This window comes from Corylus avellana, chromosome 11 (genome assembly GCF_965113065.1).
Source record: "Corylus avellana chromosome 11, dhCorAvel1.hap1.2, whole genome shotgun sequence".
NCBI classification, from domain to species: domain Eukaryota; kingdom Viridiplantae; phylum Streptophyta; class Magnoliopsida; order Fagales; family Betulaceae; genus Corylus; species Corylus avellana.
Window position 1 is genome coordinate 19,799,907 of NC_142500.1, and position 69,820 is coordinate 19,869,726.

A 69,820-nucleotide genomic window follows, 5' to 3' on the forward strand; every position below is an offset into this window, starting at 1 on the left:
GTCTTCTCTCTCTCTAGAAAAACCAGTGTGAAAATCTCAAAGCTTTGTTCTTTTTTGTCACCGGAAATGGCAGCCAAAGGTAGCTCAAGCCTTTGAAATCTCGCTCTAATTCCCATTACTGCTACAAAAGCTTAAAGCTTAAAGCTTAAAGCTCAAAGCTTCACAATCCAGTTCAAAAGACTGTCGTTTCGTTGGCGACCAACCAATCTATGTCGTCCGATATAAGCTAAACAAACTTGTAGTGGTCTCTCGCCCTCAGAAATCGGAACGAATCGTTCTGTTATGTCGAATTCTCGATTCCAATTGCCAATGGACAACCGTTCGAAAGACGAAAACAGAGCGGTCGATCATTCATTTGTAGTGTCTGTGAGTTTTTGAAACGATTTTGAAGAACGATTGGGGATTTGGGTTTTTGTGATCGGTGTGGGGGATGGGTAGGGATCGGCTGCTTATGCCGACGGTGGGACCGCCGATAAAGCGGCGAGCGGGATTGCGTAGGAAGCAGGCTGGAAGAGGGTCGTATAGAGGGAGTTAAAGGGGCTTACGCTTTGGTTTTTGTTCTGGTTTTGGGAGGGGATAGTGTTTGTTTGGGTGTGTGTTAGAAGAGGACGGTGAGAGATAGATAGATAGAGAGAGAGAGAGAGCGTGAGAAAGAGAGATGGGTGGCGGTGCTGAATTGCGGGGAGTGCTGAGGAGCCTCTGTGACAATACAGAGTGGAAGTACGCTGCGTTTTGGAAGCTCAAACATCGCGCTCGGATGTGAGTTTGTGCCTGCTTTTCACTCGTACAGTTTTGTGTGTGTGCGTGTGTGTGTGTGTGTGTTGTTTGTTTGGATGCTGAGAAAGCTGAGGGAAGTGGGGAGGAAAAGAGAGTGTGTGTTTTGTAGGAAAATAAGTGAATGGAACTTTGACTTAACTGGTATGGTTAGTGATCTTTAGTAGGTCCATGCCTTTTGTGTTTTTTGTGTTTTTTTTTTTTTTTTGAATGGATTTGTGTGCGCATACTTTGTTCGAGTGTAATGGTTTTTCTCTTGAAGTCGAGGGGTGCATGTCATGGTTTTGTTTTAATCTGAGTGTGGAATTTGAATAGGGGAAGGTGTGATCCATCTTTTTTTTTTTTGGATTATCTTGGATTTTATCTAATTTGGTTTTGTGAAAAAGAAAAAGGGAAGAAAAGTGACGAGATCTGAATAATAATAGTGTTGAGTGATATGTGGTCTGAGCATCGTCTGGGACTCATGAAATGGTCACTTTGTTGGAATTTATTTGTAAAGCATGACATTTTAGGGTGATTTTTTAATTTTGGGGGTATGCTGCCTTTTGCAGGGTGTTGACGTTGGAGGATGCTTACTATGACAACCATGAGCAACATGACTCTTCGCAGAATGATTGCTGCAGTAAGACACTGGACAAGTTGCATGATGGTCATTATTCGCATGATCCCCTAGGATTAGCCGTGGCAAAGATGTCGTATCATGTATATTCCCTGGGAGAAGGGTAGGACTCTTCTTACTCATTGACAATTTGACATGCTATCCAAGATTGATCTTGTCATGCTACGATAATAGGTGGATGTTTGTTGAACATTCCCCACATATTACTACTCCTTTTCAGATTCCCTTGTGGATTGAGGTTCCTGCATTTCTAAGGGCCTACAATTCCTTCAATCCAAGACGTTCATTCAAAATGAACGGCTTGGATTGAACTACATCGGCATTCAAAGGAAGAAAAAAAAAAAAAAAAAACCAAAATATTTTAAAGAGGTGGCCAGGCACCCCAAGCAGGCTTCCTCATCTCCAAGGGGTGGTCCAATCACCCCTCATCCTTTGAAGGGTGGTCGGCCACCCCGATAAACTGGCTCAAAAAAGGCTTTAGGGGATGGTTGACACACCCCAACCACCCCCTTGAGGTGTTCAACCACCCCTCAAAGGGTAAATTAAGTGTATCACTGCTTCTCTGTACATCTTAATCCTTCTGTTTTACAGGATCATTGGACAAGTCGCAGTAACTGGAAAGCATAAGTGGATCTTTGCGGATAAGCATGTTAGGGATTCCTGCTTATCATTTGAGGTGACAAGCTTCCTTGGTCTTCAATGAAACTAAATAACATTATTTTTAGTTTGCATGTATGACAATTTGTATTGTTTCAGAATAGCTTGGCACGTATCTAAATTAAATTTCCACTCTTTCTGATTACTATCATTACTATTATTATTAATCTTTTTCCCCCTCTTTTTGTGTTCAGTACTGTGATGGTTGGCAAACTCAATTTTCAGCAGGGATCAGGGTATGCCTACTTCCATTTTGATGTTTTAACTCTGTGATGACTGATGAGTGGCTAGGGATGGTGGAGGTTTTTAAAGACATTACAACCTAAGATGAGACACTACGGACCGGACTCTGAATATTACTTCATTCACTTTCTGTACTAATATTTAATTGGCTAGTGAGTAGTGAGGTTGATAAGTTGAACTACTAGTTGACTTATTGAAGTTTTTATGCTTAAACATTGGTGGTATATAGAACTGCGAATCACAGCATACTATTTGGTTGTCCATGATCTACTCTTAAGTGTTTGAATGTCTTCCCCATTGGACCAATACATGCATTTTGTTCTGCATATGGACTAACAGTAGCGTCACATGCCACTCTGATGAGGCTACTTAGATGTTGCTAACCTTAGCTTGGAGAATATCAATTTAAGAGTAAGGTATTCCACTCATTATATCATATATGTGTTGCTGACCCATCGTCATCTGAATTCCGATGTATAAGCATATGGCTAACATAGATAAAGAAATTAAGTTATAACTTGTCATCGTGTGCAATGATGGTGGATTGATGGCGACACAGTGGGAGAAATGGTCTTTTGCTTTATGACACTTTCAATACTATATCTTGTTTTTGCTCTACTCATGCTTTCTTCTAATTTCTCTAGCATATTCTCTGTCCTGAACTATTCTTGTTTTGTTCTGCAGACCATTGTCGTTGTTGCTGTCGTCCCACATGGAGTTGTGCAGCTTGGCTCTTTGAATAAAGTACGATAATTTAGTAGTTTCTTTTTCGTGCATTGTCAAAATCTTGCCTGATTAGTGAAACTTAGTCCAAGTTTGATGTTTGTGCAGTTTCCTATGGTGTTACAGGATAGACATTGATTTTTTTTTTGTATTGCTTTTTGTTTTTTGTTTCCAAAGATGTAATTTTGGTATTATAGCTATACAAACAATAATGTACTTCTCTGTCTTGGTACTTGCTTCTGCACTGCATAGTGATTGATGAGCTGGACTACTTTCTGATATACCTCATTATCTATAAGTTTTATTTATGATTAGTTGGTGTTTTTCTCAACAAAGTGAGGGTCATCGTAATGGCAAAAGTACTGGAAGATGGTTATAGTAATTGGGTAAAAACAACCAGGAGTTCCTGTTGTCACCATAACTTATATTTTATGGAGCATCTCAGGGACATCTTAAAAATGTCAAGGTTTGAAACTTTTCCAAGTCTAAATGCTACAATATTAAGTTTATTAATTTGAGGATTTGAGATTCAAAATTTTACAGCAATTAAGCATTGTGGTGAGTCACTAATTTCATTATTTTGTGACAAGGAACTTATAGATCTCTCATCTTCTTTGATATAAACTGTAAGATCCCATCTGATGGCTTCCTTAAGTTATGCAGAATGGATTAGTGATCACCAAGGAGGGGCAGTGTTTGTACCTACTAGACCGCTGGGCCAATGACATTCTTCCCTCTGCTTTTAGTGAAAGAATTGATAACATATTCTGCCCCTAGTTGATTGGTTAAAGTGTCATGTGAACTGATACTGATATGTCACTGTTTATCCCTGTTTCTTTGTCCCTACTCTTTAATGTTACACATGCTTGGATGCTTTGCAGTGTGCCCCCAATATTTCTTGTGTCTTAAGTGCGCTTTTTTATGCTAGTTTCTTCTTGTTTTAGCATACGTTCTGCATGAATTTTATGCAGATCGTCAGTAATGATTTCTTTTAATCTTTTTTTTTTTTTTTTTTTTAATTATCATGGGAGTAATGTATTAGCTTGGTTATAATGAATCTGCAAAATGTATACATGCTGAGGTTTTCAAAATCAAACCCTATATGTCATTGGATGCTGGATTTTTACTTTTCTATTTATTTCCTCTTTTGAGAAAACCAGGTCATTGAAGATGTGAAGCTGGTGAATCATGTTAGAGATATCTTTTTAGATCTTCAAGATTCCGAGCACATTCCTTATCCAATACAATGTAGTATGAAGAATTTATTACATCTGGTAACTCTCTCATGCACATAAATGAAGCAACACCATAATTTGTCACTGTGTGACACATAGTAATATTGAAGTGTCCTGTTTTTCTCAGCAAGATATACCAACAAATAGTTTGGCTTCAGAGGTGATTCCTGATTGCTTAGATAAAGCCATAGACAAAGAAAGGCAAGATGTCTGGTTGTCCATGTCTCCATATTTTGCGAAAGACAGGGATACTTCTGTTTTTTATCAGAAAACGGCAGTTGATGCGGTCAATGGGCATGGAGGGCTTGACTTATCCACATCAGGAGGCAATGAAAGTGCCCCATTGCATTTGTCCAAATCTAATATTATCAATTCAGAGCACCAGAAACTAGTAGGGATGGGAGTGTTCAATGCCAGGAAATGTGGAGTGGAGATTAGTGGCTGCAAAGATGGGAGGGTGGGTTTGGAACGTAATGCCAGTTCATTGTCATGCAGTTCTGCTACAGATAGTGTTAACTTATATGATGTTATGCTTCCTGCTGGAAAAGTTGGAGTTGATTTGACACACTTATCATCAGGCCTCCTTGACTCTGCTGTTTGTGAAAGATTGAAGTTGGATGGTACAGGTTTTTACGAGAATGCTTTGTCACATATACCTGAATCTTCAGACATGAAATTCCAGAAAGATTTGGAAAAGTTGGACTTTCAAAGTGAATCAAGTCGCATGGACATATTGAACACATCTTCGAATTTCCCGGCTGGCTGTGAGCTCCACGAAGCACTTGGACTAGCTTTTCTCAGAAAGAGTAATTATTTTGATTGGGAAGCAGAGAAAACTGAAAATAAAGCAGCTATTGATGTGCCAGAGGGGATGGACAGTAGCCAGTTGACATCTGACTCTCACACTGATCATCTTCTAGAAGCAGTAGTGTCCAATGTTTGCCAAAGTGTTAGTGATGTTAAAAGTGAGAAACTATTATCTAAACCAGTGCAGTCTCTGCCAACAATTGAAGTTAATCCAGAGCCTTCTAGTCATACTACCCATACTATTACTTCAGCAGGCTATTCATTGCAGCAGTCCTCTCTCGTAGAGGAGGACAAAGAGCACGGCTTGAGCTCATCAGGGGTATGTGGTGTGATATCCCCAACAGGTTTTTCATCAAATTGTACAAGTACATGTAGTGAGCAGCTGGAGACGTCTTCGGAACCAGCTAAGAACAACAAAAAGAGAGCCAGGCCTGGTGAAAGTTGTAGGCCTAGGCCCAGGGACAGACAATTGATCCAAGATCGTATTAAAGAGCTGCGGGAACTGGTGCCTAATGGATCAAAGGTAACTTTCTTGCAATCCGTTCTTCCTGCTAAGTTTTGGTTTAGTGGTAGTTGCAGTTATTGAAGTAATACGTACTCAAATTTTCATGGTCGTTGCACAGTGCAGTATTGATTCACTGCTGGAACGCACTATCAAGCACATGCTCTTTCTGCAAAGCATAACAAAGCATGCAGACAAGCTACATAAATGTGCCAATTCAAAGGTAAAGGTGTAGGCATTCAATGCATCAAGTATCTTCAAGTGTTGACTTGTAAAGAACTTAACCCAATCTCAATCATAAACTAGTGGCAGTGCTTGTAGAAAACTACTTTATAAATTCTTTAGAGTTGACTGCTTCAAGTCACTCTTGTGGGCTGCTTAAATAATCACTGTTGTATGTGGCAGAAACATGTTATAAATATCTTTTTCTGGATGTCTGCTAAGCAACAGATTATTCACATTGGTGTTATCTGACTTTGATTTTCAACTGTCAGCTGCTATCAGAAAGTACATATCTGTTTGGTGACTTAGTATATTTTTATCTGATCTTATATGTTACTGCCAAATTCGCAGTTGCATGACAAGGAAACAGGCATGGTAGGATCCTCTAGTTTTGAACATGGTTCGAGCTGGGCAGTGGAGGTGGGAGGTCATCTTAAAGTTTGTTCAATTATAGTAGAGAATCTTAACAAGAATGGACAGATGCTTGTAGAGGTATGTACAGGTCATACATGTAAAACTTTGTGATTGGTTTATTTTGAAAAGAAGAAACTCCGAAATACATTACACATGACATTCCAGTTTTTGCTTCTCCAAAGAAGATGCTCCTCTATTTATCCTACTTGTATTTTGTTTCTTCATCCTTGTTGCTTTCTATTGTTTCCAGTCCTACCACTACTCTGGCTGATATGTGCAGATGTTGTGTGAGGATTGCAGCCATTTTCTTGAGATAGCAGAAGCCATCAGAAGCCTGGGTCTGACAATCTTAAAAGGTGTAACAGAAGCCCATGGCGAGAAAACATGGATATGTTTTGTGGTTGAGGTAGGTTTCAAATCTAGATACGATATTTGGTTCTTAATGACCCATGTGCATCACATGTTTGACTCTTTGGAAGTCTTAATTATGCAGGGCCAGAACAACAGAAGCATATACAGAATGGATATATTATGCTCCCTTGTTAATATATTGCAGCCCAAGAAAGCAATAATGCAACAATGATGGCTGGTCGACTCTTGGTGATTTTCATGTAGGCTTCTATGTAAGATATTGTGAGTTGTATGTGATTTTTAGTAGGCATTTCTGGTCTTTGGCTTTTGTTTGAATTCCCCAAGATGAGAAAAAAAGAAATCCGAGGAAGATGGAAAGAAAACCAGCAATTCTGTGAAGGGAATATTTTTTTTTTTCTCTACTTTATAGTGTGTAAAGATGGCAGTTATTGTCTTCTCTCTATCTCTATTTCCCGCTTGAAAAATTTGTTGTCATTTGTTTGGAAGTTTGATTCTTGAAATAAAAAGTCCTCAAGGAGTATCTTAATGTACGTTTTTGTTTCCAATTCTTTCAGTACTTTCATTTGTTGAAATTAAAGGCTTTGTTTAATAAAATTCTCAGCTTGTCTTTTATTTTTTGTTCTCAAAACAAAAACGTTAACAAACAACCCAAAAACAAAAATACTCCCCAAAAACACATTAACAAACATACCAAGTTACCACCTAGAGTCCTACATTGTTATACACAAGCTGTGAAAAAATAAAAAATAAAAAATTAACAGTAAAGTCAAAGATTTATTTACTTCATTACAGATTGATATCAGTTAAAAGCATTCCACAACTCAAAATTTTGCGGTACCTTAAAACTTTCATTGTATTGCCAGCATGGGTTAAACTTTAAAATGAGGAAGGGCTGAGTTTCCATCCAGTCCCTTTGATCTGTAGAAGGCAAGATACTCACTGATATGAGTTTCCCTGTATATGGGTGGGTTCTGATCAGATAGAAACTCCTTTATTGGCCCATATGGTTTATACTTATGTGTAGCACTTGGATAGAAAAAGCATGCAACTGAAACCCTAGGCCCAGCCTGTCCAACTAGTACCCTATGCTCCACGCTTCTGAACTTGTCGTTGGTGATAAGCTACAAAAAATTTGACAGTCAGCCAGATTGACAGATTGTGATGCAAGATGGATAAGATAATTAGGCGGCAGAGTAGGATAAGATAATTTGCTGTTTTTACACTTGGTGAACAGGAACTGCACTTACCTGCATGAAGTCACCGATGTTGGCTACTAGTGCTCCGTGCACTGGTGGAACATCAACCCAATGATTTTGATGCAGGACTTGGAGGCCACCAATATTGTCTTGCAGGAGCAGAGTTAGAGATGATGGGTCTGAATGCTTTGTTGCGCCAAGAGTCAAGTCTGGTTCAGGACAAACAGGGTAATAGTGGCACACCAGTGATTCAGTTTTCATGCATTCCATGCCTGCAAGGTAATCAGTTCTAAGCCCCAAAGCCTCTGATAGTAATTCTGAGATTGCCTCGCTTAGTTCGATGACATGTTTCATATATTGACTAACAACATCCTCCCTGAAGAACAGCACACAAAGTATTTTTAGTTAATTTTGCAGACAGTATATGTGTTTTGAATATTCATTCTCACTTCTTGTTCTAGTACCTGCAGACTAGGGGAAATGCTTCAGGATTTAGGGGACCATCTTGGAAATCAAATGCAATGGAGTCCCTCCAATTTGCTGCTTTCGACACGAGGAGATCGCCATTGCAGTAATACCTGACTCGTTGCTTGTAATCGCGTGAGTACCACTCCATCTTCTCTTCCTTTGGTTGTTCATGGAATCGTCTTACGGCTTCTAACATGTTGTCTATGACGCTAACCGGAACTCCATGATTAACCATTTGAAAGAAACCCCATGTCTCTGATGCTCTACGCATTTCATCGACTATCTCTTCCCGCCGGCTACTCTCAAAGCCTTGGAGGTCTATCACTGGAACCTGGAAGTGGACAGTACTGGCTGGAGATGACATTGGAAGCCTCTCTGGTGGATGGATGAGGAACCTAGGGACCTTGGCCACACCAGAGTCTACTAGTCCTTTAACTCCAGCCTTTGTTTCATCGAACTCCTTCACTTCCCTCCCCCTGTCATATCCCAAAACAACATCAGGAATAACTGGTTCCCCGGTGATAGATGGGAACTCCATCCTTGAGTTAGCGGATTCCGGGTTATCGAAAATGAACTGCTTCCTCAAATTTGAAGGGTTGGAAGTGGGCATTCAAGCAAAAAGAAGAGGGACAAGATGCTCTTGTTGAATGGAAGAACTGGATGAGACCAGACCAGATGCCTATGATTATAAAAATGAGTGAGCAACGTAAGTTGGAGAAAAGGCCAAGGTAAATGAGATACCCACTTTTGGCTTTTGCCCAAAAATCATATTCTTCAAGCATTACAACACAATGATGTAGGTTAAGCACAAGTGTCTTTTTCTTACATGTTTTGGCCCCTTTATAGATCACCAATATCCCAAAAAAGAAAGTTTTTTGCCACAGAAAAACTGGCCTATTCGTCCTATTCACTCACTTCATGCCAAAATGTGGAAACTAGCGTAAGCTTCATTCATTGCTTAAAACCCGCGTATCAAACCTTAAAAACCGCACGCTTTCTAGTTTTAATAAAAACAAGTGGAGGATTTATGCCATTAAAAAATATGCAAAATTCTGTGAGATGACACACGATATTATAAATGTTTTGAAAAATGCTCCATACAATTACACTATTCTTTTTTCCTTGCTATTTTGTGCTCCGATTGCATGTTTAACACGTCAAAAGTTGTTTAAATATCTTACTAAGAAATGGTATATATATATATATATATATATATATATATATATATATATTTCTTACCTACTTTTGCATTAGGAGACTGTCGGGTAGAGGTGTTCAAGCATGTTGATTTACCTACCTTTGCATTAGGAGACTATCCAGTCGGGTTTAGGTGTTGAGGAATATATATATGTTGATAAGTTGATTGTGGCTAAGATACGAGAATATTAAGCTTAAGTGTTTGGATTACCAGTGATTTAATATGGAACAACAGAGGTTTGGAATTCAAACCATATCTCAATAATTTATCTCACCATTTTAATTATTTGCATCTTGGGTTTTACTTATAATTTTTTTTAGGGAGAGTTATAACAACTTTTGAAATAATTGGTGAATTAACACCAAACATGTACTCATGGAATATATATATATATAATCTCTCAATGGTGTCAGACTTATTTTTGGGCAACGTATGGCAGACGAAACTTACACACAGTCGTATCATTTGCTGACATACGAGGGATGTTTTACTTGTCAACTTGATATGCAAATCATCTTAGACAAGTCGTTGAACGTGGAATGTTTCACTTTTATTTTCTTTTTTCTTTTAATGGCTACCACGTTAAAAGGCTTAATTAAGAGTTTAAGCCAATCAAATCCAAAAACGCATGCGAATCATCATATGAGAGAGATGGATGCAAAAATATCATCAAATAATACTAAAATATCTTTCCTTTCTTTGTCGAGTTATAGAAGCTATCCATAGCCATAGGGTTTGTTGTATATATGTTAGTTACACGTGAACTAAATAATATCAAACCCAACACGTGTTGTCCTTTGAACAATATTAAATAAATTAGATCTTTAACACACTTGTTTCTCTACACATCCTTGTACAGCTGCTCCTCTCTCCCATATCTCTCTCTCCATGTACATGCCACATGGGATGGAAATTTGTATTTGTCGTGTCCGAGATATAAATATAAAATTATATAATCGGACAAAACTCTTTAAATTTAACTCACTAATTTTGTATTGGTTTGTGTCTGGTTCACAGTTGCGCAAAAAATTAATAGCCTTAAATGTTATGTGTTTAGTTTGAGTCATGTCGAAATATGGTATAAGACTATACAGATTAACCTCCTCAAGCTTAATTAACTCAAAAATTTTGTGTTAGGTTCGTGTCAAAAAATTTTAACCCTAAGTAAAGGTAACCAAATTGTTGGCTTTATTGACGAAAAGAATTGCTCATACAAATACAAATAGGATTCGCTGCATTTTTTTGTTCATACATCTTTTCAATGTCTTTAACTACATTGTGGTTCAAAGCAAGTAGACCCCAATTTCTTTTCCTCCCCCCCCCCCCCCCCCCCCAAAAAAAAAAAGAGTAAAAAACCAGAAAGGAAGATGATGATACTTTAGCAATCTCAGCAAGAGAGATGACAATAGAAAGAAAACAAGATATATTGAAACAAATGGCAGGCGGCGCCCAACAATGGGCAGCCATGCATGCACGCACCCTAGCCACCAGTTATCTTGTGGGGTAATGTTTAGTGTATTTGTTATGTCTTTTTAGTGTGTGTGGGGAACAACTTACTGCAACAAGTATATGCAATTATGCTCTTTCTGGTTTTTGAGCATGGGAAGACACTTAGATTGCGAGTATCGATCACTATAGTAGCGTGCTCTGCTGTCGAGACAAGAAATTATTGCTGATTCAAGAGTCGAACATGCATGTGGAATAACTTCAGTTAAATTGTGTCTCGGTGCAAGGGAGGTACTGTGATTTATGTTTTTTTTTTTTTTTTTTTTTTTGTGTATTATTTCTTTAACAATAGATATTTCATCTGCACAAACTACTTGATTTGACCCGCATGATGGATTAATACCGGTGAAGATAATGTTCCACATAAATGACTAGTCCATGATGGTTTAATTGTGCATGAAATTGCATGAGAAATTATTTAAGTGTTTTTTTTCAGTAAAAAAATTGGAAATATTAATTTTCAGCCAAATAAGCCCTAGCCGCCCCCTAGGGGTATTTTTATCATCATTTTAAATTCTAGACTTAATTGGACTCTAAACCCTAATCCTATTTGGAAAAGAAAACAAAACCCTAGACTTAAAAAGTTCCCTATTAGTTTTGGCCGTGCAACCCTATAGACCCATTCTCTCACTTTTTTCACAACCTAATTTCTCAAGAGTACACAAACAGTACTCTAACCCTCCCTAATTATTGAGAAAAAAAATAATTTCTCTTCAATTCCTCTAGACTAAATTGGACTCTAAACCCTAATCCTATTTGGAAAAGAAAACAAAATCCTAAAAAAGTTCCCTTTGGCCGTGCACCCCCTGTAGACCTAATTCTCACTTCTCTCCCAACTTTCGCAAGAGCTAGCACAAACACCCTAACCCTAAGATAATTTGGCTACCCTAGCTAGTTTTTGAGAAAATTTATTTTCTCTTCAATTCTTCTAGACTAAATTGGACCCTGAACCATAATTCTATTTGGAGAAGATAAATTCTAAACCTATTTTTACAAAGAAAATTTTTACAAGGGGAAAAAGCCAAAAACAAATGTCTTGGTTTATGGCCATTGGCCAATTTCTAACTAGAGTTGGAGTATATTTAGACCTAAGAGAGATAGGGTTGACATATATGTTATGCTTTGTAAATGTTATATATGATTTTATCCATGTTATAGATTGTTTATGACTATATGTTATCACGTGATCTATTTTATTCCATGAATATTATGTAAAGATTTTAAAATGTTACAATGTCCCTCAAATACACGTGGTACTCATATGAGGGTAAGAGAAAGAACACATCATTTTAAAGGAGAGTGCTAAAAAGCCAAACAAATGAACCCAGAAAAATTTTCAAACTGATGTGACAAACCGCGAGTGGCTGATAAGGGAGACAGAATTGCAATTTTTTTTTTTTTTTTTTTTTTTTTTTAAATTTAAAAACCCTTACCACATCAATTTAAAATTTTTTCTTGGTTCATTTGTTTGACTCCCTAACACTTCTCTATTTTAAATAATTAAAGAAGAGAAAAAGCCTCACTCATGTTGCCCTTTACTCTTTTATTCTCCTTCTTAAATTCTTTTTTGAGGGCAACATGAGTGAGGCTTTTTCTCTTCTTTTAGTTATTTAAATTCATCTAGTTAAATCCTTTCGCTAAGGGGGCATTTTTAATCATGTCCCTTGTTTTGTGAACAAAATTGCCTGGTCCACCTATCCCTTCTGCCATGGGACATTTTTTTTTTTCCTAATGATATCCTTTAGTGAATAAAATAGTTTTATTCAAAAAGAATCACATCTCAATTGTTCAGCATAGATCACGGTGGGAAAGAATGGAACCTAACCACTTGATATTTAGTAAAAACAAAAGGCATAGCATTTACTAATTATGATTTTTTTAATCTATTTTTTGAAGCGTCAAAAGGAGCTTTAATATTTCTTTGGAAAACAGCAGTGACGAAGATCGTAATAATTCTCTGATGTTCTTCTGTATCCTTCTTTTTCTTCATCAGATTAGGTAATATTCCACTCTTTTTTTTTTTTTTTTGCTGAGCATGAGGTCCACTCCTGATAGCAATGGCTCTACCACCAAACCAAGGTACCATTTTTGGCTTCTACAACATGCAGTACAACAGCTGTTGAGCTACCTCCGAATATAGCAAAACGACACAAATGAAAGGCATTAATTACAACCAATAATTTTTGACACGACGTGTAAATCAAATATGAACTCAACATGAAATTGGCAAATTAAGATTAGTGGCTTGTCCTTTTTAATTAAATGGATCAAGTTAAAATTGACCTATATAGTCTTATATTCATGTTTCGACACGATCCAACTCAACACACGAATACGAATTGCTATCGTAAAAGACATATTTCGGTTTCAATGGTCATGTACCAAAAAAATCTATTATTTGTTTGTACATAAAGTCATAAAACTATAACAATTGAGTAGGGCCCGGTGTGAGTCTCATTTCATCTCATGTGAGAGGTCCATGCACTTCCAATGGGTCCTGTATGAGAAAACTTGGTTGTTTGTGCAAAACCTATAACAATTCCTTTCACCTCACGTAAGAGGTCTAAGGTCTTCGTGCAAATAGCCCATTCTCATAAAAAGGTTAGTATAAATAAGTAGTAGTTTCCAAGCTCAATTTAAGAAGAAAATTCATAATCCATAAGAAACAATATACCCCATGAATTAAAAGACTAACAGCTCACTAAGAGTTCAAAACAAAATGTGGGTCCTAAACATACTGAAACCGAATCCTTGCAGATTGAGATAATGAGTTTCAAAAACAAACCAGGAACCAAATAGGCTCTAGCTTGGAGATTAGTAATGTCTTCTTCACCGACACAATCTTGCTAGACAGTTTTCGTTTTAGGAACCTTCTTCTTGATTTGTCTCCTTGGAATCGAGTTCTTCATCCCTATGAAAAACAGTAATGCCCCAAAGAGAGCCATATTCTGCAACAAGAAGGTAGACATATATTACTTATGACTTGATAAGATCAGGTGGAACATATTATAATAGTGGCTGTATTTCACGAGTACAGAAAATAGAAAATGGGGCTGGCAGTACAGTAACCTGTGTAAATTTGATGAAAAGTTGAGCAAATTCTTTCTCCTCACTGTCATAGTTGTAGAAATCATACAAAATAGGAGTAGCAATCAGCTGATGCAAAACCTGTGCAGAGGAAACAACACTTGTGAATGACTAATTGGTCAAAAAAGATAGGGTCAAGATGCATTTTAGGCACAGGCAGACGACTCGAGAGCCTCTGAACCATTGTACCCATAAGAGATCGAAAGTAAACCAAGTAGCATGGCTGAAATTCGAACCAGAAGATAGGCTCCAAGCGAGCTGCCAAATATAAAAAGGATTCCCCCAATGCCCTTCAGTGCTATAGTTGCAGCAACTAAATGTTTCACCTACGGCAGAGCATCAATGATTAAAAAAAAAAAAAAAAACTTTTTCTATATATGTTGTTGAAGTTTTAGAATATTCTAACAGAAATGGGTGCACCCACTCGGGCACATACACGCACACACACACACACAGATTCTCACTTCAATATCTGGCACTTGCATGGCAACATGAGACTGAACACGTTTTGTAAAGACATCAAACTTTGGTCCGAGAGTCTTTGCTGCCGGTCCCCCATTTACTCCATATTCATTGAACCTATAAAGAGGAATAAATCCCAATATCTTATAATCAAGAAACTTAAGGAATCTTAACAGCTAGACATGTTAGCATTTATAAACAAATGATTGCTTCAACAAAAGCAAGTCCCTAACGTTTTTCATCCAAACAAAGAAACTTAATGACGTCACAGAGTGAATTACGAGCTTGATCTAAAAAAATGAAATTAAGCAAATTAAGATAAACTTTCCCAAAACCAGCCATTGTTATAAAAGAACAGGTTTAATTAGGAACTCGCCACTAATCAGGAACTTACTAGGCTACTAGCAAATCAAGTCTTGTTAAGATCCAGATTATATGGCATCTCCAAAAAATGTCTAAATGGTTTCAGCACGAGGTTTGAAGAAATTAGTGGAGAACAGAGAACAGTTCTCTTTATACATCCCAGAAAATAATATATCAAACACTAAGAACTATATATTGGCAGAAAGTTAGTTAAATACTCTTTGACTTTTTATTTTTAGCACAAGGAAACTGGAGAACCAACCTTTCATACTAGTAACCCTAGTTCCCTCTCTGTCACATCATCACTTCAATTCAAGCACAAATCAATTCAAAAAATAATCTTTAGACACCATCTGCATTTCTAGGTTTCTAACCATAAGTTGCATCAAATGATGTCCAACAACTATCAAGTACATGATTATATTAATATATGAACATTTCAAACTACACAGAAATTGACACATTTGGCCCAATCTGCAGCCCTATAGCTTGTACGTTCCAATGAATAGCTGTTATGGAAGCAAAAGCAGCCAACATATTTGTTTTAAAGACAAACCCATCAATGCCTTGATCATAATTAATAGCCCATAATGAGCTAAACTCAGGAAAATTGAAGTTAACTAAACTAGGTTGGCAAATAACATTCAATTACTCAAACACATCATTTCCTTTTCTGCCAAAATTACTCACTGATAAAGAAAACGCAGATCTATACCATTTCACTCTTACATGGTGAACAACGCAATATAACAGATCCAACGAGAACTGCCAAATCTAAAACAAAAACTACTCGAAACCCAGAATTACATTTGCCTAAAAGAAGACATATACGCTGAAGAATTAACAAAATCGCAATAATAGAAAGAAAAAAAGAAGAAAAAAAAATGATATTGGAAACATAGGAAAGCTTAAAAAGAAAAAAAGTCGTTGCATATACTACTTACTCTTGGTATGCAGAGAGTATGAAAATAGAGGCGAAGAGAACTCTCCCAAGAAACGAAGCGAAAGCCATTGCCTTTTCTACGTAGAGAAACAGAGAGAGGAAATCTAGGTGAAGCCCTGAACTCTCTCTCTCTCAATCCGTTTCTTAAAGACACGGCAAAAGAAGGGGGGATTTGAAATATAAAGAAATGTGAGGGGCTAGGGTATTATTGTCTAAACGAAGTGCCGCAGTGGGCTGCTTTTTCGAAAGAATCGAAAACATGGGCGCGTCTGAGTTTTTTGAGTCTGTGCTCTGAAATGCCCTTGGATTTCGTCAAATTTACCTTCTCTCTAATTTGACAATTGGAATTAGGTTGGAAAAGCTCCCATGTTAATGAAGACCCAAATTCACACTTACTATTTGATGGCATTTAGGAACATGGTTTTTAGGTAATTGATGCTGGTGTATACTAAATTTAGCCCTAGGTCCAGCCAATTTCAAGTTTGGAATTGGAAGCACAATATTTATGAACAAAGTTCACCCAACCTATTAGGTTCACATTTATTATTTATTATTGTAGGCTACTTATGGTTAGAAGCCTAGAAATGTGCTCTATCTTTTGTAGGGATTGGGATCCTCTCCCATTCAAATAGACCAGAAGAAAATCGGTTCTTTTTAGCATAGGGATAGAATTGTTTAAAAAAAAAAATTTTTAGACAATTTTGTCTCTTCTTTAACAAGAACCGGCTCTCCTCCGGTCCAAATAGACTGGAGGGGATCCAAGTGCCTTTTGTAGAGCCTCGGCTCTAGTATTCTTTTCTCATTTTTTGAATGAAGAGTAATACTTTCCTTCATAAAGATAAAAAATAAAAATAAAAATTAATGCATGTGATTTTCGCATTCATTCTTAATATTATGTGTCTTCCGCTTATGCATAGTTATTTCAGCTTACAAGTATGCCTTAAATAATTTTATTTATTTATTATTTAAAAAAAAAGGTTAAAAACAATTATTTTTAAAGTAACTTTGTCAATTGGCACATATAGTTGATACATGATGGCATGGCCGTAATTGACTGGTTTAATGTGGCATATGATTAATTAGTTGGATAATAGACTGAGAGAGGGATGTATTTGAAATCAAAAGGAAATTTAAAGACCGAATTGTCAAAATCAAAAAACCTAAAGACTGGTTAACTTTTCCCTCTACTTAAACGCTAGTTTAAGATTGCGGTTTCAAGTACGACTTTTAAAATTGCGTTTTTAAAATTGTTACTTTTTAAAATTGTAAAGGTATTTCGTAAAACATGTTAAAAAGTATTTTTTTTATCAAATATTTGTTATGAAAAATTATGATTTTAGTTTTAAATTCGCGTTTTTTCAAATAAGCACTTATTACTTGTTTATAGAAATCGCAAATTTTTTTTCCTATTTTATATTAAGTGTCTTTTAAATTGCAATGCTAAACGCCTTATGTTTAGCAATATCTTTTAAAAATACAAATTATTCTTACAAAATCGTAATCTGAAATGCATTCTTAATACAAATTTCAATAAATGGATCAAGTTCTTTTCCACCTAAAAAGGCTAAACCTGAAACCCGGGTTGAACCGATCCGCAGCTCTTGTATAAATTGAAACGGTGCTAACTGCTGAGACAACAGAAATCGGCGGTTAGACCTGTGTTTGTGGAGGTACATGAAATCCATATCTAACTTTAACCCTTTATCAATCCCAAAATTACTTCATCAACCCAACCCACTAACTCAGAAACAAACTATATTCGATCAGTTGAAGAAATGTTCCAGCCTAAAGAAACTGGAATCTGCGTATGCGTCCATGATCAAAACCAATGCAGACCAAGACTGTTTCTTGGTGAACCAGTATATCAGCGCCTGTTCGACCTTTTCGCGCATAGATTATGCAGTTTTAGCATTTACCCAGATGGAAAATCCTAATGTTTTTGTCTATAACGCAATGATAAGAGGCTTTGTTCGTTGTTTTCACCCAACAAAAGCTTTGGAATGTTACATGGAAATGTTGAGAGCTAAGGTTATGCCAACAAGCTATACGTTCTCATCGTTGATTAAGGCGTGTTCCTCGGTATCGGCTTTGGGGTTTGGTGAAGCTGTACAGTGTCACATTTGGAGAAATGGGTTTAGTTCACATGTGTTTGTTCAGACTGCTTTGATTGATTTCTATTCGAGTTTAGGTAAACTTGGTAGATCGACAAGGGTGTTTGATGAAATGCCTGAAAAAGATGTTTTTGCATGGACTTCGATGGTTTCGGCTCACATCCGGGCTGGGGAGTTGAATTCTGCAAAGAGATTGTTTGAGGAGATGCCTGAGAGGAATACTGCAACGTGGAACATTTTGATTGATGGATATGCGAGAATGGGGAATGTGGAATCTGCGGAGTTGTTGTTCATTCAGATGCCTGAAAAGGATATAATCTCCTGGACAACCATGATCACTTGCTATTCTCAGAACAAGAAATTTAGAGAAGCATTAGCAGTATTTAGTGAAATGACAAGCAATGGGATCAGTCCTGACGAAGTTACCATGGCAACTGTTATATCAGCTTGTGCCCATATTGGAGCGCTAGACCTTGGAAAGGAAATACATCTTTATGCATTGCAGAATGGGTTTGATCTTGATGTTTATATTGGGTCTGCACTGATTGATATGTATGCCAAGTGTGGGAGCTTAGATAGGTCACTTTTGGTTTTCTTCAAGTTGCGGGAAAAAAACCTGTTTTGTTGGAATTCAGTAATTGAAGGGCTTGCAGTTCACGGATATGCAGATGAAGCACTAAAGATGTTTGGCAGAATGGAGAGGGAGAAGGTCAAACCCAATGGGGTTACTTTTATCAGTGTTCTAAGCGCCTGCACACATGCAGGACTAGTTGAAGAAGGGCGTAGGAGGTTTCTGAGCATCACCAATGATTATTCCATCCCTCTCGAAGTTGGACACTATGGATGCATGGTTGATCTACTGAGCAAAGCGGGTTTGCTTGAAGATGCACTGGATTTGATAAGAAGCATGAAAGTTCAACCCAATTCCGTCATCTGGGGTGCCTTGTTGGGAGGGTGTAAGCTTCATAGGAACTTGGAGATTGCTCAACTTGCTGTTAATGAACTGCTGGTTTTAGAGCCACACAACAGTGGCTATTACAACCTGCTCGTTAACATGTATGCTGAAGTTAATAGATGGGGTGAGGTTGCGAAAATCCGGGCAGCCATGAAAGATCTTGGGATAGAAAAGAGATATCCTGGATCTAGTTGGATTGAAATGGAGAAGAAGATTCATCAGTTTTCAGCTTGTGATAAATCTCACCCAGCTTCTAGTGAAATTCACATGCTGCTACCTGAATTAGATGGGCAGCTGAAGTTAGCTGGTTATGTGCCTGAACTTACTTGGGGGGATTTAGGCTGAGCTGCTTACACCTTCTGGGTTTGATGTAACAAATTATTTTCTTTGGGGTTTTTTTCAGAGTTGCCCCTGCTTAATTATTATTATTATTTTTTATAAAAATTGATCGCGAATCACAATCATTGTAACTTACGGGAAGAGAGCTAAAAGGGTTCTTTACAAGAAAAAAAAAAAAAAAAAAAAAAATTAGCTACATAGAGATTTTTCTTGAGAATGATGGATACAATCAAATGCTATAAGCTTTGGGTAATATATGCGGTAAATCCATGGCCTTTTGGTTTGACATGCAGGATATCCATATACAATTGAACACTAGTCACCCACATCCCATTAGCACTTCTTCTATGCTAAAATTGTATCGGAGCATTTGAAAAGATAAAGGTTTTTATGCTATGATAAATTGATAATTCTATTAAAATGAACGTGAGAATTACGTACTTCATGGATAGATTAAGTACCAATTTGAAGGAAACATAATATTTGAAAAGTGATTTTGCAGGTTTTGCAAGAAGCACTGTAATAGCTGCGATTAATTAAAGAGTAATTTTTAAAACTATACTTTTATCTCATTTTATTCACATTGCAGTATCTTTTGAACTTGATGACTATTAGAATTGACTTTAAATATTTGGTATTTGACTTGGTGATCGATCTTCAATTGAGAAATTTTTTCCGTTAAGTTTTACAGGAAAGAGGGAAAAGGAGAATTTTGTATTCATTAAGTTATGATGTTTTAGTTTTTGCTCTAGGTACTTCGTGATAAGAGCTAGTTGTAGCTATCTTGTCACGTACATGCCTCTCTTATGCTCAGGTAATTACGAATGCCAATCAATTTTTGAATGTTAAAAACAAAGGCCGATGGTTGATTGGCGTTGCCACATTCCTCTTAATTAAAATCTAACATGTTATGGCAATAATTCGTCAGAACCGGTACCAAGTTCAACACAAGAAAGGAAAATGCTCGAAGAAAGGAATTGGATGACAAGGAAAAAACGAGAGAATTTTCCTCCAATAACATATAACAATCAGCAAAATGAAACAAAATTGATTCATACAAAACTCTTATACATACTCCCACTTTCTCACAACTGAAAAACTGAGACTCCATTGCTAACAAAAATATTTAAATACTAATTGCTAAAGTGAAGCTCTCAAAATGCTATTTACAAGCACAGTAGTCCACAATCCCCATATTTGTGCCCTCCTCCATTTGGTCATATTCAGGTTCCATGGTGCTATACTGCCATCTCTACCTGGAATGTTCTCGAGCCAGCTTCAGTGGAGTGAATAATGAATATGAAGTCAAAGGCAGTGTGACAGGAGAAGATTCCACGAATAACTATAAAGCACAATTTTTTAGTTGAAAAAAATTCTTAAAACCCAATTTGAATGAAAAGTTTGTTCGACTACAAAAACTTCCCATGTTTTAGTCTATGAAATGGGCTAAAGAAGAACAGTTTGTAACCATTCGCTAAATTTCCAAAAAATTATAAGATGTCTACAAAGTTTATCTGCAAACTGTTCAAAGAAAACAAAACTCATACAAGAAAGATATCCTTTCATTTGCTCATAAAAATGGAAGTTCGACAAATCATCCAGCCAACAACAAGACATTAATCTTGAAAGGATAAACAATAAAAATCTGGTAAGCAATTGCATTCACATAACTCAAGGAGAAACATGTTAGCAATGAATTAGAAACCAGAAAAAAAAAAAAAAAAAAAAAAACACGACAAACCTTATTTGTTTCACAAATGGACTTCAAGGTTTACAAAGCAAAATGACAAGCACAACAATTGCAAGTCTCCTGCATTAAAACCACGCCTCGCATGCTAAGGAGTTTGAAAACACTTCTATAGTTTTAGATCTTACTCCCACGCCTCGTTTTTTTTCAAAATCATTAACAAATAATTCAAAACACCAAACTCTTTATAAATAAAACACACCAAAGAATCTCACATCTTTTCACAATCATTACCACGCATTTTCCTTGCAATGAATGAAAGGTCCCTGATAGGAAAAAAATGACAGATACAACAAATTTCTGACAAAAAAAGAAAAGATTTACCATGGAGAGAATGATCAGATAGAGCTAATACATATTGTGCCATCATCACGGCAATCAAACCAATAGGGAAACATATATAAATCATCATCTCATTCTCCACCAACTTGTTCATGTGCAAGATGAAAACTAAAATTGTTTGAAAACCATATTCTGCACACAACCCACAATAAGTTCACAAGGTACCCATCATAAAAATCATCAATTTATACACCTATTAAGCCCATTTTAAAGACAGTAAACACCCAGAAACACAACACAAAAGAAAAAAAAGAATTCAATGCTTCTCAAACCAATGAATCTAAATTATTTTAAAAAAAAATAATTGAAAATAAAAATCAATGTGAGGGAGAAGGATCAGCTAGAGCTAATACAAAGATTGACGCCATCATTTCGGCAATCAAACCAATAGGGAAACCTATTCATCATCATATCGTTCTCCACAAACTATTTCGAAAATTTATAATATTATATAAAAATAAAAAATAAAACTTTCAAGAAATCAAATACATAGGGGATTTGATGGGCATGAAGAGCGGTTTTGTTAACCAAACTGAAAGCCCAATGTGAGTTACGCCTAAACAGTTAGGGATGGAAGGAGTTTGGTCGTCAATCGGGCTGTTGCAGAAGCAGAGGTGAGCAACAGAACGACGGCGAATTATGATAGCGATGAACATCAGCTATGGTTTGAGTGTGAAACCCTAAAGGGGGAGGTACTTATAGAGCGATCGGTGCGTGAGAACCGTGAAATATCGGAAACGCCCCTTTAAGGTTTCATGTAATAAAATCCTTAGCATTTTCCTTTTACGTAAAATGCTTTTCAAAGAAAACATTTGTTCAGAAATGTATGAAAAATTACAAATATTTTTTAGGGAAAATTTCATTTACCCCATTATACTTTTGTAGTTTTTGCAGACACCTTTCATTGTTTAAAAACTCTTATTTTGATGTATCCAACTTTTGTTTCTTTTCACTTTGCCCCTTATGTTAGGATTTTGTAGTTAAATCAAACGGTCAAATGAGTAAAAGTCTTTTATACCTCTACATTTTTTTAAAATTTAAAATTTACTCTTATTTATAAATAAAAATTTATTATTATAATTATTATATTAAAAAAAATAATAATAATAAAGAAGTGACCCACTGACAGGTCTTGTGACCCACGTGATGGGTCACTTGTGACCCAACCGTGGTCACAAGACCCACCGGGGGTCACTTGTGACCCGTCGGTGGGTCAATTTATGATCCCCGGTGGGTCACGGGGCTCACACACCGTCGGGTTTTTATATATATATATATATATATATAATAATTTGACCCGTGGGTCACAATACAGGTGGGTTAGATCTACCGGTAAATTCACGGGTCAAGATTTAAAAAAAAAATAATTATTATTTTTTAATAAAAAATAAGGGCAAGATTGTAATTTTACACCCCTCAGTTATGATTTAACAGAAAATCTTAACGGAATGGGCAAAGTGGAAGGAAACAAAAGTTGGATACATCAAAGTAAGAGTTTTTGAACAATGTAGGGTGTCTGCAAAAACCGCGAAAGTATAGAAGAGGTAAGTGAAGTTTCCCCTATTTTTTATATTTTCTTTCAATCTTTTTTTTTTTTTTTTTTTTCTTCTTTCAATCTTGTTAACTCATAAAAAATACTTTTTATTCATAACATTAAAATAATTTATCTAAAATAATTTTTTTTTAAATTAACCTAAAAAATTGAATCATGACGGTAATTGAGCAGAGCTGCGACGATGGTCCAACAAAATCCCAATTGCAGTTAGGTTATGGTTTGGCAGAGATCTGGTGACGGTTTGATAGTAGTCCAACGAACTTCAACAATTTGAGAATGAGAAGTTCAAACTCAAAATATAATTTACGGTTTAAAAAAAATTAATCATTTTATAAAAATAAAAATTCGGAATCGAAAAAAAAAGTTGGTTGATTATTATTTCATTGCACCAATAACCAAAAAACTTTGTAATATATTTTTCAAAACTTATTTTACACCAAACAAATGAATTTTTAAATTTACGGTGGAGTTACACAATTACCCTTTCAAATAGGAAACAATATTAGCGAAAATAGGAAATAATATATTAATCCAATCGTCGATTCCCCATGTACCCTCTGACTCTCTCACTCGGAGCTTTCGCCGCCGCTTGTTATACGGATGACACGCCACCCGCCACCCCACGCCACCGACCCTGAGAACCAGAACAACCGCCATATATCCCAAACTCAGTATATATAACACACACACGCTCTCTCCCTCTTCCCCCTTAGAAATGGCTAACCAATCACTGAAGCGTATCTTCCATAATATTCGTAAGTGCCCTCTTCTTTGTTCAAAGCTCTGTTTTTTTTTTTTTTTTGTTGGGCCGTGATTCTGTATAGTTCAAAGTCTTTAGATTTCTTAATTTGTTGTAGTTCGTGTTTTGTTCTCTATGTTAATTTGTTGGTGCGGAGGGATGATTTGTAAGAAGTAAAGTCCTGGAATACGTTATAGAACGATAATGTTACGAGAAACACCAAGCAATTTAGTATTTAAGATGGAACCCTAAATTGTTGGGAAGATAAGCATGAAGTCTCTAATATGTTCGGAAACTATTTAACCCAAAAAAGTTTTAAGCGAATGGGTTTTAGTTTGTTATATCAACCATTCGTGCTCTGATAGTAACTGAAAGGTTTCTATTGATTGAAAATAAGGAAATAAAAGGAAAAAGGGACAAATAGATGGCTTTGAGAGCCGACCTCTAATTTATCACTTCGTGAGGATCAACCTTGAATTGCCTTAGGAAAAATTATGTTTTTTCTTCATTCAATTGCCAAACGGCATCTACACTGAATTTTTTGAATAAAGCATGACTTATTTAGGTAAGAAAATCTAGGTTAGCTTTACTAGAGAATAGCTTATTAGGGAAATAGAATCAAAATATGTTGATACAGGCATACAGCTTAAAAACAACATTTCCCTCAAGGTTGATTATGTTGGGACACTGCTAACCCATCAAACTTAAAACTAATATTATATCAAATTGTACGCGCATCTGTATTTCCAATAGTCTCCTCAGAGTCTAATTCCATATTGGTTATACTCTCAACAACAGTCGGACCAGTGGGGAATGTTGGGATGAACCAGGAAAGTTTGGGTAGAGCCCAGATGTAAATGTTGGATTCAGAACCACTCTATTATGGGAGCTATCTATGTGTGGTTTGATCTATTTTACCATGGGAAAAATAGATAAGAAAGCCAGGAGAATTTTTCACTCCATCGTACACTTAACACTTTTCCTATTGAATATCTTGTAATGGTCCTTTTATAGGTTTATTTGTGTGGGTTTTGTGGGCTTATATGTTTTGATTCATCGTGTTTCCGGTCCAACTGAAAAGGAGACCCTGTCCTGGATTGACTTGTAATTGACGCATGTGCATCGTCCATATTCTAATTGGAATGGGCAGCCATTGTCTATCTTTTTGTACACAACCATTAGCTCTAATACACTTGTTGGGGAGATAATGTGTGTAAATTCAATTATGTTGTATTATCTATTCACTCCAATATAAATTTGGGAAAATAAATTTTGAATTTACATGAGTATAGGATCTAGTATGCTAAAGATTTAGGGTTCTCTTGTTTCTTTGAATGAGAATTTTTTTGTTTATTAATGTCGTGTTTTTTGGCAGGTTGTACTAAATTTTTTTTGAAGAGACAGGGGATGTATCAGAGTTATGTGTATAGTCTTCTTAATAGGTTTCAGTTGCAACGGTCAAAAGTTGATATGGTAGAAGCAGATATATTGAAGGAAGCAAAGGATGCACCTCAAGTTTCTTTCAAGTCCAAAGTTGAGAGGGCAATTGGCAATGATTCTAGTCTCAGCAAACACAGTTCTGATAATGATCTGAGCGATAGAAAGTGGAGGCTAGAGCTTGCTTGGCTCACAAAAGCTCTTGAACCAGCTCTGCAGTTGTGTAGGTGGGCTCTGCCAACAGGTCTGTTAATGTTACATTGTGTTCTTCATCATTATGGTTTTGCTTGTGGAATGGCATTCATTTGGCTTACTATATGAATTAGTCATGGCACTATGGTGGAGTAAGTCAATTTTTTCCAACTTTGGGACTTTGGTACAAGCATCTAAGAGTAGATGACTAATTTAACAACCTAATGCCATTCTTAAAATTGAAGGAACGGAAGTTGAGTGGTAACTCTTTTAATATCCATGCTGGTCATGTAGACTGATTCTACATTTGAAATTTGCAGGAGATGGATTTGGAAACAAATCCCCACCTACTAGTCGATCTCTTACAGAAATCATTGCAAGCATTCAACGCAGTAAGATTGGGGTCCAGGATTGGAGCTTGAGCGATCTTACCATTGGACTATATCTTATCTATCTTCGTCAAGCATCTACAAATCCATTTGAAGATGTTAAGGGCGTTCAGATCTCATCAGATTCAGTTGTAAATTCTATACCCTTGTTATGTTATTGATGAATATATGCATATCCTCACTCAATGAATGTTATTTTTCTTGTTTCCCATTTATGTACTTGTTTAAGAATTTTGTCTCTGCAATCCAAAGTTCTATTAGGTAATGATTTCTTAATCTAGGTGCAAGATCTCATCTACCACCTGGAGTTAGCAAAAGGTTGTTATAAGGGTAATGCTGCGGCTCTTGCAAGGATCAGCATGATTCGAGAAAGTAATGTTTTGAAGTTTGTAAACGATTCCAGCCTGATGAGGCCTGGATATTATGTTGGGATTGATACCCGTAGGAAACTTGTAATTCTTGGAATCCGTGGCACTCAGACTGTCTATGACCTTATCACTGACATTGTTTCTTCGAGTGATGAAGAAGTGACATTTGAAGGTTATTCCACCCACTTTGGGACTGCTGAAGCTGCTCGTTGGTTTCTTAGTCATGAGATAGGAACCATTAGAAAGTGCTTGGAGAAATATAAGGTGACCAACAGTAAACTTTATCTGAAAACAGATGTAGTTTTTTTTTTTTTTTTTTTTTTTCTTTTTTCTTTTTCTATCATCCATTTTTTCATTTTGAATTAACAGTTACCTTGATATCATTGTAGTGAGCCTAATTTATCAACAGGGATACAGGTTAAGGCTTGTGGGTCATTCTCTTGGAGGTGCTACAGCTTCTTTACTAGCAATAATGCTCCGTAGAAAGTCATTTGAGGAGCTTGGATTTAGCCCTGACATTGTTTCTGCCATCACATATGGCACTTCACCTTGTGTCTCCAGAGAACTTGCTGAAAGTTGCTCTGATTATGTTACAACGGTTGTTATGCAGGTGGGTGGATGCATTTGACAATCTGTTGGTTATGTTTTTCGGAAGATGCAAATCTTTTTGAGTTTTTATAAAAATTATTGTTTTAGCAGTTTCTCTTGTTTTATCTGTCGTGTTTCTGTTCTCTTATTGCCTCTCGTTTTTCCTTGTGTTCAGGATGATATTATTCCTAGGTTAAGTGTAGCTTCTCTAACAAGGCTGAGGAATGAAATCCTTCAAACTGATTGGTAAGCTTTATCTAGCATGTACAGAAGCTACTGTCTTGCTAAAATCCAGTACGCTCATGAATTAAGATGTCCCTTTTGGGAATAAGGGCATCTCTCAAGGAATTATTTCACGTTTGGAACTCAATTGTTAAAGGGCATGTCTATTTTTCTTAGGCTCTAAATTCTCAAGGAAATGCAAACTTTTTAGTTTCAATTATTTATGAGTTAGACCTCGCAATTTGGGATTAATGCTTTTTGGAATTTTGTAATCAATATCATAAAATAGAACATCTTTATTAATTTTTTTTTTCTTTTCTAGTTTTACTTATCAAATTTTTTTTTTTTTTTTTAATGGAAATGAAAAAGTTCATACACTGCATTTTCGAGGCCTAGCTTGTGGTTTCATTGCCATTGTGAAGGCAAATTAACTAAGTTAGTATTCAAGGGGCTTAACTTATTTTAAAAATCTATTTCAAAATTTCCTCCTTGGGTAAACCCTAGATTTTCAGATAAACTTTATGTTATTTTTTCTTAAATGATCTCATCCTTGTCTATTGCCTTTTAGCTTCTCATCAAACTGAATTAAGTATTCCAATGATCTGCTGGTCGCACATTTTACATTAATATCTGCCATAACTACAAGTTTGAACATAATTTAGTAGGCACCTAAACATAAACCAATCAGTTTAGTAGGCAACAGTTATTCATTTGAAAGTGTCCTTACCAGTATCTGTCAGTTTCCTTTTAAAGGTATCTACTAATATTCTGATGAGGTAGTTGGTAACCACTTTAAGCAGTTTTTTATATCAAGGAATTTTTTTTTTAGAAAAAAAATTCCTTAAATTCTAATCACTAGGTTCTCTGTATATACAAGGTAGCTTCTTTTGTTTCTGTCATCACTTTTATATGCATGGTAATGGAGAGGGATTTAAGGAATTTTTATTCTTTGTATTTTTACAGGATGAGTTTGGTTGAGAAGGAAGACTGGAAAAATGTAATAGATATGTTTACAAATGCAAAGCAGGTTGTGTCTTCGGTGCAAGATGTGGCTTGGAAACTTGCTGATTATGCAAATTTCAGGAACAAAAGAACTTCTTTTGGTAAGCTTGCCCTGAACTGCCCCCAAGGTTTCCAACTTTCGACACACACACACACACACACACTCTTATATATGTATATATGTATAATCATATATTCATATAAAAGCCGAGTTTTGACGTAGAGAGTGCTTAGAATTACGACACGTGTCCTGAACCCATGTTTTAGAGAGTGCATATAATTGCGACACGTGGCGTTATAAAGAATGAACAAGTTTTGTGCATTTAAAACCTAGAGGTTTTATTCGTAATGCATTTAATTATTTTAATGAAGAAAACAAAAGGTTCTGAAATTCTCTCTCTTTATTTGTAATATATTTAATTGTCTTAATGAAGAAAACAAAATGTTCCCAAATTTTCTCTTTCTCTCTCTATTTTTCTTTTTATCTTCTCTTACTTTCTGTTTTCGTTTGTGTCCCTTATATTTTTTTCAAATTTATATATTATTTTTATTCAAATATATATAAAAGCCGAGTTTTAACATAGAGAGTGCTTAGAATTACGATACGTGTCGTGAACCCATGTTTTAGAGAATGCCTATAATTGCGACACATGGCGTTTTAAAGAATGAACAAGTTTTGAGCACTTAAAACCCAGGGGTTTTATTTGTAATGCATTTAATTGTTTTAATGAAGAAAACAAAAGGTTCCGAAATTCTCTCTCTCTCTTTATATATCAATATTGTGAGACAATTAAAATGTAGGAATTTTATTTGTAATATATTTAATTATCTTAATGAAGAAATATTATTTGTATTGAAATAAGATAGATGATTTATTTGATTGCATTAAATCTTGATTGAAAGACCAATTTTTTTAAAGAGTAAACCGATTTTTTAACTCATTATTTTAAAAATTGAACGGTTCATATTTTTTTCTCTCTCTATCTCTCTTTTTTTCCTCTCTCTCTCTCTCTCTCATTTCTTTCTACAAGTCATTCACTCTCATTCCACATCTCTCTCACCGGTTCATATCTCTCTCTCTCTCTCCTTTTTTTTCCTCTCTCTCCACGTCTCTCTCTCTCTCTTAATTTCAAAGAAAAAGTCATCTCTCTCCCTCCACTCTCCAACATTAATATCTCTCTTCTTTTTTCTCTCCATCTCTATCTTTCTCTTTCTCCACTCTCCAACATTAACAAAAACATAATCTATTGGCCTAAAAATTCAAATTGGAGATAATTATTCTTCTTAACCTTTTTTTTTTTTTTTTCCCAAACCAACAAAGTTTTAACATATTCTAATTTATATAAATTAAACTAAAATTAAAGGTCTTATGTTTTAATTCATTTGAATGGTTATAGATTTTTTTTTTTTTTTTGTGTAATTTACTCGGATTTTCAAGCATATTTTTAAGGTTTTTTTTTTTTTTTTTTTCTCTCTACTTTTGAAAGCAATATTATTTTGCCTTTTATTTTTAATATTCATAATTATATAGGTTTTATTTGTATTGAAATAAGATAGATGATTTATTTGATTGCATTAAATCTTGATTGAAAGATTTTGTTTTATTTTGTATTCATAAATTTTTTCTCTCAAATATTGAGAATTATGTGAATTTTATTTGTATTTAAATATAACCTTTAGCATGTCTTTTTATTGAAAGAGTGATAATTGATTTTTTAACATGATTATTTTAGCCTGTAATTAATAAAAAAAAAAAAAATGAAGATGCGTTTAAGTTTTAAAATCAAAGATAATAAAGAACCATGCGCATAACATGAGTTATATGCTAGGGTATCTATGTATAAATAGATACATAGATACTTCTTCTTCACTTTTGTAGAGGTAACCAAAAAGAATTTTCCTTCCAAAATGCTTCTTCTTCATTTTTGTAGAACGCTTATCATATCATTTTTGGATTTATCTTTGTGTATCTATGTATAAATTCTTCACGAGTGTAAATTAATTATTTTTATGTTTGTTTCTCTAGAAAGTTTCATTGTATTGAAATATAATAGGTATCACACCAATAAAATTTTATGTTTTAATTCATTTGAATATTTTATTAGATTTTGTTTTTTCTTCGTTTTGTGATTTACTCAAATTTTTTAGCATTTTTTGGAAGTGTTGAAAGAAATTTATTTGATTGCATTAAATATTGAGTGAAATGTGTGTTTTATTTTGTATTAAAAAGAAGTGAGAAGATTTTGTTTATTTTACTCTGTATTTTTTCTAAAATGATTAGAACTTTATGGATTTTATTTGTATTACAATATAATAAATATCACATCAACAATATCAGAGTTTTGTACTAACTTTCTATTAATATTTTGATCATCAGAATTTAAGTTTCCTTCTTGCTATTTTTATTTTTTATTTTATACTTTTCATTAAGTAGATGTTTGGTATATTTCAAAAAAAAAAATTGAAATAAAAATAAAAATACATGTTCAGTACAGTCATTTACTGGTGTATAACCTTTAGTATGTATTTTCACACACACATTTTAACTTATAATAAAAAGTAAGATGAGATGCGTTTAAGTTTTGAAATTAAATTATAATGAAGAATCTCGTGCATAGCGCGGGTTACATGCTAGTATTGCGTTAAATCTCAGTCAACCATAACTTTAGATTATGCCATCTGATGGCCTAGTGATATTCTTAATTGACAAGTATTTATCTTTATGGTTCTGTGATCAGTTCTTCTGCTCCAAACGTTAAGTATGTGTCTGGAATCCCTAGTTCCATATAAGTTGATGTGGGATTTTTTTTTTTTTTTTTTTCTGAGTACATATTGATTTTCAGAGTACATATTGAGCTGTATTTTCAGAGTACATATTGATTTTAGAAGCCAAGTTACAGAATTTATTTCAGTGAAGTCGAGCTGCTTATTTTACAATAATCAATCTCAACTGTCTGATTCTTACATACATATTTACATCCACATGTACGTACACATGTATATATAATCTCACTCATAGTCTCCTTACTAAACTGCCAAATTTTGTGTTAATGTTTGCACAGACGGGTCCTTCAGAAGGGAGTCACCTGCTGCACCTGTATTCCCTTCAACCTCCAAAACAGCAAAAGAGCATGCTGTTGTCATGGAAAAGGAAGGAGCTAACCCTATGTTGTCTGAAGAGTTATTCGTGCCAGGGACTGTTTTTTATCTAAAGAGGAATGCAGACACTCAGGCTGGCATCAGCAGGGAGTTTTTCACACTCTGGAAGAGACATCCAGGCGAACATTTTCAGAGGATAGTGCTCTCAAGCAACGTAATTTCAGACCACAAGTGTGATACCCATTACTTTGCTTTAAGAGATGTACTTAAAGGTCTGCCAGAGCCTGATGACGAGGGTATTTCCAGATGAATAGAAGCATAATGCTTGATGATGAGTAATCCTCTGCAAAGACAAATTATACTAACTAGTTTTTGTACAAAGAATTTGTTTGTAGGATAATTTATTCTTTTATTATTATAGGTCACTTTTGGTTTTGTGTAATCATTATAATCAGTATTAGTGATGTAATTTTGATCCCATTCCTGAAAAACTCTGCAAGGATACTTGGCCAATAATAGTGATGTAATTTGGCAATTTGCCCCTCCAAAAATTTCTTCAATCTACTTTGTCTATTTAATCATTTAAATCCCACTCACGGGTGTCTCTATATCTCAGTGGAGAATCTGCTGCTGCTATCGTGCTTGGGTTTTTCAGGAGCTGTTTGTTTTATGTCAGCAACGGCTGTGGCAAGTAATATAAACTGGAAGCCACAAAGAGCTGAATGAATGCCCTACACCACTGGAAAATGCTTGGATAGTACGGTTTTTATTACAATACTTTACAAGCTCGAGTGGCAGTTTAGTACAATACTCTACAAGCTCGAGTGGCAGTCAAGTGGTGTCTTATGTGCAAAAGTTAAACAACAAAATTTGACGGGTGAAATCAATTAGTTAGTAGTTGATATGGTAAGTGTTATATAGACTGACATGTCAAGTTGTAAAAGACTAGTAGTAAATATTATAGTATCTTGGCAGCACTTTTCACCATTCGATGAATGTCCCTCCCTAAGTCAAATCTAGTGTTCTTTGTACTAAATCTTATAATAAAAAATGTAGTCACTGCCGTGTAAAATCATCATTCATATTGTCAAAAAAATAAATAAAATAAATAAAAAAAGTAGGCCGGGGAGATTAATTGTGGCTATTCTACCTAAGCGTGACCATAGTAGCACCTACCCCGCTGGGAGTCGCACAGAAGAGGCCTAGACGGTGGAAACAATAGGCGCTCCCTCGAATCTAACTAAGCCATTGCCTGACCCCAATCCCATTAGAACATCAATGAGAATCTAAGGCGACTAATATTAATTAGGCATATATGAAGATTTTCTATTGCGAAGATTCGAACCTACACCCTAGTACATGCCATAACTACTTAAAAAATTTCTTAGACCATTGAGCCATCACCCTTAATAGTCACTCATATTGTCATTTATTTTGGCCAAATGTGGAACCAAACCCCATCAAAGTGTGCATCGCAACTCATTGTTGGAGTAAAAGGCCTTTGGCATTATTATGAATATTATCAACCCCTTTTTATGGTGTGGAAATGAATAGGATGCTTTGTCATATCACATTTAAGATTTAATATTATTGTATCAAACAGTGTAGATGATGCCATGTGATAAATATGTTAGCACTCTATTTAAAAATTCTAAATGATGTAGTATTATTTATATTGTTAAATGCAGTAACATTAAATTTTGATCATAAAATAATTCATTTCTATTTCAAGTGAAATGAAGAATATCTTTATCCGGAATTGAGTGCGTCAGGTGAATGGGATAAAGCTCTAAATAGCAATGTCTTATTTTACAGGAAGATAAATGCAGTAAAAGACAAGCTTTTAGAAAGAAAGATAAGCTTTAGCACTAAAAGGTTAAGCTTTTTGTTATAACTTAATAATGGAGCTTTCCCACCATTACCTACCTTAATTAAAAAGGTGTCTGTAATCAAGAATTGGCTGTACTCTTTGCCACACCTATGGCAGCCCTAGGGTTTTATAGCATCCAAGGTAAAAGTAGAAACAAAATTCAAAAGGCAATCTACACTTTGGAATGTTCTCTTTGCTTCATATATGCCTTAGTTAGGCTGGCCCAAATCTTGGGGGTGAAAGCACTGATATAGGACCAAAGCGATGTGCTTAGAAATAGTGGGCCTGGCCCAATCTTAGAAGAACTGTGGAAGCATGATAGGGAGCTTGAACCAATGCTGTTCATCAGGTCAAGTTCTTTCCTTTTTTAATTGGTAAAAGGATGAGTATGATTTGAATATTCTACTTGATGCTGATTGTCAAAAGAGGAAAAAGAAAAAGAGATTGCAAAAGATTAAGATGAATGCATCATGTGCTGTATTCATGTATGAATGACGGTGATAATCGGAGTACTATAGCTTTTACTATAATTCCTTATAAATTTGTTGAGCAGTTCATATAAGTATCATGTAGTACAACATGATAAATTTGACAGATAAATTTAATTGTTTAGTGACTGATATGTCACATAAATTGTCATGTTAGTTTGTAAGAGACTTATAGTAAAAGCAGTAGTATTTCTAATATTATAAACATGTTTGGTAAATTTGCAATTGGGAACATGATTGAAACCTCATTTGAACCATGTTTATATGACATTGACATATTAAATTAAAGATATAGAAAAGATCTTTTGCTACTATACGCAACCAATTTGTGATTGATTCTAACACATTGCCAGCTCATTATTGAGCTGAGAAATAAGTTTTTTTTTTTTTTTTTTTTGTGATTAAAAAAGTCATGCATTTGATTTTTCTTTGGGTCAATAAAAAGTATTGTACTTGAAAAGAGAAGTTATTAAGATATGATTGAAAATTCATAAAAATGATCAGAGGAGGGGGGGTGGGGGAGGTGGGGCTTCCATGTTCAAGAGCATGAAGACCAACATGAAATGTGAAGGAAACTTGTTTGAATTCAAATTATTATACACATTGAGACAAAGGAAGCTTCTTTGATCTATTAATTTAAATTAGAAAACTTCTAGTTTTAGTTTTGGACTCCTTGACCAGACTTCCCACATTGCTACTACATGTTAATTATCTGGTCAAATAATCCATCCAATGAGATTAACCTCTGTCAGCTTTTCCAAGGTTGTCTCCACCTGTGATTTAGCTTTCTTAAACATAAAGTTTTGATCAGATAATGTAAAGCCCTATAAAAAAAAATTATTAAAAAAAAAAAAAGTTTTGGATACTACAGTTTTTAATAAATTATTCTTCATACAAATTTATATGACAGTTCACATCTTTTTTACGTAAACATTTTAGTGGTTGACATAGTAATGCGTGCATCTTATAAACTACCAAGTCAATATATTAAAAAAAAAAAAAGAGAAAATTCTAGAGTAAGATAAATGCTAGAAACTACACTTTTATTCTATTTTGCTGATGTGATATTGTCAATCAATCCCTGTTAAGAATAAAAATTCAAGAGCTAATGGGCAGTGTGGTGTATAGCATCATATCACTCATATAGTAAAAATCGTAAAATAATAGTAGAAACCACATTAATATCTCACAACAATCTCACTCTTATATTTTTTTTAAATAAGGATTTGATCCAAGGGTTGGTTGGAACTTACACAATAGTAGTATAGGATAATTGTGGGATATCTCTTCAAAGTTCAAACTGTAATGCTAGAAACCAGTTTTTGAATTAGTTTCAACCGACCATTGAATAAGTTCTTGGTAAAATTAATAATAATAATAATCAAAAAATTATTTGAAATTGCCACGTCAACTTTGTAAAATAACTGTGGGATAAAATTGCGGTATATATATATATATATATATATATATATATATATAGTATATTGCTCGTCTTGAAAAACCCTTGTCATCAATTCCTTGACAAACAAAACAAACCCATAATACCCATCCCTCTCACAAATCTTCTATGACGTAGCCTCTTGATATGACAACCCCATTGTCCTCATTGATCTTGCTAAAAGATTAAATCAGTCCCTATATTAAGGCAAAGACTTTGAACGATTGTACCCCATTCGAACTACACCTAGTTTTAATATAAATGTGTAAGGAAATTTTGTCGTGTATACTAATATATGTGAAACATTTATTTATTTATTTATATATACTCCTGAAATATATATATTTGTTGTTTATGTTTCTCAATCATCAAGCTATGTAGGGATCAAATTAAGTCGGTGGTTGAAAGTCTAGAGTAACTTGTAAAAGTTGCATAAACATATATATATATGGTGTTATAAATATATATTGTATTAGAAATGCTCACCTCACCTCAATGTTTAATCTAAAAATCCTAACATATATATTAAACTGTGTTCTAGTTTGTCGTTTTAGTATAGAAATTTCTGGTTGTGTTTGAATATTACAAGGAAGTGCAGGACCAAAAAGAATGGAGGGGTTTTATTAGCTTTCTTCTAGATTGAGAACAAAAACTGGAATAAAAGAAACCCTAGATTTTATGTGGCAATCATCCATACACGTGCAATGGCCCCATACGCAACCTGGGTGTCGGCTTGACTGGTCTTAGTGGAATACTTGTCACCATCGTTTTCCGGCACCATCTTTTTCCATACAACCATACGTGTCCTTCCATTTTATTTTTAAGTGCCATACCAAAGCATGTGTGATTCCTGCTTCATAGATTTTTTTTTAATATGATTAATAGAGCATATATATATATATATATAACATCTGTTCTTAGAGCATATGATTTACGCATGCATTTTAAAAAGAGTAATGTTGAATTCAACATTTTTATTTTATAATTATCTAACAATGTTAACATGACACTCCAAATCAATTATTATATATATTTCATTTAACAATTACTAATCTAAGGGTTTGTTGGAAGTGTCATGCCAACCTTGCTTGATGAACGTTGGATAAAATTATAGTATCTAACATTTATATTTTAAAAATGCATGCCATAATCACATGCTTTAAAAACAAATATCAATTTAATAGATAAAAGTGTCTTCCAATCCAATTTAAAAAAAAAAAAAAATAGAAAAAAAAAATCAATTAGAACTCGTTATTATTTTCCAAATATTAAAATTTTATCTAAAATAAGAAACACTAGAGATTGGAGTACATGGTATACCCAATTATATAGAAAGTGGTCTTAGATCATTATTAGTTTTTAAACAATTATTAAATACAATTAGAAATATCACATAAACATAGATATAACATCTATTTTACATTGAAGGGGAAAAAAAATCTATTTTACATTTTTGCAGTTTTTTATTTTTTAAATGAGTGATGTTAGCTAGAGATGCTACAAGGTTTTGTGCAAGTTCATTACAAACTTACATGATATTTAACGTTACCACGTTAGCTACTAAACAACTAAATAAAACTATCAAAATTTGTTGGTTAGTTTTTTTCACCCATATTATTGTATCATGTGGCATTCATGTAAGCAGCCAAGTTAGTTTGTAAGAAAATTATAATAAAAATTGTAGAATTCTAAGCACTAGATAATATTAAAAGGACAGAATTTTCCTTCAAAACTAGGTTTGATGAACTTCTTCCAACTCAGTGTATAAAAATGACATGTGTCCATTTTTTACATGTGAAATGCACATGTTTTTTTTAATAGTAGGACAAAACTGAAATAAATAATATTAAAAACTCAAGTGCATTTTACATGTTATTAGAAAAATGGACACATGTCATTTTTATAGACTGAATTGGAGGAAGTTTCTCCAACCTAATTTAAAGGAAAACTCTGTCCACATTAAAATTGAAATGCTATAAACTACAGCTAAGTGCACCTTCAAATCTTACTCCTATGTTATTAGGCTGATTTGGCAATGATTATCGGTAATTTGATTTTTGATTTTTTTAACAGTGGTTGATGAGAACTACCACATCAATCAATTGAGATGAAATGTAGTATATAACATTACTCATATTAAAATACGAGTAATATTAACGTGTCAATAAAAATTAATTCTTAATTTTTTAAGAATATTAATTAAAAAGTTAATTTTTCTATTATATCATTATTAAATTATATTGCACTCGATAATAAGGTTACTCTTAAAAAACTAGATACATTTAACCTTTGAGCAAAGTATGACTCCTATTTTATCGTTTTCCAAACACATTCCAACTCCGAGCTGGTGGCGACGGGGACACGGCTCCCCGGGACCCACAGTCGTAAAAACTGGGGCCACACGTGCGGTGCGTCAGTGTTAAATCTGACCAATAGTATCTTTCTATTCGAAGCGTGCGCCTAGATCCCGAGGAATAACTAACGTACGTCCGTGTCTTAGTTTTTGTCTTGGTTCGTTTTGTTTTCTTTTTATTCTTTTGGCCTAGACTAGTTGTTTTTGATGATTTATTTTCCTTTTTTATTTTTTATTTTTTATTTTACATTCAAAATGCACGGGAGCAATTAGACTGACTATTCTATTTGACCGTAATAGCATAACCTAGATGACGAGAACTTTAATTAAAAATGAAGATTCATATTACAAGAATCAAACCTAAACCTTATTGTTTATCTAACCACGTAAAAATTGCCTTGATATGCCATTAATTCTCAGAAGGATTAAACTTGACAATGTGTAGGCTTTGATCCTTCATTCGAATTATATTGTTAGTGATACTATCACTTTATTATAAAGTTTTTATAAATTAATGTAACAGTTTATTTGACACTTATCACGTCAGCTACTAAACAATTAAACTTAAATGTAATTGATATAACAGTATCACGTCAGTTTGTAAGAAATTATAGTCAAAGTTCTAATACCCCAAGCATTTCCATTTTTTTTTTTTTTTTTTGAGAGACCAAACATTTCCTTATTACTACACTAATCTTGGCTAGGTGGTTATTGTGAAAACAAATTTAAGATTTAGGTTTGAAGTCAAATAGATTAAATTAAGGGTAAAAATTAACTAGAAAGAAACCCTTCACCAACCCAAGATTTGGTTTATTTGGAAATTTTAATTAATATATTTATATGCATGTGAGTTTGATGTACTACGTACTATATATAATTATATTTTTCTTTGGGGGTTAATTAAGTTGATCTACTACTAAATGTTGCGTCATGCTTTCATTTTTTGTGGTCACAGGCGTGCATGTTTGGTTTTGGGTTCCATCAAAACCATGGCTGTCTGCAAGTGATTAGTTAAAGCAACTTGATACAAGAAACATAGTATTGTATTTATTTGATTACTTAATTATTCATTGTCCACCGGAAGATCTTTGAATTAAAAGATAAGGTTCTTTTTTTTTTCTTTAAAAAAAAAAAAAAAAAAAAAAACCCAATAAGTTAAGTGGCCTTTCGATTTTATTTATTTATTTTTGTCTCTTTGCTCTTTGTGCATAAAGAGTTTAGTACCAGAGGATTAGGATTTACAGTAATTTAGATAATAATTATGAAAGAGTTCATAGGAAATTCACATGTTTGAATAAATGATTATGTAACTCAAAATTTATTTAAACACGTAATTCCATATGAACTCTCTTAATTGTTGTTTATATTGCTCGAGAAGCAAAGTACTCATAAAGGTTTTTGGAGGTTGAAAAGCTCTTGATAAAAATTGGATGATTGATCGTTGAAAGTGTATCCATATGCAGGGAAAATCATCTTTGCTAGTGATTTACATATATACCAGTTTGTGTTGGTTTAGTTTAGATTAGAAATTTGTTTTTGGGATGAGTGCCATTGTGCATGAAGAGGCTTGCCGTTTTTTTTGACAATGATGCAAATGGTTAATTAATTTGTGCCGAATCTCTGAGGAAAATTTGTTTTCTAGGAATATAATATTGAGTTACTAGAAAGTTATATAATATTTAGTTTTGACAAAATAAAAAGTGATAAAAAAAAAAGTACATCTATATATATCCATAGAAAAAGGTGTATTCACTCGAGTACCAAAAAGAAAATGTTTGGATACTACAATTTTCTTAGAGCATTCTAATCCGACTAAGCAAATGTTAATTTGGTTATCTATCTGTACGTTAAAATGGGAGTAAAAAGAGTTGTATTTGGCTCAATAATTTGAAGAAATATTTGGTGAGATGTTACAATATTCACTAAATTTGGTGAGCATGGTTCACTCATAAATGTAAAATAAATATTTTTTAATCTCTAAATTTCTCTCTCCTCCCAATAAAGAATAAAAAAACTCTAGAGAACGAATATTTAAATGGATATTGAAAGTGGGTAGCTAAAATAGAGGGCAGGATGAAAGAGCACTCACAATGGAGTAGCCAAATTTTTATGCAAAATGGCTCATCAAAACTCATTTTATCTAGTTTAGCTAATAAATTTTTAAAGGTCTCCTACATCCAATTAGTTATATTTTTATCTATATCATTTAAATAATTTTTTTTATAGGGATTGTATTTTTCCTAAAGATCATATTTTTCAACTTTTGGAAAAAAAAAAAAAGAGATGTGGAGAAAGAAATAGTAGGAGAAAGTTTTGGGAAAAAGAGAAAACATGTGAGAAAATAAATAAATAAATAAATAAAATGGCTCCCGAGAAAAGTGGTTACATGTACCATTTTTTTTGGTTTATCCAATAAAATATCCATTTTGCATTTTTTTCCCGCTAATCCAATGTGTTTTGGGGGGGGGGGGGGGGGGGGGGGGGGGTTTACAAATCTGATTAACCATTTTAGATAAAAGTATTATTTGGCTCCTCCATTGTGAGTGCTCTAATTATTTTGAAAAAGTTGATAGCTAAAATTATAATTAAAAAAAAAAAAAAAAAACTAGTATTTTTTATAGCTAAAATGAAGAGAGAATTTGCTAAGTTGGATGTGAATACTTTTACAAATTCATGTGATAGTCCACATTTTATGAAAATAAGCATTGCGTGATAGTCTACATTTTAGTTGCTAAAATGTAGACTGTCCCCTCGATAAACATGATAAGTGTTATGTAGTTTGTCACTTGATAATTCATACTTTAGTGACTAACGTAATAAGTACCATGCACATAAATTGTTATGTCAATTTATAAAAAACTTAATAGTAAAAACTATATAACTTGTAACATCACTCCTAATGAAAAACCGATGTATGAGACACTTATACCTATTTATGAGTTCTTTCTTTTTAAAGGTAGAATTAGGAAAAAAAAAGGGGGGGGGGGGGGGGAGAAAGGAAATTGCGTTTGATTTGTATAGAAAGTCACAATGACATGTTTCAAGTCTCTAAAGTATTTTGAACCATATGATGCGCTCTTTGTACATCTTGTACAATAAATTTGTCTAAGGCTCACTCAAGCACCCTACTATATGAAAATAATTCTCTAAAATCAGTTACATGACGAGCATCCAAACTATATGCAAAAGCCTTTCCTTAAAATGGGTCATTTTCCTAAAAATGAAATATCACCATTGCTCTCTCTCTCTCTCTCTCAAAATCTCTCTATATATAGTTTTTTTCTCTCAACAAATTTATTGATTTAAGCATTAAAGTATCCATCGGTTTTTTAGCCTTTTTTTTTTTTTTTTTTTGCACGAGCATTTTCTTGGTCCGACTATTCAAAAATCTGCTCGAATATTAATATATATAAATGAAAGTGGTGGAGCATAGTGACTGCATAGATATCTGGAGCATGCCAAGCACTTTGTTTGAACAATTATTATCATGGAGACCAAATGGAAGGTGGGACAAGCAAGTTTGAGCTAAAGACATAAGCAGACATGCAACGCCTGCATGTTTAGCTTAAGTAATACAACATTTTGGACTTGTTTTTGGTGGACCTACTGAAAAAGAGGATATAGTGGAAGGGGCTTGGCTGGATGTAGCATATGTTATTATTATTATTATTATTTTATTTTTATTTTGGGTAAGCATATATAATTTAATTGGTTGCGAGTCTTGTGACAATGTGCACTTATATTTATACATATCTTTATTTTCCGCTTCGGCTCGAGTACGGAGGACCCTTTTGCATAATCTCCTTAAATTTTTAGGACAAATTGTTAAATTAGTATATGTGGTTTGACTTTGTAGCAAATAAATTTTTGGGGTTTCAAAATGAACAAGTAACTCCCTATATTATGCTTGTGTGACAGATAAATTCCTTCGTACAAATTCAATTCATTTTTTTTACAGAGTCCTTATGAAATTACAAATTTATCTTTAAATAAAAATTTATTAAAAAAAGAAAGAAAGGGATAGAGTGGTTGGCCACCCCATAATCAACAAGAGGGGCGGCCGACAAGGTTCAAATTTGGGGGTCGATTGTAGGGGTACGTTGTCGACCAATCCAGCCAATACTATATATATATATATATATATATATATATATATATATATATAAAATAAAAAAAATTCTATTTGATGATAAATTTGTAATTTTAAGCATACTACATGAAGTTATTTATTCATTTTAAAATGTTGTAAATTTATTTATCATAAGGTCAAACCACAAGAACCAGTTTAACAATTTTTTCTAATTTTCATTACCTCCACGAAGTGGCATATCACCCTCTTGGTATAGCCTTTAGTTATATTCCAATAAAAACACTCAAAAGTTGTATGAAAATGGCCCACATTTCTTGCTTCTAGGAATGATAACCTCATATATAGACTTATAGTTATAGTGGTCTATTGGCTATAACAATAATATGCTAAAACCTAAGATCTATGCCTGATGTGAGTGTTGGCAGCATCTTAATTCATATGATCATAGCACTATTTCATTTTTAGAACATGTCAATAAAAGTTTTTTATATTTTTTCCTTTTAAAAAGTTATGCAGGTTTGCCGTTGCCGACGAAGTTTCTCTTAAATTTTTTTGTTCGAATTGCATGTAATTTGAGTAGAAAAATTAAAAGACAGGTGGGTGGACAACCTATTTGCCTAGAACATGTAAATCTTATACTCCGAACCATTTGGAGCATGCGAGTCTCAGAATGTCCTTTATATTTTTCTCCCCGAATTAATGCTCGGACAGCAAATTTCAAGAAATCTGATCTTTGATTTACCTACTTCTAATTGGGCACGATTGATGGGAAAAGAAAAACAAACTCAAGGAAAACAGGACATAAAATTTGTGTTGCTCCAAATATAATTTGAACTCATGTGTCTTGAAATGGGAGGACATCAAATCATCCGACAGAACAATGCTCTGACAGGATGCATTCTTTGTAAGATTCAAAGTTTTAAACAGGGTTTAGGTAAAGTGATTATAATTAGGTTTTTGTGTCTGTTGATTTATTCTCTTTATTTCTGGAAGTGCTCCTAACCTGGCATGTTTTATTATAGCAACTAAATAAGTGTCGTGTCGAAAGAAGAAGACGAAGTTATTCTAGTAGGTTTTCTTTTATTTCTTTTGGAAAGAAATACACAAAAAAAGGTACCTTTGGAATGCAAAAAGGCCATTGAGGAGTGTTTTAAATTTGTAAGCTAGAAATAAAGTTGAGACACATGAGTTTAAATTGTGCTCTTTAAAGATTGGTTGAGCCCCTCCTACATTATTGACTAAAGGTGATTATTATTTAATGATCCCCCCATTAATTAACATGCTTTCTTGTCTCCAAAGATCATTCTTTTCTTTCATGCTCAAGTGGCCAACAAAGTACACATGACTCAAAGGCATTCTCCACTGTAGAGAATAGTGGCTGCCAATGAGGTTCATCAAGCAAAACCCCTGTTGATACGTCCAACCGTGTTGTCCAGTAGTGGTCATAGGTTAGCCTTCTCATCATCCTATGCTAATCTTGCATCTTTCACATTATCATTAGGATGTAGATTTGTTTTATTAGGGTCTCAAAATGTGTCAACTTCGGATAGTATTTAAGTATGAATATAAAATAATATAAGCTGATCATAATTCGACCCTTGGCCATTTAATTAAACGGATCAGACCCATCAACCCTAATCCACTAATTTCGTATTAAATTTGAGTCGGGTTCACGGATCGTGTCAAAAATTGTCAATCATATATTCTTATATACTCATGTGAAGAGTGAAAATACTTAATCATTTCACTAATTATGAATTGTTAAATCAAGTTTGTTAAGGCTTTATAATAAAAATTGTAATACCCATAACAGCAATCTTATATGCCACCTTTGAGTAAATTATGCCCCATAATTTGGTAAAGTATGGCTCACTCTTTTTTGCAGAAAAAGACATTCTAAAAAATACTTTCAATATTTCAATATTTGGCACGATATGGTAAGTTGGTTTGGAAAAATATATTCCTAATAAATACAAAATTATCTGCCTTAAAGAGGAAACCATGTTTGTTAAAAAAAAAAATTGTGTTTTTTTCTTTCTTTTCCTCGAGTAAAAGACATTAACAAACAACCGAAAACATCCTCAAAACACAAAAATTGTTTTTACTGTTATGTCACATCAAAACACTTTTTCTAAACCAAAAAAATAAAAAAAATTCCCCCAAAATGCATTAACAAAAGTACTTACTCTTTTCAAAATATGAAGTTATTTTTATGATATACTTTATTATTTTTTTGGTTTGGGGGTTGATAAGGATGGGTGTCATTATTGAATTTGGATGTGGGGTCCAAGTGCACGTTTGGTCGAGGTCTACATGTTGGAACCTATATGTGACACAAGAAAGTGATTGAAAGTGATAATGATTATACATAAAGATTAATTAATGATAATAATACAGTATTGCTAGACAAGATGTACCTTCAAGCTTAGACAATCTCATATACAAGAACAAATAAATCCTCTCCTATTTGTGCTTCCCTTGATCGACTGTTCTATTACAGTGTCACTATCTTTTGTTTCATTCATTTTTGGAATATGCTTCTTCTTTCTTTTTCTTTTTCTTTTTCTGTCTCTTTACGTGTTAATTATTGTATCTGTTCAGAAGTCCTGAATTCAAATTTCACAGTTAACATAAAAAATAATCGAACTTAATAACTTGAGACAAAACTGTTGTTATGTTATTTTTGTTTAGAGGGGGCATACTTTTGCCTGGGCCTTGAACTTAACTGGGTTTGGGTTTTGCCTATAAATAGTGTAAGACTTTTCAGTGATAATAAAGGCTGAATGGGTTAAATCTGTCTGACTTTTAATGTGGTTGATCCAGGTAAGCTATTATATAGACTTTCTAGTTTTTTCTTTTCCAATAATAATTCAAACTTTTGATAATTGAGTTGGCAGGTCAAGATAGCAAAAAGGACAAAGTTTGTGTACAAAAGTGTTCTAAAAATATATGTTAATTTGGCCGATAACTGTCATAATAGGCTACGCGCCGGATTGAAATCTTCACTTATTAGGCTACTTAAATAATATAGAAATTCAGACAACTTAAAAGAAAGGATTACGAGGCTCACTTACCTGGAGTAGATGAGCTCCCTAATTCTCTTTTAAGTTGTCTGAATTTCTGTATTATTGAGCCAACCTAATAACAGGAGATCCTTATCCTGTTTCATATCTGAGAACCCAAAGTAGTACTTTGGACCACAATACTGGCTTACCTGCATAGAAGATCGATATCAGGCTTATAATAATTAATCTTGGCTCTCCAATTATAATAGAAGAATGAAATCAACTATTGCATGCTCCAGAGATGGTAGAAGAATAAAATCTACTCCTATGAGTAGGAGGACTGTAGCTACTAGCACTAGAGGATCTGGCCCTGAAATCAAATGTCTTCTAGAAAACTATGAAATCTAAGGATGAATTATTTCATTAGCTTAATTAAAAACCTGCCCTTGATTGATATTTTAAACTAGTGAATCAGGCACATGTTTGGGATTTCTGACAACTGTGGACTAGTTCAGCTAGACGTCAAGTACTTGTCTAGGTTCTCACAACCTTTTGATTTCATGATTTCTGCCTTCAAAAACTTTTGTTTAACAAATGCTAAAATCACAAGAAATTTCACTTCAGGGTAATCTTGGATTGAGATTCTCTACAATTGACTATCTGAATTGCAATCAATTGGGACAGTCAGTTGAAAGAGGGTTCTAATGGAGTCTATCTGTCTAGAAAGCTGAATCAGATTGGAGCCCCCTCGGATAGGTTGCAATTCGGTCAACAAATTGCTGCCAATCTCTCCATCTTGGTTTCCTAAAAACCCATTCTCCCATAAGAGTGAGCCATTAACTGTTAGAGTTGAGCACATAGGTTCAATGCCAAGTGCTTATACCGTCCCAGGATGTCTTCATACCTAACTCTACAAAAATCAAAGGAAAAATTACAATTTATCCCCCTAAAGTTAACATCGTTTTTCAATTCAAACATCGAAGTTTCAATTTTTGCAATCCACTCCCACAAAGTTCTAATTTTTTTCAATTCGACCAATATTATCTCAAAATTTTTATATTGCCCCCGATTTTTTATATTTGTTTTTTATTTTTTATGAAAAAAAAAAAACAAATTTGGGGGTGCAAAAATGGCCAAACAAAAATTAGGGGCAATATGGGAAGTTTTGGATACAATTGGTCAAATTGCAAAAATTTGAAACTTTGGGAGGATGGATTGCAAAAATTAAAACTTTGGTGTCCGAATTGAAAAACGCTTCCAACTTTAGAGGAGTAAACTATGATTTTCCCAAAATCAAACAAGTATCATTGTATCAAGATCAGAAACCTAAATTCTTTTACAAATTAATGTTGTTCTAGTTGATTGCATGTGTATGTCAAGTGATTTATAGGGGTAATTACCTTTTCTCCTATCAACTACAACGCATTGTCACTTTGCCCTCATGAACTACCAATCCTACTGCTCGACCCCATCAAACTACCATTTTGTGCCCAAAACCTACATTCCATTAGTCAAAGGCGTTAACTCAAACGATTTGGATATAATTAAAATGGATCGGGCTTGGATTGGAGCTAGTTATCTTCTTCTACATGCAGAAGAATTATCATCAATGCTCAATTGCATCCTGCCCATTGCCAGCGGTGTGCTTATATATATATTAGCGTGTCAAACATGCTAACGTATGTCTCAAATTTGTTGACTCAGCAACAAGATCAAAAATTTCCAGCACTGTGAACAATATTTTGGTTCCACTGGAAACAGAGGAATTTTAATGAAGAATAAAACACAAGTGACAGTGATGATTGTTTCAAAGCTGTAACAAATGTGGATGTAACCAAACATTTTAAACCCAAGTTAATTTTCTTATTTAATCCTGATGATTCTCTCAGATCAATCCTAGGATATTCAATCTCTAAATGTATTTGTTGTTATCACATAGGGGACCAATAAATTCAGAAAATGAGATATATATATATATATATATATATATATATATATATATATATATATATATATCCAATCATAAAAGGAAAGCAGAAATGGGTTTGGTTTATGCTAGCTCTTTTGTCGTATAACGATGTTAAATGGAATCTCATTTCAAAGTATAAAAATGTAGTATGGAGGAGTAATTAATAAAGTGTTTTATAATGGGGAAATAATGAAAACTGTAGCCCATTAAGGGAACCTAATCTAATTAAGTATTCATTATAATATCATCCACCCCCCTCTTCCCCTGGTGCTTATAAACATGGTGATCATAATGCTCTGCACAAATTAAGCCAAGAAAAAACCAGCAAAGCTCCAAAAACACCCTCCCCCCCACACCCCCCCCCAAAAAGATCAGCAAGATGACAGGTTCTGGTTCTCCTTGTGGAGCCTGCAAATTCCTGAGAAGGAAATGTGTTAGAGGTTGTGTTTTTGCTCCTTATTTCTGCCATGAACAGGGAGCAACCCATTTTGCAGCCATTCACAAGGTTTTTGGTGCAAGCAATGTATCAAAGCTGCTTGCTCACCTCCCAGTGAGTGATCGTTGTGAAGCAGCAGTCACAATTTCATATGAAGCTCAGGCTAGGCTTCAAGATCCTATTTATGGATGTGTTTCACATATTTTTGCTCTCCAACAGCAGGTTTTAATACCCTTTTGACTTTTCTCTTTTATTTGATGATTGAAAAATTAACCCTAATTCGTATTTGCTCCTATTTTAATTACTTTTTGCTATATATGCAGGTTGTCAGTCTACAAGCTCAACTAGCATATCTTAAGCAATTACAAGCAGCTGATCAAAGCTTTGTCAATGTCTCTGACATTGCAAACCCTAATGAAAAGTGCTATGGAAAACCTTCTCACCATCATCAAGATGTTCAAAGCTGGTTTCAGTCAGAAACTACAAACGTGGTGCCACAATTCAATCCAAACATCAGTGATAATGCCTCAATGACAAATGTGTTCATGGAAAACTCTTTCGGGAACTATGGAAATTCAATCAACATCCCTGAAGAAAATGCCTCATATGCTAGCTATGAAGAGGCTTCTCTTGACATGCATATAAACAACAGGCAATGGGGTCTCCAAGATGCCGGTGACCTTGAGTCAATGGCCTTCAGCTATATCCACCATTCATGAAGAGAGACGTATAATCGGTGAAGAAGACTTGTCAAATTTTTGAATTGCTGCTGCATACTTTGAAGGATGCACTTTTGTTGCTATAAATAAGCTAGAAACCCTAGAAATGTTCATATACAATTGGAAACCTTAAAATCAACCCTATGATTGTTTTGTTGAATCTAGTGCATGTAATCTTGGATATGAGTAGAATAATAGACTACTTCTTTAACAATACTGGAGAACTGCTTTTTCTTTGAGCCATTTTGCTTTCTCTATGCCTATGGACATTATGGCTACTGAAGACCCTAAAATTTTGACCTAATATATACTGTTACCTACTTTTCTAGTTTGATACTTTCCCTTCATAAACCCTAGTTGCTAATTAAACTTTTACCTACTTTAAGTAAAAGATCTACTAATTTATAAACCCTAGTTGCCAAACTTCCATGATCAGAGCTGAGTAACCTAAAGACTCATTTTTAACTGTAAGAAAGTTTCTTAGATATAGCTAGAGAAATATATAGCTATTGTTGTTCATGTAGTTAATGAATTACTTGAGCAAGTATTTCCTTTAATTCCCACATTGAAGAAACTTTTGGAGAATGACTTAATTTCCAGTGTCTGCAGCTTGCTCGCTGTTGATAAAGTCATATTAACCATCTTGTATTTTTGTTCTTTCTCTCTCTAGATGATTTATAAGCATATATATGGATGCCTTAAAGTCGACATTGATTCACAAGAAATTTGCTATGCATTTGAGAACATATATATTAATGATATCTATTTATATATGTAGTTGAATTACCAAAGCATGAGTTCTGCAGCTTTGTTTGCTGCCATTGATAATCTCTTTATCAGTCATCTTCTTTTTTCCTATTTGTGGTATAATAGACACATTTTGCAATTGTGTCTCATTTTGAGCATGAATATTATGAAGTACCTCGTTTTCACTAATATACGCAATCCCTAGAAAAGATTCCTCTTATCTGTTTGGTCACTCGGAGAAAAACCTAACCTTGGTCTTCATCCACCTCGGTTTCGTTTGTTTTTTTTTAATTTATTTTTTCCTCTTTTCCCTATGTTGTGATGAATGCTTAAGAAGTACATCTAAACACACATTTCCCAAAATGAATTTTCTCAACCCTCTTATTAACAATATCTCTCTTCACCATTTGTTTACCCTAGAACCTTAGAATGTAAAAAAATAATAATAATAAAAAACCGCTTCTTTTAGCATTTACTATATGATTATGTAAGAACTTGCAATCTAGAAAATAATATTCCATTGCAAAAGCTGCCTGGTTGATCAATTTGAGTAATTGGAAGGGCTTCATGTGTAGTCCTTCCTTGTAGCCGTTTCAGGATTCTTGTTTCCTGATCCACATAAGTGAAACTTCTTGTAGCAAATTATATGCATGCAGCATAGTAAACTGTAGAATAACCTTGAAAAGCTCTATCTTTTTATTATTTTTTCTTCATGAGTACTCGGCCTTTAGCATATTGCAAGCTCTAGTACATCTTAAGCTCTAATTTTACCTTACCTTTCAAGCATATATGTAAGAAGTGTATATTGAACTTGTTTTCTTTTATTATTATTTTTATTTTTTATATATATTTTTCTTAGATGACAAAAAAGAACAAGTTGGGATTTTTGAAGCAGGCCCCTCCTACATTTTTTGATGATTGCTTCAATCAAGATTGGGTTATATATATGCATTCAATCATCGTGCCCTACCCTTCATCAGAAACATTTGGAGAAACATAATAAGAAATCCACTCAATCCAGATCAACTGATTGAATTGAGTTAATTATAATTAACATGCTTTACCAGGCATTTTGCAGTGAAAATGGGTTGGCTTTGATATATATATATATATATATATATATATATATATATATATATATATCAAATATATGTATAGAAGTACAAGTTTGGTATTCAATTCTTACAAAAGCCAAAGTTGGTCTATGACCCAATACTTAATATTTAAGGCGTTAGTGCCATTATTGTACCAAGTGGTGTGTTTGGACCCCAACTTTACAGCCAAACCGAATACTTTTTTTGTTTCCCTGCAGAATACTTACAAATTTGTAACATACTTGTCTTCTCATGAATTTATGACTTCAATCAGAAAACACAAAAGGTTCTCTTAGGTTGTCATTTGTTTGTATTCTTTTGTAATTTACTCTGACATGCAAGAAAACACTCCTGGATTATTGCTATTCAATGATGCCATAAAGTAGAAGGAAAATAATAAATATTATAAAGAAGCAAGACACCCTTCCATCTCTTGTGCAATCCATGTGAGTATAGAGTAGAGATCTGATGACAACTTCCATGAGAAATCTAGTCACCCCAATCCAGATGCTGATGGGCCCATGCTTTCCTTACTTTAGACTAAGAGTAAAATTGTAGAACCCAACTTCTGTTTTGCAAATTAAGACTGACCCATTAAGAGCGTAGTATTAAGCTAGCTGCAAAGTTTTCTTTCAAATTGAGTTGGATGAAATTCTTTTAAACCAGTCTATTAAATTGATGTCGGTACTTAAAACATATGACTTTATCTAAATGCATTAAAAATGCATGTAAGAATATTTCCAAAGGGTACGTAACTCAATCGGCAGTGGACCACGCCTCATGAAGTGGAGGTCACTAGTTCGAATTCCCCCTCTCTCTTCCCTTGTGTGGACATGTAAAAAAAAAACAATGCATGTAAGAATTATATGCTCTAAGGACAAATATCAGTTTAATAGATTAAGCCAATTTAGAGTTTGCCCTAATATATATATATATATATATATATATATATATTAGACGGTTAGATCCAAAAAAAATGAAAAACTATTTCACGTACGTACCCCAAATTTCGTGTAAGATGAAATAGAATCTACCATTTGTGCCAAGGGATACCTGCTATAGCATTTTGGTCAAAAGGCTGGAGAAACGAGTCCTGAGCTTTTATCACTAGCGCGGGCCGCGGCCTAATTGAAGTGACCAGGCCCAAGCTCATGTCACGCACTTCGGACTTTGGTCGGTAGAGAAGCAAAAGATGCCAATTGCCAGGAATTTTGGAGTTAGCTTCAATAATTATTTTTAATGAAATGACTTATTTTGTAGTCTCTGTATATAACTTAATGAAATACAATAATTTTTTTAAAAATGAAATCATTTATTAAACATATTTATGGTTTTAAAAAATTTATGATAGGAAATTAATTTATTACAACCATATTATGTGAATGTTATAAGAAGTAACTGTTAAATATTTAATTTAAATGAAGGGTAGATTGACGGAGTTAAGGTTCGATTCCATGACCTTTGGCTCTGATACCATGCTAAAATACCAGTTATTCCAAAAGTTTAAGCGGATATAAAGAAATAAATTTAATTACTTAATCATTAGTTTAACAGCAACAACCTAATTATTTTAAATCATCTCTTGATTTTTTTTTATTTTTATTTTAAAGATAAAATCATCTCTTTGAGTATTGTTGGTTGATACTACTATTTTTACTACAAATTCTATATAATTTCTGGCTTGACGTACAGTTTTATAATTGATGAAATGATTAAACAAAAAATTTAATTTATCAATTTAATTAATTAATAATTAACTTGTCAATTATATCATCAACTATAGACTAATAAAAATTGTAATTCCTCAATCATTTTTTCACTTAAAATTAACATTGGAAAGTCTTGCTAAATTTGAGACTTTGGGATCCACGGATCGACTTCCCTATTTTCTAGAAATGTGCTAAAAACCATTGTGTGAAAATTATAAGAATCAGCTGCTACATGTAAACACGTTAATGGGTTCACATCCTCTTCTTGAGATTCACATTATTATATCCAAATTTTAATGGCTCTTATAAAACTATGCTTCAACCCGGATGGAAATCTCTAGTAATTTCGACCGGACAGTAATTATGAGAGAGATCATATAAGATTTACTAATCCGAGTAATTTGTTAAACATGTAGATTCTGCATTAAATCTCTCGTAATTATTGTTCAAATTACGGGCTGTTTGAACAACAAATTGCTAAAGATCTTAATCCCTATACAATAACTTTATCATATGCAACATTTGGTCACAAAAAGACACTGCACACAGCTCAATGAGCATAAGCTTACACTAGTGTTTATTTAAATTTGCAGCTGCCAAACTTTGTGATTCCTATTTCACATATATTATACAGATATGTGTTATAAAAAAGGACAGCAGTTACTTGTAAAGACAAATTCTCCTGTTTGATAGGTCACTTGGTCCCATTATCAGACGGCCTATTACATTGCACGTGTGCTCATATTCAATGGTCAAACTTTGTAGTTTATTAAACCCCAGAAAGAGACTTATGAGCTTTCATGTTTTCTCTGTGCTTGGTCCTATCTTTATATATATATGTATCCTATTGTTTTCCTTTCTTTTCTAGCAAGTTTTGAATTTTAGTAATTAAAGTAATACATTATTGACATCGCTGTCATGTGAATGAATAAGAATTGTTTTTAATGACAAAAAATTCTTACTGCACAGTTAGAATTATTCTTCTCGGTCGCGAACAAAGAGCTAGAGATAGAATCAGGGACCGAGCTGAGAGCCTGCTCCCCATTTGGTAATTTTTCTTTAACTATTTACATATAGTTAACTATTTCCTTTGATTTCATTAAAAAAAAAAATCTTGATTCCGTCCCTAAAAGTGCCACATAAAAATGATTAGATGGGAAATTTGTAACGAATTTAGAGAATAAAAATGAATAGTGGCGGCAACATGGGTTTGCACAGGTCAGTACACTTAGTATATATATATATGTTGTTCCCACTATTCCCCATCTTTCCTTTCTCTTTTTCTTTTTTATTTTTTCTTTTTCTTCAGCTTTTATTTATGAATAATTTGAAGTTATTCCTCAACAAAAACTAGAGGAAGAGACAGACACACAGAGAGAGAGAAAGAGAGAGAGGAAAGAGAACTGTGTGAAGGAAGAGACCAACTCTTTTTATCTTTTGAACTCAAGTTTTATGTGGATTTAATAATAAAAGTTGAATTCTTTCTTGTCTTCTCTTTTTGTTCCTCATTCTACTTTTTTGTGACAGCTTTTGGCCTTAAAACTCACATTCAACTAATGATCACTCATTACTCATTAAATTAGTTGTCTTTGGAATAATTACTTTCTAAGTGCAACTAATGGGTTCTAATGGGGGGATGAACAAATATTAATTCTAGAACTAAAGTTCTTCATTTTCTTCTTCTCTTTTCTCTTTGCGATTGTTTAATGCTGATGACAAGATATGAAAGTGACTACATGCCGCTTGACTGGATTTGATTATAATATTTATATATATACATTTTATGCCATGTTCATAGGCTCGAAAGAACATGATTTGAATAGCCCAATGTGGCTTGACTAACATAATTTATTCACTGTGCATGTATTTTTCCCCCTATTTGTCTTGGATTTTTAAGGTGGTCCATGACCAGAAGAGAGCCAAATGTTTGCTTCAATGGCCGTTGCATAACAAGAATAACGTCCCTACAACAATTGTTAACATTTATTTGGCCATGATGACCTAATTAAGGAAGATTTTTGTATACCAACTTGGCTTGTGAAGCTTGTGGAATTCTCCTATAACTTCGATCGTATGCATGACTTCATAGATTAGCTTCTTAACTTTGAAATCTTTGGTATGATAATCTACTTAGAGAAAGCACATAAAATCTTGAGAGCAAATAAGAGAAAATTTCAAAACTGAGGGTGTCATGGGCTACCCCTCGTCCCCTGGTTCTGTCCCTACTTGGCTTGGACGGGACATTTAAACCTACTCTTTATCATGTACTCAACCATGTAACGCCTAGCTAGCCTCTTCCCCCCTACGACAATCATTAAGATTTAATTTGGACATGATGGCTTAATTTGGAAGATTTTTGTATATGATCAACTTGGCTAGTGATCATGCTTGTGGAATTCTCCTATATATATGATAAGACGAACTTGTATGCATGAAGTCACTATGGTCATAATGCACGCCCAATCTGCTTCAACCATACAAATATGGATGTGGTGAGATTGATCTATGGTAATTAGTAACAATAGTAATTGCATTTGAGTAGTCCTAGCTTTGAATTAAGTCTTTGGTACCCATATATTCTCAATCATCCTTTTGTCAAAAGCTATTAGAAGCAAGTCCCTTGACTTCGTAGATAGAACGGGGGTCTTTGAGGCATGACTTTTGGTATGATAATCCAATTATACGTACAGTGAGCACATGAAATTTTAAGAGCAAATAAGAAAAAAATTAAAAATTGGAGAGAGGCTATGGCTCCCCCCGACTCTTGATTCTGTCTTGCTTGGCTTGGAAAAGACATTTAGTTCTCTTCTTTATCATATTCACAACCCTTTATTTATTTATTTATTTTTCAATCATTTTTTGGCCGTACACATTCATATCGTTGTCAAGCTAGAAAAATAACTCAAATCTTAGTAGTTTTAGATCTCTACTACATCTTGACCATGCCGACCATATATAATTTGTGTTTTTTTTGTTTTTTTTTTTTAATATGCCCAAGCTAGTTATTATACTCGAGGTCGAGGGAGATTTTCATTCGCCTTTTGGGGCAAGCTTGATTGAGTTTGTGAAATCGCTACTTATTTTAAAAGCTTAAGCCAATAAGAAATTGTGAATTTAAATTAATATTAGTTGATTCATGAGCTTGCTAAATTAACCTTTTCTTTTATCCTCCTCCTAGTGTATAAGTATCATTCTTTATCCAAATTAGTCTCTTATTTGCCACATGAGTCAAATCTTAGTTGAGTTAGTAAAATAGATTAACTTGTTATACATAAAGTAATGAAATATAAAATTATTTTAAAGTTCAATAATTCATCCATTAACCTATAATATAAAATAAAATATTAAATCATGCACATGAACATAAATACACATATTTTTATGATATAAATCTAAAATTAGGTTACATATAAAATTTTAGGTACTTTTATGCCTTATCCATTAGCATAAATAAACCAACCTCAAACCTATACTAAGTTGTATATGGTGAATCTCTTTTTCATTATTTTGTTTCTCAGACTAGCTACCTTGTTTATAGGTGAAGTCTCAAAACCGAGCTTGAGTTCAGCATGATTGTTGAGTAAACAAACACAAGTTGTTTATGAACAGTTTGATTCTTTTACATTCAATACTAGTTGAAATTTATCCTCTATGAATGATACTTCTAACTAATAAATAAGACTATCTTCTCACATAAGATTAGGGGTGTTAATTCGTTTTTGTGTGTCAGGTTCGGACCATATCAAGCTTACAAGACTATATAAATCAACCATAACTCAATACATTTAATTAATGAGTAAAACCTATCAATCTTAACCTGCTAATATCTTGTTGGCTTCGTGTTGGCATGGGTACGTGTCATGTCGAAACACGAATATAAGACTGTATAGGTCAACAATAACTCAACTCATTTAATTAAACGGGTCAAACTCCTCAATTTTAACATGCTAATTTCGTGTTGACTTCATGTCAGGTTTGCAGGTCGTGTCAAAAATTGCAGCCATAAATATCGCGTGTTGGATTTGAACTGTGTTGAAGCATATGTATAAAATTATATAGGTTATCTCTAGTCCATTTCATTAATTTAATTAAAATGGTCAAATCCCTCAATCATATCCCACTAATTTTATATCGAATTCAAAAATCGTAAAAAAAATTACCAACCTAACGTAAGACTATGTCCTAATTTGCTGTTCCTTTAAATGATTTGAAGAACCAAACAATAAAACTTAGCCAAAATACTAAATCATTATGTAGCCCTATGCATTCAATCAAGGGGACATTTTGTCTACACAAAGGAATACAAAATCATAAGGTATTATTACTAACAATTGCATTAGAGTACTAACGTTAGGTGAACCTACTTCTTAGGACACAAACCTATGCAAAGTGGGTCCATTAGGTACTCACCTCAAGGGTGTGCTTGGCTTTAACAAGAATGATAGCATTCACCCTCTTCCCTAATCCCTATTTAGCCAAATCAAAAAAGTCTTCAAAGTAAGCTCATCGATTCACCCCACGGGGACGTGATCAAGACGATATGTGGGGGGGCAAAAAAAAAAAAGAAGAAAAAGATTACATTTTCAGCTTTGGCCCCCCAGAGTTTCTGAAAGTCAACACTCATTCTAGACTCTAGAGCCAGCTAGAGAGCCTCGATCTTACTTGAACATTTTTCTATATATGTTTTGGTTAGTGTTACTAGTAGCATCATATTATATGCTAAAAATATATATATTTATATATTATATATGGGGTGATGATGGGACAATGGTGACCAATCATGCATCTTGGCTAAGGAAGAAAAGGAGAGGTGATAAACATAAATATTTGTGATTCCCATTGATTCTGCAGTAAGGAATGCGTTATCTAGAACTCCTTGAACCATCTAATTAAGTATTCATGTGGGAAGCCCCCAATAGACAAGTTTCACAAATATGTGTTACCATTATTGTTGCCAAGTAAAAAACACAAGATGACCCGATTTCCAAGGCTTAATTTGCTTATAATTATCTAGTTGTAGAGTCTCTCTATTATTGTTTGTCAGTAAAAACTACATTATCTTCATGAAGAAAGTTAACCACACAGAGATCTCAGTGAGAGAGAGAGAGAGAGAGAGAGAGAGAGAGCTCATTTCCATGTTGAAATTGAGAAAGAACAAAAGAACTAAAAAAGAGTGCCTATTTAGGCTCTTTCAGACATACCAAGTTTCTTAGATAGTCTCACAGTATATACAGCAATGGGCATAAGATCGCATCATCATCATCATGAAAATCAACATCATGACATACATGAGGAATTTAATTAGTTCCTCATCATTCGAAGGGCAAGTGCTTGAAGCTCACCCAACTCATTGTTATACGCTACTCTTTTCTTACAACAAGGCTGGAACGAGCAATTCTCTCTGCAGCTCTGTATTTCCTGCATGTTCATCCCATCATTGCTGTGGTCAATCGACTCAAGCGAGCTCTGAGGCGAAATGGGATTCATGTAACTTGGAAAACTCGTTGGTCCCGTTGCCACCCCACCAACACTCCCTCCCCACTGATTCTCTATGCTCCTCGACTCAACCAGGCTTTGAGCCATCTGTGCCTTCACTTGCATCAATTGTGCTTGCAAGCACGCCACCTATATATAAATAACCAAAAACAACATTTAGATACTTAGATATACACATTTTCACTATCCCCCACCATCTCAATTTACTGCAATAAATAGAAAAATACTAAACATCTCAAATTTTTATTTCAATGGCGTGTCGTTATCCCGATAATACATTTTTTAAAATAATAAATCTGGATAAAAAAAACATGTAGAAACCTGTTGTTGCAAGGCGAAAATGTGAGCTACACATCCATAAACGGGGTCTCTAATTCGTGCTTGAGCTTCATAGGCAATTGTGACAACAGCTTCGCACCTGTCATGAACTGGGACGTGCAACAAAAGCTTAGACACATTACTCGCACCAAAAACCTTGTGGATGGCTGCAAATCTTGCAGGGCCTTGCTCCGAGCAAAAGTAAGGCGCAAAGATGCAATCTGAAGCGCACTTTCTCCTCAGAAACTTGCATGCACCGCAGGGCGAGCCAGTCCCAGCTGATGCCATGGCAGCAGGCAGCTACAAAGAGTCAGAGACAGAGAGAGAGAAAGAGAATGTGTAATAAAAATTTGAAGGCACACGAGCACACTAGAAAATGGTGCAAGGGAAAGAGTTAGAGGGGGATTTTAAGGTACATAGAGGGGGAGGGGTGGGGGGACTTATAAGAGGTGTGAATGGGGGACATGGAGGGTCCCTGTGTAGGGTTCTTGGGGGACATTTATTAATGGCTTTTGCAATATGGAGCTGGTTTTTATTTATTTATTTATTTTATTTATTAATGGTTTAGACCAACTTACTCTCGAGTTGCTTTAGTTTGATTTGTGATTATTTTTTATTTTCCTAAGTTTGATTTTTGGGGTTTAATAACATTATTTTTCCGCCGAACGCCGCACCTGGGAACTGCTGCTATTTGTCGCTTTCTATCCTTGTTGACACTGCCACCTGTAGGTATACCTCTACCGACACCCACATTCATCTATACTTTAGCCACCATTAACATACTTCTCTTCTTATAATTATTTTGCTTATAAAAAGAAAGAAGAAAAAAAAAAAAAAAAAATTCTTCTAGAACTCCTCTAATTTCTAAGTGCAAATCCTTCGTGTTGTGATGACAACGAGACTAGCTAATTTTTGGCATGATTACAAATTTCACATAAAATTAGTGGGTTGGAATTAAGAGGTTTAGCTCATTTTGTTAAATAGGTCGGATTATATTTGATTTATACAGTTTGATAATCCTGCCTCGATACAATCTAAATTTGACATGTGAACATGAATTATTGTCTTTAGCCGTATCTGTACTTATCATCGACCCATCTTTTCATTTACTACAGAAGTCATCTTTTTTTGGTTGGTGAGCCAAAAGACTATTGGTTAGGTTCGGATTTGGCTTACATGCTGTTATTAAAATAACAGCATGTATGTTGTAGTTGAATCAATGGTCAAGATTGAATTTTTCAAAATCTCTTTTTCATTTTCTCTCTCTTATTAAATGCTTATAAAAATAAGTCAACTTTAAAATTCAATCTTGACCGTTGATTCAACTACAACATACATGCTGTTATTTTAATAACAGCATGTAAGCCGGATCCGTTAGGTTCATTTATTTGGCCTTTTTATTTTTATTATTATTATTATTATTCTTATTTGACATTGTATCAACTAATTAGGAGTTTATTGGGTTCCCCACCGGTCCATCTTATGGAATTGGATCATCTTCATTTCCACTTGAAATGAAAGAGAAATTATTTCATAGTCACTATTAGATTTCTCAGCATCTAATAGTTTACATGGTGTTACGTTATTTTAAAATTTTAAATGGTGTAACAATATAAGCAATATATTGGAGCAAATACTACTTAAGTAAATAAATATTTTGTTTGAAACTGAACAAAGACAAAAAAAAACGATCCTTTTTTTAAAAAAAATAAAATAAAAATTTTTGATGAATATTAAAGGAAGTAGTGGCTCCTGGCTGAGAGTCTTCAAGAGTAAGAAGGTCAGTGAAGGTGTGATAGTCGGGGCCCTCGTGCAGGATGCTCCATTTATCAGACGAGAGACAAAAGCAGCAACTTAAAGTTGAAACAAACAAACTGTGCTGCTTTTATGCTCTGCACATACATACCCGGTCATTTTCACAACACAACAACAACAACAACAATTATATCCCACACGTTTGTTTCTATTCCCTTTTCACCGCCCTCCTCTTCATTTTTCCTTTTTTTTTCTTTTCCTTTTTCGAGACATAATTACTTCCCTCCCCTGTACAACTTCTTTAGCTCAAAATTGAGTTACAGGAAAAAAAAATTTTCAAATTTAATCTTTAAACTAAGACCATCCACATCTCGATAGCATTTTCTTTATACTAATGCTATATATATACCACATTTTTATCTCACAATACTGACGTGTAAGTCCCAACCAACTAATAGATTTTTACAAATGAGTGCTAGTATGGGATTTGCTCAAAGAAAGTGACAACGGGATTTTAACAATGACTGATCTAAGGGTCGTATCAATTTAATATACTGAATTAAAAGAATTTGCTTCCACCTAATTGGAAGGAAAAATTAATATACACCATCTTTCCAAAACTTAATCTCTCAGAACTGAGAAGAGTGAGAGAACCAGGTGTAGAGGCGTGAGAGTGACAATGGTTGAAGACGAGCCACGTCCATTCGGGGTTTGGACGAAATACGAAAAAGGTATAGAGAGAGAGAAGTTGTTAAGGGGTAACGAAAACAGCATGAATGGGGTTTCGTCAATCGTCACCCTAAACTCAAAAAAATGGCTGTTTCCGTAAGAAAGTACATCCCATGTCATCTTTCCTTGTAAACCATCTAAACCCATCACACCCAAAACAGCTGTGAAGGAATTAACATGCAAAGCTTTTAGCTTCATCCATCCATGACATAATAATCAACACGTATCTAACAGTCAATATCTGTAGCATCATCCATGCACATGGCACGCATGCGGCTGCCCAAAATGCCTTCCAACTAAGAAAAAAAGATAAAACCCTTTACTATTCCAAGATTATTCTAAGTTGGCACTGAAGCTTGTCATGTCTTCATCTTTTAGCATTCTGTTCATAACATAACTGTTCGCTCTAGCTCTTTGGCCCTAATTATATGTTTCATTACGCCGGATAACGGAAAAGGGCTGGTAGAAACTAGATTATTTATCTGAGCGTGTGTTTGTATCACATTGCATTTGAATCTAAGAGTTAGCATGAGAAGAGACCAACATTTGTACTTAAGCTTGTGGCGTTTTGAAAATATATCACAGTATGGAAGGGGAGAATCCATGAACAAAAAAAGCGCACATCTCATGGTAAATGCTTCCAGTACCTAGGAGCCATATTTACATAGCAAACATAGAAGTTGAAAGATCTCCAGCAAACCCCAAAATGAGATCTTAATCAAGAAGACTCGGGAGGTTAAAGGATAACAAAACAGGGGGAACATCGTGTGAATTTGCTGATTGCCATTCCACAAAATAGTACATATCCACTTACCTCTCCCTCCTCACCTCTTGTGATGAAACCTCACCTTCAACAAGAACTGCATCTTCACCTGTCCAAGATAAGAACCCCAAGACTCAGTCACAGGCCACATAGACATGTACTAACAGCAAGGAGAACAAGTACCAATATATGCAGAACATCAATACTGGTGTAAGAAAAATGATTATCTTATTACAGTCCAGCCCAAATACCAAGCATTATCAATTTTTCAGTTTGTGGTGTGCAAATGTATATATCTTCTTCATTTTTTTTATAAGTAATTCTACATTTTTTTTTTTTATAAGTAATTGGCCCCAAGGAGAGGGCTTTGTGGTGCAAATATGCCCACCCTCAAGGTGAAAAAATAAGTGGCTGTCCCAAGCGGTAAAATACTGCAATCCCAACAGAAAAATTTGCAATCTTCTTCCTCAGCATAATTTCAACAAGGAAATACTATGACTCAGTTAACTCACAATACTGATCCTGATCACAGATTCAAAATTATAATTGTGCAATGAATGGGCAGTTGGTCACTTTTTGGAAGTTGTCAAAAGTATTTATGTGTGCCTTTGTAGCAACTGATCTGTACGGTATGACACATAAACAACAGCTATTTGGTATTTGACTTAAGTTTATATTAGCAATTAATCACTTATGGACTCCTGGAATAAAAACAAACTGCTAGTTTGAAACATAAGTGATGAAAAAACAATATAACTTACTTGAGCTGTATTGTAAACGATGTACTCATTATACATGAGCTCGGAGGCCTTGACTTTTGATGGCACTGGTTTGCCACAAGGAACTACAATATCATCCCTCCACTTGACACTTTCCGACTCCAGAGGTATATTCTTGCCAAGTCCTTTTGTAGAGTGCTTTCCTTCAGGAGGTTTATCCATATACTGAATGACAGTGGAAAAGAAGTTAAAAGGTATGTATCTCTATGGCTGAATCATTTTCCCCAAGACATACTAGAAAAGTTGTTGGATAAACATTGCTTAAAAATTCACATTCAAATCATGTAATTTGGACTCACTTTGGCCTTCTTGAGCTCATAGACCTCCCCCAAAGCAACTTCACTAAGAACCATTAAGCCAACAGGATTTTTCTTATCAGTGTAGCAATACTGCGCACTCTTGCTGACCAGGTCAGCAAAGTAAACCCCTTTGCCAAACTATAATGCAAAACAATGAAGATTTAGACTGGTAGAAAAGTACACCAGACATCACGTATGGAGAGAGAGAGAGAGAGAGAGAGAGAGAGAGAGAGAGAGAACCATATAGCCAGTTGCTGGAGCTTCAGGAGGAGCTATTCTCAGTCCCTGGCTAAGTATTCCCACAAAATTTGTCAACCGAGAACCTGCAGAGGACAACATGTTTAACTTTACTTCTACCTCTATTCAACTTTCCTGACACTCTAGTAGATCCCCACAAACCTTGACCTAGAACAAACTGCAAGAGAATGCAGTCATTCACAAGTCACAGCAGAGAACAAACTGCAGCTTACCATGCCAGAGGAGCATTCTGTTCTTGAGCTTCTCTCTATAGGGTGCGAACTTATCCAATTCCCCTTCTCTTTCAAGTGAGAAAACTTCTTCCAGCTCAAGAGTCCAATCCTGATCATATTACCAGTTGCCAGAGTTAATTTGTCAAAAAGGAAAAAAAAAAAAAAAAAGAGAGAGAAACAGGAAGTTATCTAGCGAGTATCAGTCCTCAAAGTAAACCCACCTTATGAGTAGGGGCATGAGTATTAAGGAGATACTTCTCAATCAACCGATAATCTTCACTATCATGAGGAAGGGGAGCAATATCACACTGGAGCTTCATATACTTTTCATCTAGGGAGTCATCATTATCAGCATCAAAACCTACTAATCTGGAGGCGATTTCAATGTCCTGGAGAGCTTCTAACATTTTAACCTACCATGGAAGCATAAATAGGGTAGTAATGATTAGTCCTTGTACAGACTGCATGAGGGAGATGAAAAAGTGGCTTGCATAGATCAGTTAAAGACTAAATGTGCATCATATTCTTGTTGCATTGTACTCTCTATGCTTTTTCAACCGCTTTAGAGCCTGTGCAAAGGACATACATTTCCCTACTGAACCTCCCAAGCAAAAGGTTTTCAACCACTATGAATCTAAACCGATTTTTTAAATGATTCAGAATGCTATCCTGTCTCTGACCATCTCAATTCAACAAATTTGAACTTTTCATGATAAATTTTTCAAACCAATTTCTTCATTGTGCTTCAAAGTTTAAACCAGGACTAAAATGATACCAAAACAAAAATTCATAACCAGCTCTGAAGACTAAGTTATAACTCGGCTTTAAATTGGTTTTTATCATGCACCAAACTTCCAAGCCCTGACCTACTAAATAGTAGTTTCCATTCCTTTTGCAAGTCTAAGATAAAAAATACAATCATCTTAAATTTCACAGTACAACTTAGTCATCGTATACTAGATTTTAGAGGTGTTCCAAAGAATGAAATAATCTTAATCTATTTTTATCTCCTACAATTGAATACTAAACATCACAGCAAGTATGTAAATGGGAAAAGTGATCAAAACATATACAACTAATTACTAATTACTAATTACTCATAGTAATCAAAACATATACAACTAAGGAAAAGAAACCAAGCTTTATCCCTCCCCTTCTCCTCCCCTCAAAACACAAATATATATATATATATATATATATATATATATACAAGAAAACTCCTCATTAGTATTTCTTTCAGCAACAACACCAGTGAGCAAAAGAACGGAACTGAAGATGCATGGCTGAAAATTATGCGAGTGTAGCTCAAATGCAATTTACAGCTATTTAAAGCACAATATCCCAGCTGTCAGATAGAGACACTGCCATTGACTGCAAAATAACAATTCAGTTCATTTGAGGTTTCTGCTTATGGGGTTGGCATGACATCCAATCCCCCAAAAAATAAATTCTGAAAAATTTAGGAGATTTGAGAATTGTGAAAGATCGGTGGTGGAGCTTAAGACCTTCAAAAAACCCTTTATCAGAGGACATCAGCCTTTGATTGTCTTCATTCTTCTGGCTTCCAAAATTTTCTTGATCTTCTTTCTTTTTCTGTTTGTGTCTTGGATTGCATCATTTCGCTTTTTAATAACATTTCGACTACTTATCGGGAAAAAAAGTATAGGAGATTTGAGGAATTGTTATATTATAGATAATTAACATTTTAGGGGAACAAGAATTAAAAGGGATGTTCCAAAGTAGTGGTTTAAAACATAATGTAAAAGATTAGTAAACATTTAGACCATTCATAACCCTCTCATCATAATTGGCTGCCTACTTACTTATTTATGATCCAAGGAGCTTGCAACAACATTAATTACATGAAGATTATGAGCATTTCAGAATGATGCCGTTTAATCAGTTCGAAAAAGAATGGGTAAGAACCTCCTAGATCAGAGGACATGCCACCTAAAAAAAGTAAACTAAATGAATTTTTAGATAAAACTACAACAGGCTTAGGAAAATAATAATAATAACAACAACAGAACAAACAATAACTTATGATGAGGTAATATCACCAGTAATTAAAGAGACAAAAAGATTATTAAGGATATGCAAAAGGCCAAAAACTTGATAGATGCTCCACACTGGATTCTTACCTTTGACTTGAAATCATCCTCATCTCTAATAATATGCGGGTGAACGGAAGGGATCATAGTGAAAAAACGATTGCTGGCATCAATAATCAAGCTTTCCTTGACAGAAGGATCATGGGAATTACTATTTAGCAGATTCTGTATTTCAGTTAATGCCTCAAAACCTGGGGGGGGGGGGGGGGGGGGGGAGAGAGAGAGAGAGAGAGAAAGGAAAAAATGAAGTTAACAAACTGTTGGATATACTTTTTTTTCTTCATAAATTCGTTTGACAATAAAACAGCTATATATCTCAAGAGTGATACGAGATTTTTTACCCTTTTGGATATTGCTTTTGCTCAGTTTTCCCAGTGGCATCTCTGCCATATTAATCTCAAATTCCATCATGGCAGCTCTGCAAGGGTTACGATTTAGCTTTTCAGGCATATAAATCTTCAACAAAAAAAAAAGAAAAATATCACTAAATAAATAATGATCAGTTTATAACCTGTATGTTTCCACATTAAAGAGCATCGTCATCAATTCTACTAATGCAGGAGCAAGTTTGCTGACTGCATTGTTCTGTCTATTCTTAGAGACCTGTTTGTTTACCCCGTAGTCCTACAAAAATTCCATATAATTAAATCACTAATGACTACTACCAAAGCAAGTATTGGCAAAACATAAATAAGTAAATAAAAACATAAAATCTTTACAATATCCAATGGGAAAAATCTGCCAGGTTGCTTCTGAAAATTTTGTTTTTGTTCCCATGCCTCCCACGGATTCCCAGTCTTCTCCATGAACAAACGCTTGAATTCATGAATTGCATCGGATTTTGACATTTCTTCCAATTTGTTTCCTCCAATTTTGTCATTTCCCACTCGACCCCATTTACGAAACACACAGCAATCTAACCCTTTATCATCTTGGATTATTTGGAGAATATAGTAACTAAATATGGGCAAACATATAGAAGTCAGAATAAAATACAGAAGTTAGAATTCAACATTCAGGATTTAAAAGAAGAGAAAATGAAATAATGTAGGAATTTGGAAAGAAAAGAATGGACTGCAGAGTCATAGTGCCATTTTTTTTTTTTTTTTTTGGATATGTAATTGGCCCCAAGGGGAGGCAAAAGGAAAGATTATAACTAGTGGCCTCCGCTTTATAAAGCATGGTCCTTAACCGATTAAGCTACCCCTTGGGGTTCCATAGTGTCATAAATCATAATTGTTGCATGTGTTTGATTTGAGCTAGGGAAAACCACAGATATTATAAAATCATTAAAGGCGGCAAAATAAAGATGGAAACAACAAAACTACCTGTTAACACTAGTTGATAAGTCAGACATGCTCAAAGTCGTGTTATAGATGCTTTTCCCATCCTCAAGTATGTGACCTGTATCTTGGAGACCAGAAGATTCATGCACAGCACTTCTCCCTTTTACTTTGACAGTGACCATGCTAGAGGCCTCACCAATGGCCTCAACTTTGTACAAATCAAATGGAAGCTTCTTCTGTCTTTTAATGCAATCAACCAGATAATCCTCCCTAACAATTGGTAACTTCATCCTCCTGTTAATGAAACCATTTCAAGTCAAATGAAAATGAATCAAACAAGAAAAGTACAAAAGACCAGTAATTTGAGACCACATTTACCTTGCTTTCCTTGTCTCAGCATTTTGATCATCCAGCACTCCACTCACAACTAAGCAGTTAGTATCTGCAATTTAATTTGTTAAGCAAAGCAACTAAAACAATGCATCAATGTCAACAGCAACACATCTATATCTCTGAAGACGGACTTTTAAATTCAATATTCAGTTGATGGATCATATACCTTTCTTAATCTTTGGATGAACAGCTCCACCGGCCCCCTGAATTTTTCTCTTAAATTCCTCCTATAAAATCATCCTTCATGAGATTAACTCATTAACTATGACATAACTGAAACTGCATTAGACATTATTTCATTATATCATAGAATACAAATATTTGACATATAAAAGGAAGGAAAAACCATACCATGGATTCCTTAGGTAATCCAGATACAGCAACTTTCAAGTCTCCCAAACTTTCAGTCTTTGATGATTGAGATTCAGAGTTAGCAGCATGACTTCCAGAAGTATTATTGTATGATGGTGGAGGAAGAATCCGAACAGGTTTGGTCTTCTTTTGTGATTTAAACCACTGCATACAATTGAGTAACTTAAGTCACTACCTCTTTATCATATGACAAGAGTATAAGTTGAATACCTTGATAAGATACTGATTATTGGTCTCTTCTGGAACTTTCCACTTCCCTTTCAGACGCTCTGGTTCACGAGTAGAGTAAGAACACTTGCTCCATGCTGATAAGAACCCATGGCACCGATACATGCCTCCAGAATAATGAAGAGAACCAGAACATATTGGACAGCTAGAAAGTGCTCCAAACATCATCCCATCAGCACTAAACAAGAATTACAACAGACGATAGTCAACTGCCAATTAAAAGGATGACATATAGTGGTCTAAAATAGTTGTAATTTTCAACTTATTAACACTTAATCAATGAATCATATTCAAATAAAAATCTGGTTTAAAAATCATAGGGTATAACAAACAAAGCAGCAGTTTCAGACATTTATGCCAAAACATATATATTGGGGTAAAAGCGATCTAGTAACCAATACTGTACACTAAGCATACAAGGTTAGTGTCAAGACAAACAAGTAAATTATATCCTTTGGAGAATATATCCATGACAATGAACCAAAAAGAAAACGAGAAGCATAATATCCATGAGGAAGCTTGCAGACGATTTTTAAAAAAGTTGAACAGAAAGTCTCTGTGGAATTGAGGCTCAAAGATTGCATAATAAAAATTACCAGCGTTCACGCAAATCAAGTTCTGATCCAGTTGAATCTAGACCATTGGCTTCAAGCATTTCCCGCAACTCCGCTGTTGTCACATGTTTTTTAAGATCATCTTTTAGAGCCCAAAGTTCTTTAGTTTGGGTCTCTAGTTTATTCTCCAAATCCCCGGAGTCAGCAACATTATCCTTACATGCAGCCCTGCTAGCCGATGTGTCGCCTCCAGCCTTTGCAACTTTTGACTTCTGATCAACATTAACATCTTTTTTACGTTTTATGCCAGCTTTGGAAGTTGATTGTTGCAGGAGTTCTTTATTGTCTTGTATCTCAAGTTCAGTGCCTGAAAGGACAACTATAGTGAGAGTGATAACAACCAGTAAAAAAACAAAAGTTCTGTCATTGCTACAGCATCAGAAACCACCTACTATAAAATCAAAACAAAGTTCATACCACTCTTTGCAGTAGAAGGAACCTTCTTCTTATCCAAGGCACGGACAGCTGCCTGGTCGGAAGCTGAGAGGCTCTCCCATCCAGACAGCTTCTCCACTTGGGTAGATGGATATAATTCCAAGAAACAGTTGGCATGGTTCCACGTCAAGCTCCTAGCTCCTTGGCCATCAGGCTTGGCGGATATACGAACCTAGGGGTGAAGAGTAAAAGCATCGACATAAAGGAATATTCAAGTACTAGTAACATTTATGCATTGCTGGTTGCAACAACTCAACCCATCAATATATGGTGAACATGACAAGTAGATAACAATCTGCTTGACAAATGACCATTGCCTCCACCTTCAACAAATACTACGTTATCTTCATAAGTTAATCTAACTTCAGGAATTTAACTTCTACCACACTGATTCAGATTGTAAAATTGCTTTGAGGACTTCTATAAAATCTTAACTACACTCAGGCCCAAAAAGTTACCTGCTTCAAATTATATAAAAACAAATGAGAGGGTCACATATTAAACAAAATTACCTTTCATTTTGTGCATAAAACAAGATGACAGCTTTCTATACACTCTCACAACTTCTTTGTCTTCTTCTTTTTTCAGTTAACTCTTTCAATTATGAAACCTGAATATGGCCTACTTCATATCAAGGTCATGAGAAGTGGTCACTTGCAAGAGTTGTTTGCTTGGTCGCTCAAGGTGGAGATTGTCAATGATGCAGACACCTTATTTAAGGACCAATGAGCACCATACACTTGAAAGCAAAAGGCCTTCAAACGTCAATAATATTACAACTAAGGCATGATAATGGCATGCTCTCAACAAGAATAACTGAAGATATGCACAAAATGCATACAAATTACTGTATAAAAGCCACCTATCGAAATCAAGAAGGTAACATAGGCACTTTTCTTGAGCTCTTGTCTGTCACACCCATCAATGATCAGCAGATTCGTTATACTCAGGTAAAGTTGACTAGTAAATCTTGATTTATTTTGGTATATAAAGCAGATTGATAAAAGAACAACAAGTTCATTACTTTTCTTTTTTGATAAATACAAGTTCATTATAATTTGTCACACTAATATTTCTTTTTCATTTTTTTTTTTTTTATCAACGATCTTATCTAACGTTTTCAGTTTCTAGAAGAAGAGCCTTAATTTCCAGGTCTTGTTTCTCATAATGAATCCCAAAGTATTCGATAAATCAAGTACTATGATTACTTATCTTCTGAAAATAGAAACAAAGCAGAGAAACATAGAAACCAACCTCTCCTTTCATAATCTTTTGGTTGCAGCACTTGCAGCTAGCACGAGAAGTATGTGAAACTTCAATACCACATTCTGTATTAGTGAGAGTATTTGTTGCTGCAGGTCCACTGCCCTCCACATACTTCCTGATCTTCTGCTGATCTTCCCAACGAAGCAACTCAATGCCTTCAACATCATCAATGCTAGAAGCACAATAACAATTAGCAGTTAACTACTGCATCTATCTGATTTACTCAACGGAAATGATGCTGAATAATACAAGCATACATACGATTTTATCTGCTTAGCTTTGTTCAGTATGCAATCAGCATGATGCCACATCTGATTCAGAAAACCAATACATGTCAAAGTTGTATATAGTTAAGAAATCATAAATGATGATTGGAAAGTAAAACACTCTAATTTACATCCAAAAATATACTAACATCAATGATCATAGAAGCCCTTAACCGATTTATTTTAGAACTTCCAAGTAATAGAGAAAAGCTAATCATTCCGCACCATGAACAATTCTAACTCTAATGTATCGTTCAATATCTTCCTAAGTCAATCATAAATGGAAGTCACAACTAAAAGTTCTAGCAGGCTGCCAAAAATAGCGAGGATGCATCCATAAGATTTCGTCAATACAGGAAGAAACAATTTAACAATGGCAAATAGAGATGCCGATTATAAGAACGAAGAACCAATTTTTTGAGCCGAACCAAAATGTGTTCGTAAATGACACACGGGCTCACTTCCAAGTCCAACTCTACCCAACTGTAGGCATTCTCAAGTCTCTAAAACTTACGTACCAAAATCAAGCTAATACATTATACAAGAAAACTATGTGCTATGATACATTTACCATAATGGACCTTAAGTAGCTGGGTTCATAGATACATTGCAAGCTTAAGCAGCAACCAGCTAAAGATACATCATGCCATAATTACAATTTTGAAGTAAACATAAACTGGGCAACAAAGCAAAGTCCTAAAGCCCCCAAAAAATAGTAACCCATTGCTCAAAAATTGATCTTTTTTCCACTTAAGCGAGCGATTATCAACTTGATATTGATTAAAAAGTCACCCAAAATAAACTAATACCACAATTTTAAAGAACACCAAAATGGAAATGAGTTCGCATACCCCAAATGCAAAACTGTAAGCGATAATATACGAGAACCCAAACACCAAAACTTTAAAAATGATCAATAAATACAAGCAAGAAATACGAGCCAAAGCACAAGAATGGAAGTCCCAAAACATCAAAATAGTGAAAAGAGAACAAAAAGAACGAACAGAAAGGCTAAAACCCAAACCCAGAAAGGAAAACAAGAGGGAAGAGAAGGGGAGGAAAGTATACGGGCATTAAGCCGTCGAATTGGGTGGCCTGGACCATCTTGCCGAGGCGGAGCACCTCTTTGGCAATGGGGCTCTTGCATGTCTTGCAGGAGGATCGCGACGACTTCGCGTACTCGGCCTTCCACGGCTTCTGGGGACTCGCCATTTGCCTTCCTCTCTCTCTGCCGAAGAGCTATTCTCGCTCACGCTCTATATGTACGTATATGTAGGCTGGGGTGTACCGGAGGAGGAATGTTGGGTTGAATTGAATCGATGACAAATGTTTTTAGTTTAGAGCTTTTTTGGGACGCTTTTCGATTTTTTTTTTTAGTTATTTTATGTGAGCAGGCTTTTATCTATTCGATTTTTCGTACAATAATCATGAATTTTCATCGATTGG

At 34.5% G+C, this 69,820-nt stretch overlaps 8 protein-coding genes and 2 non-coding genes across 12 annotated transcripts; 4 read left to right on the forward strand and 6 right to left on the reverse strand.

Moving 5' to 3' along the window:
* Positions 1 to 535: 535 nt before the first annotated feature.
* On the forward strand, positions 536 to 7,098 carry CPUorf7 (transcription factor bHLH155-like protein). Of its 3 annotated transcripts, XM_059575962.2 has the most exons (11): positions 536 to 759; positions 1,326 to 1,496; positions 1,985 to 2,069; positions 2,245 to 2,286; positions 2,978 to 3,037; positions 4,177 to 4,290; positions 4,379 to 5,581; positions 5,682 to 5,783; positions 6,134 to 6,274; positions 6,477 to 6,602; positions 6,690 to 7,098. In XM_059575962.2, the coding sequence occupies exons 1-11, from the start codon at positions 659 to 661 to the stop codon at positions 6,777 to 6,779; spliced, it is 2,235 nt and encodes a 744-aa protein (XP_059431945.2). In that variant the 5' UTR covers positions 536 to 658; the 3' UTR covers positions 6,780 to 7,098. The 3 variants fall into 3 exon arrangements, with proteins under 3 accessions (XP_059431945.2, XP_059431947.2, XP_059431946.2); XM_059575964.2 differs by lacking the exon at positions 6,690 to 7,098 and having other exon boundaries at positions 6,497 to 6,596; XM_059575963.2 differs by lacking the exon at positions 6,690 to 7,098 and having other exon boundaries at positions 6,447 to 6,535.
* Positions 7,099 to 7,205: 107 nt separating this feature from the next.
* LOC148583203 (1-aminocyclopropane-1-carboxylate oxidase homolog 1-like) lies at positions 7,206 to 9,276 on the reverse strand. The gene is made up of 3 exons (XM_088511833.1): positions 8,229 to 9,276; positions 7,816 to 8,140; positions 7,206 to 7,689 (listed from the first exon to the last, which is right to left on the reverse strand). Exons 1-3 carry the CDS (start codon positions 8,840 to 8,842, stop codon positions 7,438 to 7,440), a joined length of 1,191 nt encoding a protein of 396 aa, XP_088367959.1. The 5' UTR covers positions 8,843 to 9,276; the 3' UTR covers positions 7,206 to 7,437.
* Positions 9,277 to 13,524: 4,248 nt separating this feature from the next.
* LOC148583204 (uncharacterized) lies at positions 13,525 to 15,943 on the reverse strand. The gene is made up of 5 exons (XM_088511697.1): positions 15,793 to 15,943; positions 14,488 to 14,602; positions 14,260 to 14,349; positions 14,006 to 14,104; positions 13,525 to 13,884 (listed from the first exon to the last, which is right to left on the reverse strand). The coding sequence occupies exons 1-5, from the start codon at positions 15,858 to 15,860 to the stop codon at positions 13,783 to 13,785; spliced, it is 474 nt and encodes a 157-aa protein (XP_088367823.1). The 5' UTR covers positions 15,861 to 15,943; the 3' UTR covers positions 13,525 to 13,782.
* Positions 15,944 to 17,384: 1,441 nt separating this feature from the next.
* Positions 17,385 to 19,304, forward strand: LOC132166332 (pentatricopeptide repeat-containing protein At1g06143). The gene has a single exon (XM_059577135.2). It carries the CDS (start codon positions 17,466 to 17,468, stop codon positions 19,200 to 19,202), a length of 1,737 nt encoding a protein of 578 aa, XP_059433118.2. The 5' UTR covers positions 17,385 to 17,465; the 3' UTR covers positions 19,203 to 19,304.
* Positions 19,305 to 21,275: 1,971 nt separating this feature from the next.
* On the reverse strand, positions 21,276 to 21,362 carry LOC132166817 (small nucleolar RNA Z102/R77). Its single transcript, XR_009438618.2, has one exon. It is a non-coding gene; the product is annotated as a small nucleolar RNA Z102/R77 (small nucleolar RNA).
* A 253-nt stretch (positions 21,363 to 21,615) lies between these two features.
* On the reverse strand, positions 21,616 to 21,703 carry LOC132166818 (small nucleolar RNA Z102/R77). Its single transcript, XR_009438619.2, has one exon. It is a non-coding gene; the product is annotated as a small nucleolar RNA Z102/R77 (small nucleolar RNA).
* Positions 21,704 to 23,541: 1,838 nt separating this feature from the next.
* Positions 23,542 to 31,457, forward strand: LOC148583205 (uncharacterized). Its single transcript, XM_088511698.1, has 8 exons — positions 23,542 to 23,595; positions 24,955 to 25,260; positions 25,529 to 25,728; positions 25,879 to 26,229; positions 26,375 to 26,575; positions 26,729 to 26,799; positions 27,739 to 27,878; positions 30,840 to 31,457. Exons 1-8 carry the CDS (start codon positions 23,556 to 23,558, stop codon positions 31,184 to 31,186), a joined length of 1,656 nt encoding a protein of 551 aa, XP_088367824.1. The 5' UTR covers positions 23,542 to 23,555; the 3' UTR covers positions 31,187 to 31,457.
* Positions 31,458 to 46,468: 15,011 nt separating this feature from the next.
* Positions 46,469 to 47,244, forward strand: LOC132166789 (LOB domain-containing protein 29-like). The gene is made up of 2 exons (XM_059577676.2): positions 46,469 to 46,747; positions 46,849 to 47,244. Exons 1-2 carry the CDS (start codon positions 46,469 to 46,471, stop codon positions 47,242 to 47,244), a joined length of 675 nt encoding a protein of 224 aa, XP_059433659.1.
* An 8,665-nt stretch (positions 47,245 to 55,909) lies between these two features.
* On the reverse strand, positions 55,910 to 56,995 carry LBD16 (lateral organ boundaries-domain 16). Its single transcript, XM_059577134.2, has 2 exons — positions 56,612 to 56,995; positions 55,910 to 56,419 (listed from the first exon to the last, which is right to left on the reverse strand). Exons 1-2 carry the CDS (start codon positions 56,894 to 56,896, stop codon positions 56,096 to 56,098), a joined length of 609 nt encoding a protein of 202 aa, XP_059433117.1. The 5' UTR covers positions 56,897 to 56,995; the 3' UTR covers positions 55,910 to 56,095.
* A 2,620-nt stretch (positions 56,996 to 59,615) lies between these two features.
* On the reverse strand, positions 59,616 to 69,710 carry PARP1 (poly(ADP-ribose) polymerase 2). The gene is made up of 20 exons (XM_059577159.2): positions 69,443 to 69,710; positions 68,370 to 68,419; positions 68,097 to 68,280; positions 66,825 to 67,014; positions 66,390 to 66,714; positions 65,776 to 65,971; positions 65,545 to 65,709; positions 65,360 to 65,420; positions 65,179 to 65,242; positions 64,843 to 65,094; positions 64,234 to 64,471; positions 64,026 to 64,138; positions 63,856 to 63,932; positions 63,545 to 63,705; positions 61,625 to 61,816; positions 61,404 to 61,512; positions 61,174 to 61,256; positions 60,934 to 61,071; positions 60,617 to 60,799; positions 59,616 to 59,964 (listed from the first exon to the last, which is right to left on the reverse strand). Exons 1-20 carry the CDS (start codon positions 69,584 to 69,586, stop codon positions 59,917 to 59,919), a joined length of 2,973 nt encoding a protein of 990 aa, XP_059433142.2. The 5' UTR covers positions 69,587 to 69,710; the 3' UTR covers positions 59,616 to 59,916.
* Positions 69,711 to 69,820: the final 110 nt, after the last annotated feature.

Excerpts from the sequence above, each read along its gene's own strand:
- LOC132166789 (XM_059577676.2), top strand. The coding sequence starts at position 46,469 with ATGACAGGTTCTGGTTCTCCTTGTGGAGCCTGCAAATTCCTGAGAAGG. Across the intron at positions 46,748-46,848 it reads TTTTTGCTCTCCAACAGCAG|GTTGTCAGTCTACAAGCTCA; the intron begins GTTTTAATACCC and ends CTATATATGCAG.
- LOC148583204 (XM_088511697.1), bottom strand. The coding sequence starts at position 15,860 with ATGGCTTTCGCTTCGTTTCTTGGGAGAGTTCTCTTCGCCTCTATTTTC. Across the intron at positions 14,105-14,259 it reads CGCTTGGAGCCTATCTTCTG|GTTTTGCATCAGCTGATTGC; the intron begins GTTCGAATTTCA and ends TCCTCTGCACAG. Across the intron at positions 13,885-14,005 it reads TTTTCATCAAATTTACACAG|AATATGGCTCTCTTTGGGGC; the intron begins GTTACTGTACTG and ends TTCTTGTTGCAG.
- LOC148583205 (XM_088511698.1), top strand. The coding sequence starts at position 23,556 with ATGGCTAACCAATCACTGAAGCGTATCTTCCATAATATTC. Across the intron at positions 26,576-26,728 it reads TTACAACGGTTGTTATGCAG|GATGATATTATTCCTAGGTT; the intron begins GTGGGTGGATGC and ends CCTTGTGTTCAG. Across the intron at positions 27,879-30,839 it reads GAACAAAAGAACTTCTTTTG|ACGGGTCCTTCAGAAGGGAG; the intron begins GTAAGCTTGCCC and ends ATGTTTGCACAG.
- LOC132166332 (XM_059577135.2), top strand. The coding sequence starts at position 17,466 with ATGAAATCCATATCTAACTTTAACCCTTTATCAATCCCAAAATTACTT.
- PARP1 (XM_059577159.2), bottom strand. The coding sequence starts at position 69,586 with ATGGCGAGTCCCCAGAAGCCGTGGAAGGCCGAGTACGCGAAGTCGTCG. Across the intron at positions 68,281-68,369 it reads AAAGCTAAGCAGATAAAATC|CATTGATGATGTTGAAGGCA; the intron begins GTATGTATGCTT and ends TTGTGCTTCTAG. Across the intron at positions 66,715-66,824 it reads TCCTTCTACTGCAAAGAGTG|GCACTGAACTTGAGATACAA; the intron begins GTATGAACTTTG and ends TTGTCCTTTCAG.
- LOC148583203 (XM_088511833.1), bottom strand. The coding sequence starts at position 8,842 with ATGCCCACTTCCAACCCTTCAAATTTGAGGAAGCAGTTCATTTTCGAT. Across the intron at positions 8,141-8,228 it reads GCATTTCCCCTAGTCTGCAG|GGAGGATGTTGTTAGTCAAT; the intron begins GTACTAGAACAA and ends GCTGTTCTTCAG. Across the intron at positions 7,690-7,815 it reads ACATCGGTGACTTCATGCAG|CTTATCACCAACGACAAGTT; the intron begins GTAAGTGCAGTT and ends AATTTTTTGTAG.
- LBD16 (XM_059577134.2), bottom strand. The coding sequence starts at position 56,896 with ATGGCATCAGCTGGGACTGGCTCGCCCTGCGGTGCATGCAAGTTTCTG. Across the intron at positions 56,420-56,611 it reads TTTTCGCCTTGCAACAACAG|GTGGCGTGCTTGCAAGCACA; the intron begins GTTTCTACATGT and ends ATTTATATATAG.
- CPUorf7 (XM_059575962.2), top strand. The coding sequence starts at position 659 with ATGGGTGGCGGTGCTGAATTGCGGGGAGTGCTGAGGAGCCTCTGTGAC. Across the intron at positions 1,497-1,984 it reads GTATATTCCCTGGGAGAAGG|GATCATTGGACAAGTCGCAG; the intron begins GTAGGACTCTTC and ends TCTGTTTTACAG. Across the intron at positions 4,291-4,378 it reads TGAAGAATTTATTACATCTG|CAAGATATACCAACAAATAG; the intron begins GTAACTCTCTCA and ends TGTTTTTCTCAG.